The sequence below is a fragment of the Lactuca virosa genome, chromosome 5 (assembly GCF_052849685.1).
Source record: "Lactuca virosa cultivar CGN04683 chromosome 5, Lactuca_virosa_CGN04683_v6, whole genome shotgun sequence".
Taxonomy (NCBI): Eukaryota; Viridiplantae; Streptophyta; class Magnoliopsida; order Asterales; family Asteraceae; genus Lactuca; species Lactuca virosa.
Window position 1 is genome coordinate 351,346,445 of NC_136430.1, and position 72,089 is coordinate 351,418,533.

General features: G+C 37.2%; 1 protein-coding gene and 2 long non-coding RNA genes across 3 annotated transcripts; 1 reads left to right on the plus strand and 2 right to left on the minus strand.

Annotated features, from left to right (window-relative positions):
• Positions 1–13,297: 13,297 nt before the first annotated feature.
• On the minus strand, positions 13,298–16,336 carry LOC145111759 (sodium/calcium exchanger NCL2-like). Its single transcript, XM_079048007.1, has 9 exons — positions 15,920–16,336; positions 15,588–15,803; positions 15,302–15,483; positions 15,077–15,222; positions 14,695–14,962; positions 14,473–14,618; positions 14,128–14,386; positions 13,760–14,038; positions 13,298–13,591 (listed from the first exon to the last, which is right to left on the minus strand). The coding sequence occupies exons 1-9, from the start codon at positions 16,314–16,316 to the stop codon at positions 13,355–13,357; spliced, it is 2,130 nt and encodes a 709-aa protein (XP_078904133.1). The 5' UTR covers positions 16,317–16,336; the 3' UTR covers positions 13,298–13,354.
• A 14,811-nt stretch (positions 16,337–31,147) lies between these two features.
• On the plus strand, positions 31,148–32,637 carry LOC145116084 (uncharacterized). Its single transcript, XR_013711863.1, has 2 exons — positions 31,148–31,377; positions 32,051–32,637. It is a non-coding gene; the product is annotated as an uncharacterized LOC145116084 (long non-coding RNA).
• Positions 32,638–33,845: 1,208 nt separating this feature from the next.
• On the minus strand, positions 33,846–35,118 carry LOC145110892 (uncharacterized). Its single transcript, XR_013710101.1, has 3 exons — positions 34,973–35,118; positions 34,669–34,832; positions 33,846–34,210 (listed from the first exon to the last, which is right to left on the minus strand). It is a non-coding gene; the product is annotated as an uncharacterized LOC145110892 (long non-coding RNA).
• Between the last annotated feature and the right edge of the window lie 36,971 nt (positions 35,119–72,089).

A 72,089-nucleotide genomic window follows, 5' to 3' on the forward strand; every position in this document is an offset into this window, starting at 1 on the left:
TACGCTATCGATTTTACGACTACTAAGACTTTCGTTTAGATCACTTAGGCTAAAAAGTAATCTATCAAAATTTTACTTTTTACAATACGTAGAGTTGTGGTAGTTTAAATCGTGAAACTTCGAAGAAGCATAACTTCTTCATACGAAGTCAGATTTAGGCGTTCTATATATTTACAGAAGTCGTATTAATGTTTCCTACGTGTCTAAGACAATTATTTTGGATTAAGAGTAATATATTTTATTTTGTATTTTATTACACTCTACGACTATGGAAAAATAGGGTGTTACACCATAACGAGTTGAACAAGTTGACGGTGAAGAACCGTTATCCACTCCTCATGCTGCTCTCGGGTCTTGGAATACACCAAGATATCGTCGATGAACACTATGACCGAGCGATCGAGCATCGGTCTGCAGACCCGATTCATCAGGTCCATAAATACTGCTAGCGTGTTGGTGAGCCCAAACAGCATCACCACGAACTCGTAATGTCCATAACGAGTTCGGAACGCGGTCTTCTCCACGTCCTCCTCCCTAACCTTGACCTGATGGTACCCGGACCTCAGGTCTATCTTGGAGAACCAAGATGTTCCCTGCAACTGATCGAAAAGATCATCTATCCTCGGGAGTGGATAACGGTTCTTCACCGTCAACTTGTTCAACTCCCGGTAATCAATGCACATCTGGTGTGAACCATCCTTCTTCCTGACGAAGAGTATCGGGGCTCCCCACGGGGAACTGCTTAGACGGATGAACTACTTGCCCAGTAGTTCATGCAGCTGTGATGATAGCTCCTGCATCTCTGGTGGTGCCAACCGGTACGGCGCCTTGGCGATAGGGGCCGCAACCAGCACTAGGTCGATCCTAAACTCAAACTGCCTCACCGGAGGCACTCCGGATAAATCCTCCAGAAACACGTTAGCAAACTCTCTGACCACCAGAACCTCTGATACTGAAACCTGATCTCTAACCCGCGTATCCACCACATACGCTAGATAACCCGCACCCCCGTACTGAATGTACTGCCGAGCCCTGTCAGCCGAACAAAACCCTGATCCCAATCTGGTGCCCTCGCCATAAACAATTAGTTCTCCCCCACTCGGGGTTCAAACTACCACTCGCTGACCCTCACAGTCGATCAAGGCACTGAAGTGACTAAGCCAGTCCATACCCACAATCACACATACATCCCCCATGGGAATCTGTAACATCCCAAAATTCGAGGCCAAAAATTTCATTTTAATTAAGTGATTAATAAAATATTTTATCAAATCATTGCCAAAATCATGTCAATACATAGAACCATAATATCAAGTCTCAACCCAAAACATATGAAGAATCAAATATCAGAGTACAATCCCAAAAAAACTCTAAGCGGAAATCATAGGTGTGTGTGTGACGCGCTGCTACACCGCCGGCTCCTTCCCCTTAGACGAAGAGGTACCTGAAACCAAAACTGAAACTGTAAGCACAAAGCTTAGTGAGTTCCCCCATCATACCACATACCATACAAGCACATAGCATACATACTGCCGGGCAATTTTGGGGCGCCCGTCCTACCCATGTCAAGCCATTCTGGGGTGCTGACCTACCCATGTCGAGTCATTCTGGGGTGCTGACCTACCCATGTCAAGCCATTCTGGGGTGCTGACCTACCCATGTCAAGCCATTCTGGGGTGCTGACCTACCCTCTGGTCTATCTCAACCAAACACGGGGACTATTTCACCCCCTACTGCTAACACATAATATCATATCACAATCATGTTGTCAGACATATATGGGGTGTCCGACCTACCCATTGGTCCTAACGACCGAATCGGGGACTAGTCCCTCCTACTGATACTATCTCACATAACAAAGCAACTAGCATACTTCCATACCAAGCAATCTAGCATACTCACATATCCAACAATAACAGACCAGACAATTATCACAAAGATAATCATCCCAACTAACAATCACTAGTGGGCCAGCCTTGGTGCCTTAGACCCACTCCTACTGGAAGGTAACTCACCTCGATGTCGTGTAGTGTCTGAACTGTCCTCGGCATGAAGGTCGGCTATCCTCGACTCCTCAATCCCTACACAACAACCCTCAAGTCATCAAACAGAACAAACAACCCTAACCAGGGTCAATACCAAAACCAAGCAAGGTCAACATTGATCAAAGTCAACACCAGTTGACCTGACTCGCTAAGTTGGTCTACCAACTCGTCGAGTCCATACTCAGCTAACCCGATCCAACCCCGACTCCACTTGTCGAGTCTAGCAAGAACTCGACGGGTTCTCCTTCATTCAAAACATCGGGACCATCTTCATCCGACTCGTCGAGTTCCTCCTTGAACTCGACGAGTTCATCTCCCTCATAAGAATGTGTCCGATTTACGACTCGTCGAGTTGTATGAACAACTCGTCGAGTTCATCTTCAAAGATTTGGAGATTGCCTTGGACTCGCCGAGTCTGTTCATACACTCGTCGAGTCCCATGATTCCCAGGTCCCTTTTCGTGTCTAAACATCCACGGGACTTCCTCCCTAACAGCTGGTCCATCCACAGAAAGGATTTGGTGGTCAATACACCGCGACTCGCCGAGTCCCAAGAACAACTCGTCAAGTCCATCCTTGAGCAATACTATACAGTCAATTTCAATGGGTCTTAACACCTCAAAACCATAGATCTGGCCCTCTAATGTCCATTTCATACGTAAAGTTCCAAACTTGGTACACATGCAAGGGGTCTTTGGCCCAAAATTCCATAAAAGATGGCCTCCATGGTGCATGGGGTGTTCATGGCAACAAAATGGGCACCTTTGTGCCATAAACCCCCCCCCTAATAGGCTTGGATCTAAAGCATACACTGACTTCCAACACTAAATCCCGAATTCCACCTCTCTAGGGCTTAGAAAGATGAAGGAAAAGGCCCAAAAATCAAGATCTATAGACAAAGGTTCAGCTTCATACCTCCAATAAGCTGAAAATGAGCTCCAAACTCTGGATCTTCTTGTTTCCCCTTGGTCTCACAAGCTCCTTTCCTCTTCTCAAGCTTCACAACCCACCAGAAAGCACCAAAATGGCCTTAGAACACATAAAACAGATAGGGTTTCGATATGATGTCTTCTGGGAGTATAAGGGACGATGGAGGCTGAGATAAGGTGTTTAAATAGGATGCAAACCCTCAATTTAGGGTTTACCCAAACAGCTGCTACTCGCCGAGTCGGTATACCGACTCGCCGAGTAGGTCACTTAACTCACGCGTCCACGCCCGATCCTACTCGACGAGTTGGTCCTTCAACTCGTCGAGTCCCTTTGCTAAAACGATAAATTTTCATTTTAAGAATGCTTATCAGGAACTGGGTGTTACAAAATCGGGATCAGGTCTATCAGGAAAGATACTCCGAAGATCTCCAATAAGCAACCACAATAGACCAAAGAAGCGGAAATCTCGTGTTCGTTGGCGATAGAGACTCGCAACAGACACTCTAGCTCTCCTACTGGCAAACCGAACTCCCTACTAAATGTCTGAGAGACATACGACCGACTCGCCCCCGAGTCAAATAATACCAAAGCAAGTAAGGAGTTCACTAAAAACGTACCTAATCACAGGTACAAACATATAAGCATAAAACATATATAATCGGTAAGATAAGGGATAGAAACATACCAGAAACCACGTCTGGTGCTGCTCTGGCCTCCTCTGCCATAAGCTGGAAGGCGCGTCCCTGGGCCCTCGAGGGCGCTACCCAACCCTGACCCCCGTCATTAATACTCAATGTAGTCGGCGCTGGAGCCTGCACCAGCTTGGCGGCGAGCTGTGGGCAGTTGGTCTTCAGGTGACCAACCTGATGACAATGGTAGCAGATCCTCATATCCTGAACCGGGGTTGTCTCGTGACAGTCCCACGCAAAGTGCCCCTCCATGCCGCATTTGCGGCATGCGCTACTTGATCTGCAAGCCCCCGAGTGCCCCCTCCCACACTTGCCACAAGTGTGGCCCTGCTGTCCCCCTGACCTGGAATCAGCGCTCTTAGACCGCTTTGGCGCCGACTGTGACTATGTCGGGGCCTGCCGCTGCTCCCTCAACTGCAGCTCAATCTCCAACTCACGTCGCCTAGCGGCCTCCTGTAGATCCAAAAGCGTATCACAATGCTGAGTCGCCATAAACTGCCGAATATCAGTCTTGAGCATGCTTAGATAATGAGTCATCTGAGCCTACTCAGAAGCAAACTCCGGGCAAAACATCTCCCTCTCCGTGAACATGCGGGTGATCTCCGTTACCGTCTCACCATCCTGTCTCAGATCCAGAAACTCCTGAGCCAACTGTTCCCGCTCGACTCGTGGAATGTAGCGAGCGCGGAACATATCCCTGAACTGATCCCAAGTAACAGCAGCTCTCTGATCATCCGAATACGACCCAGTCACCAACCTCCACCAGTCCTTTGCCCCAGTCCTCAGCAGGTTTAGGGCACACCTGACCTTCTGGTCAGTAGGACATGAACACGTGAAGAAACACCCCTCCACGTCATACAGCCACCTCATAGCTCTGATGGGATCCTGAGTCCCATAAAAAGTAGGGGGCTTCGTGTTGTCGAAGTCCCGATACTGAAAAGCCGACCGTCTCCCAACCCTGTCGCCGATACAGCCGATGTGGCTGCTGCGGCAGCCGCCTCAGTGAGGGCTGCATAACGATCATCGAAATACTCCACCATAGCGGTCTTGATAGACCCAAACATCTTCGGCAACTGAGTCCGGAACATAGCATCAACCTCATCATGCAGGATCTCCCGGATCTTGTCATCCATCTCATCTGGCCTCATATGGCCGATAGTCTCGGGCGCTGTCGGCGCCTCCTGTCCGCCCTCTCCTGATCTTGACCCGGATCCAGTCATGAATTGTCGTGTAACCACCATGCTGAAAACATGCCAAAAATATATAAGATATTCCACATAACAATCCGGGAACCAACTCCCAACCAAAACCCTAGGGGTTGTGACTTCCTTGCTACGCGTATGGGTCATGTGCTTTCAATAGTACGGGCCCATACTACCTTCCACACCTATCCATATTTGTCTCAAGTATCATCACAGCACCCTAAAACTATACATAAGCATGGCATGCGCTCAATCCTCACTCCTAGAGGAAGGCTAAATATCTCATAACCGACAGACTCATCCAAACATCCCCTCCATGAAACTTCCACCAACCCTGCAGCACTCGTGTATGCTATCCATACATAACGCTGGACCCTATAGACTTTCAAATACCTGATCCTACCTAAGCCCTTCATCAAACAAGAACAGGAAATAAGGCCAAACCAAAAATTCTCAGGCTATAAGATCTTAATTATGTACAGCCGTAATGCATACACTAAGCAACTACAGTACTGATGTCAATTTCATATAAGGAAAACCCTAGGCCATCAGGCATCCTATAATCAGGCAATTCTATCATGAAATTCTTGAAGATCCCTAGCCTAGTACTAGCATGTTGTTCTAACATATCACATAATCAAATAATCTGTAAGGTATTTTGGGGTCTATCCGCGAGCTCCGACTGATCGTACACTTGCATCCTCCTTTATTATTTTGAAAACATTTTAAGAAAATCGTTTTAAAATCTTGTCCTCAGTTTGAGACTGGAGACACGCGAGTGTTTCCTCCAGTTCACTCAAACCAAGGCTCTGATACCAACTTGTAACAACCATAAAAATCATGCCAAATTTAAACTTTTAAAACATTTCCAAAACCAGTTGATTATTACAAAACTTGTTTTCAAAATATCCAATGTCAGAGTTTCCCAGAACCAATCATAAAATCATAGGAGGTGTACGATCACGCCTTCTCCTTCCCGCGATCGTCAGAAGTACCTGAAACAAAATCAACAACTGTAAGTCCGAAGCTAAGTGAGTTTCCCCCAAAATACCAATGCCATACAGATATAACCATATCATATAACAAACACAGCATGCATAATGAACCATCAGTCTGACTGGACCGCCTCGCAGGCCATCAATCTATCTGGACCGCTCTCCGAGCCATCGGCACGTCTGGACCGCCCTCTCGGGGCCTTCAGCCTATCCGGACCGCTTGTCGGGCCTTCGGCCTGAATAGTATGCCCTAACCGGGTCTGCAGTCTATCTGGTCCGCCTTGGGTGTCTTGGCCTACAACACAAAGCAGGACCTGCCTCAACCCAATCCCAATCCCAACAAACATGTGCACATATATATCATACGCTAGCATGCAATAACAGATAGTCATACAGCTCTAACCGATCTCTAACATAGCAACCATCCTAAAACCAGGATGAAATCTAACAGATCAACAACATAGCAACCATCCTAAAACCAAGATGCCGATCTAACCAATCTCTAACATGGAAACCATCCTATAACTAGGATATCAATCTAACAGATTACTAGCATAACAACCAACCTAAAACCAGGATGCAATCTAACAGATCAATAACATAGCAACCATCCTAAAACCAGGATGCAAATCATAAAGGGTCGGCCTTGGTGTCATAGACCCTATTGATATAGTGAGGAGAAATCACCTTGCAAGTAGATCGAAGTGATAAAGTCAAACTCCTCCAAATGCAGATCCCAATCGGACACCTACAACCACCGGTGACTCCTTTCCATAAGTTCCCAAATTACCAAAATACCCCTAGAGGTCAATCTGGTCAACCCTTGGCCAAGTCAAAGTTAACAGTCCATGTTGACCCAACTCGTCGAGTGCAGCTAGCAACTCGTCGAGTTCCTTAAGGGTTCATAAGGTCATAAAACCCTCACTGACTCGCCGATTTTACAACCACCTCGTCGAGTCTATGCGTGTTCTGAAGTCGGGAAAACCCTAACTGACACGTCGAGTCTTCTGCTCACTCGTCGAGTCCATGCAAAAACCAAACAACGGGAAAACCCTTCCCAACTCGTCGAGTTCCTTATCCGACTCGTCGAGTTCATACAGTCCATTTCTTGTCCAGATGATTTTGAGCCATTCCAGAGCTCCAAATGGTAGATCTAGCTTCCTAACGCATGATTATCATGTAAAGTTCTAAACTTTACGTGCATGCAAGGCTCTAAAGGCTTAGAATACCAAATACAAGCTTAAAATGGGGTTTAACTCAAAGGGAATAGCTCATACTTGCTAAAGCTGGAAACTTTATAGTTGTAGAGACCAAGATAAGTTCATATCTGAAGTTGCAACTTCAAATCCTAGCCCATACCCGAAAATGGTTCACATATATGCTAGAAAGGCCCTAATCTAAAACATGAAGAGATCTAGAAGGAGGAACGTCAAGGTAACGACTTGTTACCTTCAAAATGATGCCAATAAGCAAAAGAGTCAGATCCTCAACTGTTCCTTGCTCAAAGCTTCTTGATCTTCAAGCTCCTTTTACCAAGATCCACCTTCCAAGCTTAAAACACACAAATATGGAGAGAAACGCCATTTAGGGTTTCTGTGCTCAAAGGGGGTTGTAAGGGAGTCTCAGGGAGGCTAATGATCCTTTAAATAGGGTGAAAAACTCCAGAAATTAGGGTTTCATCCTCCAGCTCCAAGTTGTCGAGTCGGTCCTCCAACTCGTCGAGTTGGCCACTTAAAACACACGACCAAAATCGTGCCTACTCGACGAGTCATGGCATCCAACTCGTCGAGTCGACCTTTCAAATTGGAAATATAAGACTGAAAAGTGTATACCTGAGAGTCGGGGTGTTACAATATATATATATATATATATATATATATATATATATATATATATATATATATATATATATATATATATATATATATATATATATATATATATATATATATATGATAGATTTACTAATTTTCAAATAAAATAACACATTTAAATTCTCATAATAAAAAATAAAATACCATACATAAGAAAGATAATTCATTTCACAAAATATCATATGTCAAATACAAATAATCATTCCAATAATAACTAAATGTAATAAATTGCTAACATTGAATAATATTTATTTTAGAAAAACAAAACACAACATTAAAAGGAACTCGTGAGTAAGTTCTCCTTTGATAGACTCCATGTAAACTTTAAGGATTACAACTTCACCACTTGAAGATGCATCAACTCAACAAGTGATGACTCTTTTTCTACAAGTTTCCTGTACTTGGGGACATAAAATGACTTATGTAGTAAAAAGAGTCAATTATGTTTTTTTTTCAAGTCAAATCAATTAAGTATGTTTCTATTTCTTGCATTTTAACCAGTAAATGCCTAAATACATGGAATAGCAACTTACTTCAACTTATTTCTAGTGAAAGAAACTTAAATGCAAGAAATAGCAAAGTACATTGCTATTTCTTACACTTGATCTTGAAAGCAGTTAAGTGACAGGTGACAGGTAAGAACACTTACAGAACTTGCAAAGATGTGAATACATGTACAGACATTTACTAAAAGAAAGAATCAACCTACACCAAGTAGTGAATTGAAAAGTGACACAAATTTGACATTTCTCTCTTTTAAAATAAGGCGAAATTACAAGGAAAAATCAAGCTTTATACTAACATGTTATGTTTTCTTGAAACTACAAGGAAAAATCAAGAACGTGATTTGACCCATCAATGCACTTTCTACATCATGGAAATAACCCTTCAAACAAGAAACAAAAGGAATAATATCTTTATGATTCACAAGTCTCAAGTTGTCTTTAACTTTCTACAATGCAAGAACAAAAGGGTAATAATGATGAAAAACCTAACAACAAACATCTTTTAATCACTAGGAGGGAGATTACCTCGTTATAAATTTGAGCAATTTTTTTACCAACTCTTGGATATCCAAAGTTATACATAGCTACATAAACAGCCCCTCGCCTAGTCAATCAAAAGAGACAAAAATGTGACACGGAGGAATAAAAGTTTATGATGAATTGATGATTCACCAAATTGTAATAACTAACTTTGCTAATTGACTGGAGGATAGTTCGAGAGCAAGCAAGGTTGCTAATGCACCACCTAAATTGTGACATACATTTTTATTTGATGAAATAGCCAACTAAAAATTTGATGTGGCATACTTTTTGTTTTTTAATATGACCCTAAACATAAACACATATAAATCTACTTTACCCTATTCAGTAATTTAAAGAGAGCCAAGTGCAATATTATGTATCTTCCTTACCTTTAAATTGACAATATTTAAAACATATTATTCACAGGGAATTTAAAGCAAAAAATATATGACAAAATGCTTACAAACCTTCTCCATCTCCTGAAATGAATATGTCCTTCTAGGCAACAACCCTTTAGTTTCCTCCCCTGCCACAACCCACATGTACATACTAATGGCTTCCATGTTATGCGTCAGTTGTATTGAGATCACATACAACTCTTTTAGCATCAAGATTCCATAATAAGGCATAACTCAATTTTGCAGTTTCATATCCCTATACCCGTTGAATAGACCATTAGCTGTATAATTTTATTATCAATGAAACAAAATTGTAATATTAACAGATTATCAGTTGAATAGAACAAACTATGTTGACAGACCAATGGACAACAAGCTATGATAAGATGTAAGTGCACCCCATAAGTTATAATAAGATGACAGATTATCAGTTGAATAGAACAAGCTATGTAACAAGCAATGACAGGGAAGGGTGAGATGAATTTGTGAAACCACTCATGATGGCTGCACCATTTATGATTTATTTTCTAAAATTAAAAAAATACTTGTGAATTCTAACTGAAAACATCAAATCAATTTGTTGTATCTTCTCAGAAATCAAAGGAAAGATCATCATGAACATTTGTGATTCAATTAGCTTCAATACAACTCTATTCAATTACCATATTACAAAGAAACCTATTTTCCATTTGGATAGTGAATCAAACCTGAATGAAATTGAAGTTGTAGAAATGGGAGAGACAGAAAATAGTAAAATCGCTACATCTCCAAGCTCTGATAATTGGTTATTCTATATACATTGTATAACATGATTATACAAACAACTCCCACTGGTAGTTTCATATTGAATCTTCAACGTGCCCAAGTCCCTGCATATATTGAAAATTTGAATAATTCGAAATTTAGAATCCATTTAGCAATGTCAACAAAGATTTTTGGATTTCCTCAGCCGTCTGATTATGAAAATTTATTGAGAATCATGTACAACCTCTCCTTCATCCGATCAACTGGTGAGTTTTTGCCAATCAACAAGCACAAAAGGCTGAAAACCCTAATCGGGGAAAATTAAAATATTAAACATTTAGAATTGTTGATTGGAAATCAAAGAGATTTAATTACCTGGTTGAAACTTGGGATAATTATATCGGAGTTTCCTTCTGGTTTGGAGCGCAGAACTTGTAGAGACATCAATGGATTTGGATTTGACGTATAAACATTCTCAGAATATTAGAACGGTGGATAGAGAGGGAAGCGATGGACTGACATTTGTCAAACAATAATCCAAAAGGAAGTATGGATCACTTTAATGTAGGAATGTTATTCGAGTCGGAACCGGACCGAACCGACATGAACCCGAATAACCCGAAAACCGAATAAGGGTAATTACATGAACCGAAAACCAAACCGATTAACCAATATGGGTTCGAATCGATTCATTTCGGTTATTACCTGAATAACATGTATAAGATGATTATGGACCTAATATAAACCGTATTAGGATTTTATAACTCGAATAACCCGAATAATAGAATAACAATGTACTTTTGTACATCAACATAAAACATTCAAAGACTAACATAACACATTAACACATTGTAAAAATAGCATTTACATATTAGATTAACATAATGAGAATTACTTTCTTAATTGAGTTTTTTTTTTTTTGAGTTGGAGCCCAATTTTTCATGACTACACAAAGTAGGAATTCATGAATCCTTAGAGACAATAGGAATGATCGATTTTTGAAAGTCTGAAACAAGAGGAAGGATCGACAGAATTGATTTCGAATTTGGAAATAGTTGAGAAGATTGGTCAATTTTGAAACGACGAGAACGAGCGTAGGGTTTCTTTCTGTTATGAATGACAAGGACAGAAGTGTGAATCGTGATCTTGATTTATGTCGATCAGAGAAAGGGACGAGGAATGCTTATTCGGGTCGGGTATTTAGAACCGAATAAACTCTTATTTGGGTAACCCGAACCGAATAATCATAATATGGATACCCGAAACCCAAATCGAATTGCTTATTCGGGCCTAATTCGGTTCGGTTCGGGTTTCCGGGCCAAATTCTCATCCCTAATTTGATGAACATGGCATCATTCTGGGATATATTGATGGGTGAAGGGGATACGAGAGAGGTGAGTGGATTTGGGTGAGGCGTGGACACGAAGGGATAGATGTAAGGGAGATATGTAAGAGAAAAATAGAGAGACAAAAGGGGAGAGAAGAGACTCGATTTTTGTGAAGACTAAAATGAAAAGAAACGAAGGTTGGGCAGAAACAAACGAGTCGGCGAGGAGAAGTGAGCATGAGGTCGCCGAAGGGAATTGAGGTAGCCGACAAGGCGAGGCGAAGCGAGGTGAGATCGTCGATTTTTGCAGAGGCCGGAGAGCACCGAGAGCGTTCATTCTTGAAAAAAATCCCTAGCTAGAATGGTCCTACGATTTTGTGGAATGCACCTTTGAAAAAAATTATAAAGCGACATCTAGCTCTACACGACACCCGTTTAAGATAGGTGCCCTCCATGTTTGTAAAAAAAATTGTTGGACACCAAATTTAGGGCGCACATAAATATGTGTCCTCTATCCTTCAAATTTTGGATGAATGACATTATTTTTAGGACATGCAAAAAATGCGTATCGTAAATCAGTGTGTGTATTTTTTGCGTGTCATTAAAAGGATGTTTTCTAGTAGTGAATGTTCATTCGGGTAACAATGACAACAAGAATAAAGCCAAGGCATCATCTTCATACTAGATTTCTAAGTTATTGACCAACTCTTTAAATGTAGAAATATGTTCAACTAAAGAACCTCTTTCAATCATTTTGATATTGAACAACGATTGCTTTAAGTGCAACTTGTTTGGTAGGCTCTTAATCATCAATAATTGCTTCAACTATAACCATAAAGAATCTGTTGAAGTTTCTTTCAAAATATCTTGCAAAACATCATTTAACATATGCAAACGAATTTAGGATTGAGATTTTAAATCATTCGTCTCTTTATCTTCTTTCGTCCATGAAGCAAGCCTCTTATCCAAACCCCAAAATGTTTTTTGTAAATCCATATGCATAAGACACATCTTCCATCTTTACTTGTCATAGTGGAAACCTAGTGCTCCGATCCAACAATGAAATATCATATTACATCGAAGACGTGATCAATTAGTTGATAAAATAATCCCAACAAACTAATATTAAACCTAGAAGCTCTGATACCAATTGTTGTAAACAAGTGGGTAAAGATGTATTGAAACGAAACTGTCCTAATGCATCATACAACCCAAACATCTAAATCACAAGAAGAATATTAGTTCAAGCCGAATATGACTAATATATCAAACGACAATCAACCACATGCAATGAAAATACCAAGCAAATCAGTAAATCAGAGAGATAAATATATTTACGTGGAAAACCCAAATGAGGAAAAAACCATGAGCGGATGAAGCCAATAACCAATCCACTAAAATATGGCAGTGTTTGCAGAGCTTGATCAAAGAAATTAGAAGGAGCTATAATGGTGATTTGGCGATTAAGGGATAAAACCCTAGAAACATAGCTCTAAAAGGAGAAGAAAAGTAGATGGCTTATGCAATTGTTTTCAAAACCTCTCTATATAAAATATTCATGTTTTGAAAACCAGACCGAACCCGCCTGTTCGACCGGGAACCGATCCCGGAACTAGTTCTTATAGACCAAAAAACCGCTCGTTATGTGAACCGGTGAAAACCGGTCCGGTTGAACCCGAAAAACCGGTAAAAACCGAGAATTTTAATATATATATATATATATATATATATATATATATATATATATATATATATTCATTTTTTGTAATTTTTTATATAACTAAAATTAATAATAATGTAATTATTGCATCATTAGGTTTTTCCGGTTTTTGAGACCGGTCCAATCGGTTGGACCAATTGAATCATCGAACCAGTAAGACGGTCAGTCCGATCTACGGAATATCGTGATGCTTGCCTTCTTCATTACTAATCACACAATTTATACATGATGTTGAACCTATCTAAGGAAAGTATAGATAAGTACACATACATTTAAATAAAAGATGATAATGACACAATGACCAAAAGATTTTATGAATGAATACATCTATACAAAAAAAATCCCATTAAAATCTAATAAGAAGATATATGAATATAACAATACAAAAAAATTTATTTTCGCATTAGAATCTATTAACAAGATAAACGAATACCAACGATAATGGATAGAGCAGGTATGCTATGAAAGATGTCCAAATGGGGAACTTCGATCTAAAGCTAGTTGCCGTACCCATAATGATACAAACTATCAAAACAATCAACACTTCCGCAGAGAAGTCCCATGTCAAGCCTCGAAAATATATGACCGCCAAAAGCACGGAAAATCCAAGAACATTGTTCATGAACACTCCATCGTATAACTGCATGTGATAGAGAGTAACAAAACATGTTCATTTAAATTGATTATTGAAAAAAAAAAATCGAATTATAAATTTAAACCGTCATCGATTGTTAATGGCGAGAATTCTCGTAGTGTGCATCACCTTCATCTAGTAGAATCGATAAAAGTGAACAGGAAAAGAACAAACCTCGGAGAATGTCAAGGAAGTAGTTCGTTCGTTTCTTTGGCTTGCAGTTTGGATGGCTGAGATTGCTGCACGTGCATTTGTGGCTAAGGGGACGAGGATAAAAGATATGAAAAATGATGGTATGTTTGCAGCAGTAGAAACATCGTGCACACTGTGTATCAGAGGTTCAGCCAGAAGTGCTAACATGGTTATCCCAAGCACCAAGGATGTTATAGCCTTTGTCCATGCCCAGCTCGATCTATCAACACCATCATCATCAACCCATCTTTCCCATGGTTTCTGTGTGCATGCATTTTGACGTTTTAGATCATATCTATAACTTCATAAAACTTATGACGACGAAAAGAATTTGGTGTGACTTGACTTACTTCGGATGCATCCGTTTTAGACCCAGGCGACATGGGGATGATTTCATCATTGGATGAGTTGAGCCAATTTCTAAATCCATTTATGAATTCATCTAAATCAATCTGCTGATCCCCACTTTCATCGAGATCTTGCATTATTTTAGCTGTTGCTTCATCTACATTCTCTGGTACTTTCTGAAAATCGACTTCCATGATCAATCTCTTCAATTCAGATTGTGATATAAAATTATCTTTATCAAGATCAATTCTTTCAAACAACCTAGAATTGCCAACAAAATGTGTTAGTTACCCTACTTAGCTACTTGTTCATCGGTGTAATACCAAAAGTCAAATTTCGTTTCTCACCCTTTTATTGCGGATATATTTGGCGTCCCATCTTCGTTGTAGAAGTTACCTAATGGTAACCTTTGGACATGTCTGATAATTTCAGATACCAGGATCTTCATCATCTCTTCTTCTTTCTTTTTACTCTGAACCCATGGTTGGATAATCTGAAAACAGATTGATCAGAATTTATTGAAAAGACATGTGATGAAATGCCAGATTTCTAGTTTGAATTTTGAATACCTGATACAAGTCCTTCCACGAGTTAATTGAGCGGAATGAGCGTTTATTCACTGCATTCTTTGTCTCATCAAGCCAATTTATGAATCCATGGACGAATTCGTCCATAGTTACTTTACTATCACCATCTGTATCGAATTCTTTCATTATTTCTTCCAATGTTCTATCCTTGCTCCAAGTTAATTTCCTGAACTTAATATCTTGTAGAATTGCTTTTAGTTCAGGAAAAGATATGTAGCTGTCACCATCTTGATCGATCTTTGAAAATAGACTGCACAGATAATGCAATGCTCCTTCTTAGTTTAATTTTTATCCAACAGGAAGCATAAATACAAATAAAGCATATATAGATAATATGAAAAGGAACAAGAAACAAGAAACCAACCCTTTTATAGTTGCTAGATTTGCTGAACCATCTTCATTGAGTATCTTATCCGCAGTGTGCTCCTGTAGATGTTTTAGTATGTCTACAACTAAATGCTCGTGTTTCACGTATGATAATCTTCTTTTTTGTATTGAAGGCTCAAACACCTACATAAGAGAATCTTTAGCTAATTCTATCTTATTAATATAATCTAATAATGTTCACAAAGATAGATGTAGAGGATACCTGGTAAATGAAGTATACAATCAAGAACAAAACCGATCCAGGAAGAGCAATCGTGAAGATATATCCCCGAGACAAATTTGCACCAAATAATCCTGGGATTAGGATGAATGTGAATGGTATAACAGAAAGAAGCATAATTTTGGCTGCTTGACTCGTCTCTTCATCTGTAGTTACACCAGAACCTACAAACAAGGAAACAAATTAACTCCATTTATGAGCAATCTTGGAAACATATACAAGTAACCGGATTGAATTAGGAAGTGAACTGAAGAAGATCAGAGCTCACCAGTGCATAATGAAATCAGTTTTCGGAATTGATTTTGCGTAGGATCATTAATCATCGAAGTGGTTGAACCAGATTCTGAAGAAAATTTTCGACTACCAATCATGACACAAGTTCCCCACAGTAAAGTGAGAAGGAATATAGCTGATCCAGCTAGTAAGCCAACTCCAGTTAAGACATACTCTTCAGCTCCATCTTTTGTGTCTGATAGTCCAGATACTGCACATCGATGAACAAATTTCCAATGAGGAGTCTTTAGGTATTTAACATTTTCAGTTTGTGGGTCCGGATCGATTGAGGGTATCAAGAGAAATTAAGATAATGAAGGAACATACCGAGAAGTATCAATGACTCAGGAAGGAAACCAAGAACTTGGAAAGCACTTGCACCGAAGATGCCAGGACCCAGAATCTGAAAAATCCGTTTTCCTCCAGAAGAAACATACGATTCTCCGTGAAATAGCAAGTATTCATAAACCAAAATGAGGAAGAGGTGACCTAGGAGATTTTCCGAACATGGCAAGAACCCGTACATTTGCTCACAGTGTTCTTCAGGAAAATCATCGATTCCTTTGAGATGCAAGAAAGATGATCCTTTCTCTCCGGTTTGATCATGATCAGTGCCATCTGAAATCAACTCTGAGGTAGTGTAATGTAAAACCCGACCTGTAACGTTCACTGCTAACAGGATAAGAATCAATGAAGCGTAGGATGCAGTTGAAAATTTTATCATCTTTAATGATTGTTGCTAAAGTTTACTTTTGTGTTGTTTAATTCTCAAGTACTAGGTTATATAGAAAAGTGGATAAATGGAGGAAAGATCCAAGAAAGTCTTTAAAAACCAAGACTTATTCAGGGTCAACGAGATCTCTTTTACCGTTTCCGTATTGAACAAGGAGATTAAAGCCATGAAAATTATATTTTGGTGCATATATACATGCATTTGAATTTTCTTGCATAATAGCTGTTGAACTTTCTTGAAACCCCACCTGCTCTTACGTGACAAGATTGATCTGTTAATTTATTTCCGCTTGTCCGATACTATATTATAAACCATAATTCTTTGAATTTTTCAAAACAAGTTCCTAATTATGACCAATTTTCCTTCACATGAAAAGTTGATGGAGAGACATCGCCATCCTTAATTCCTTTGTTTCCCTCGCGCAAGCAACCTCTATAGTTAAACCTATAGTTGGAAATAATGTGTGTTTCTTTTCAAATTTCAAAGATAAAATAAAAAAGAAATAAAATATCCTCCTATTTTTCTTCTTAATTATCTACATACTCATTTAAAATGATGACAAGTGTCCTAAAATATGATTAGTTCTATCCAAACATGACACTTGTCATAATTTCATGTGGGTAGGAAGATAAATAGGAAGAAAATATAGGAGAATATTTAATTTCGACAGATGTTCAAGAGGTAAGTGGTACCTCAACCATGGTGGAAAAATATTCCTTTCGAACCTGTACAAGATCAAAGACGAGAATAAAAATAATGATAGGCAGATCAAATGTCAGATTTTTCTTTCTATCATTTAATTATAAAAAAGTCTAGTGGTGTAGTTGTCCTAAGGCGATAAAGACGGATTCTTTTACCATGTTTCTTGTAAGCAACATATATAATGCATCCCTATTGTCATCGCCTCATAAGCTACTTTTATAATTTAGTATAACTATGAACAATCAATTAGACTAGCATATTTGTATCAATAGTTATAAACACGTTAATTTTTCATCAATCATAACATCAAAATGGGCATCCTTTATCATCTACAACAACCATATTTATTTTATCTATAAAATACTTAGAGCATCACTTTCAATTACACTTGCAAATGTGGTAGACAAAACACCTCATCTCATCTCTTGCAGATATTGAAAGATCAAACTGCAATCACAAATTAGCATAATGGGTCCCAATTGCAATGACAACACCATTTTATTTCATTTAAAGATAAAAAAAACTGTACAATTAATATACTACTTAACATAATATATGATATAAATTAAGGTTACTTAACTATATATATATATATATATATATATATATATATATATATATATATATATATATATATATATATATATATATATATATATATATATATATATATAGAGGTTCAAGTATTCTAACTAATTATTGTGTGAATGTGTGGATAATGTTATTCTGTGAGAATTACTAAGAGAATAAGTTGTTTAGCAATGCGAATACGTTCAACCTTACAAAAATATCGTCTTTTTCATTCATTCTCGCTAATTATTATTTATTTTTGTTCTCACACATCGTTTTTCACTCATTTTCATTCTGACAGAATACGACTTAATAAACATTCTAACATAAATTAGAATAATAATAATAAGTGTATAATAAACTTATAGACGATTTAATTAGTGAGAATATGTGTTAATGACAATAGTTATGTAAGATTGAACGTATTTATATTATCAAACAACATATTTTCTTTATCATTCTCGAAGAATAGCATTGTCTATACGTCCGCACAATAATTAGTTAGAATAGAATAACCTTATATATATATATATATATATATATATATATATATATATATATATACACACACACACACACGAGGGTTCAATTAAAAAAAAGTTAGAGAATGAAAGAATCAATCACTCACTCATTTTATTAACATCTTACACTCTATTTATAAAAAAACTCATGGTGGCAAATCTATAAATATCTAATACAATTAAATTGTCAATGGCAATTGAGTAATTTTCTACTGAGATCAAATCATGTCAGTATATAATCATTTCCTTTTATTCCAGACGATTCTTTCACCATAACCGCTACTTTACTCTCTCGAACACGAATCATATCATCATTTTAAACATCAGAAACAACAAAAAACCGTAGAGATCATGCAAGTTGAAATGGTAATAAAAAAATGTATTCAGACGAAAATATAAATGAAACCGCTACATCGTTGCTAATGTTGTATGGAGTCAATCCATACACAACGGCAGTCCATCACAAGACAGTTAGTTGCTTACCTGGCCTGCCAAATGGAAGGATAGAATGAAAAGGAATGATAGACATGGAAAGACAGAAAGACGACTGAATAGAAAAATAACAATTCTTTATATTCCTGCATAGTAAAAAGTGATCTAGCTTCTACACAAGATCTAATATTATATTGAGTTGGCTAGTACACTAGTTAAATATAAACTCAATATAATGTCAAGGCCTTCCCTTCCATTCCTATAAATAGAAGCTTTGCTCAACATTGCATGTAAGTGTTCCTTACTCACTTCAACCTCACACTCTCTCATGGAGTGATCTCTGTCTCCATCCATTCGGCTCTTTCCCCGTTAGGAGGATTTGGCTCTCTTTTTTACACAAAAATTTAACTTGATCGTCGAAACTTGCTCCCTGGGCATAATCCCTAGGGAAAGTTTAACGGTCTCTTTCTTGATAGTAAACAGGTTTTGTAGACGCAACACCTTGATAATTTATTACAAAATCTAACGTAGTGTCATTTGGTGTGAGCCCATACACAATGTCAGTCCATCACAAGACAATTCCCTACCCGACGTATCAAATCATTGCCAAAAGGAATGATATAATGGAAATGAAGGATAGACATGGAATGACAGAAAGATGACCGAATAGAAAAGTAACAAATTTTATATTCATGCACAGTAAAAGGAGATCCACAAACTAGAGCAATCTCTAGCGCAAGTTTAACAGTCTCTTTCTTGATACAACACAGCCTTTATAGTCGGAATCTAACTGGGACACACCCATCTGAAATATGAACTAGACGCAACACCTGGATAAGTGATTACAGAACCCGATATAGCATCATTTGGTGTGGGCTTGCCATACCCCCAGCCGCCGGAGGAAACACCGAGGTGTGCGACGTAAATCAGTGATCATAGTTACTGAACATACATTAAACAACACAAATATAATATTCTATTATAACTGAAATAGAAATTACATTGACGATTGTTATTGCTAAATCACGACACACGCCAAACAGTTCAACGTTTACAAAGGTATAATACAATAACAGAGAATCTTCTATGAAAACTCTTCCAATCTGCTAAATAACCTGAGAATACATGAATTTATATATGTCAACAAAAATTGTTGGTGAGTTCTACAGGTTTTGACACAAAGTACTTTTATAACCAAAATTGTTTTATTTTACAAAAATCCATACTTTTGTGTCAAAATATAAAAATAAATGAGTTATAAAGGTGTGTGGGCTCGTTTAGAAACATTTTTTGTTCAAATCTCAAAAGTACAAAATCTGATAAATACATATAATTAAGTCAGACTTATATCAAATTTTATGGTTTCGTGACCAAAATGCATTTTATATAAGGATTTTGAATACCAAAATATATAAAATAAAGACATGTCACACTTTGTGAAAACACAAAATAGTCAACTTTAATCTTGAAATCTCGTACAAGCAATTGTATAGTTTATATGTAAAACCCATAAGTTTCGAGTTTATAAACATTGTATGATCGTGTCGTAGTATTAATTAAGTGTTATCTTACTTAATTTGGGAACCGACACTTAACCAGTAGGGCAAACTCCTCCCATATAAACGTAGTATTTTCATACCAAAACACAGGGGTTTATATAAATAACTTATTAAATGTAAGTTAATAAACCTTGTCTAATCGTATCATGATATTAATTAAGTGTTATATGACTTAAATTCTGGTATTGATACTTATCGTTTTGAGTCACAAACTATCCCACTACATACAGTCTCTTTCAACTAGTATAAGGGGTTGTTTGTTTTTTTTTAAACCTCTTCAGACCACTTTTAGCTATGTTGTGCAGCACAAGCACAACGTTTTCCATCTAGCAGTTGTTTGTTTTTTAAAAGCCTTCTGAACAGAAAAGCTCTATGCATCTTCAGCGCCATACAACGTTGGTCTTACCTCTTCCAAACACTTGTAAACCTAAAACCTATAAAAAAAGGTATTACTCGAAAAGAATGTCACTCCATCCTTCTTCCTCCCCCCCCCCCCCCCCATCGTGTCGTTCTTCTCCTGATTGATGCAGCCAACAACGACGTCATCATCGCTGCCTCAGCAATCCTTCGTATTCCTCGTGAATCACTACCATCAACGGACAAGTTTTTTTTCTAATTTATGATTCAAATGTTGTAGAAATTGATTTTATTTTGCTGAAATTGATTTAATTTTGTTGAAATTGATTTTATTTTGCTGAAATCGATTTTACAGCCCTCGTAAATCATCGGTTTTACATATCTGGAAATCGATTTTAGTTATATTGATTTTTGAAATCATTTTTTCTTTTCTGATTTGCACTTGTTGAATTAGATTTTTGATTTGATGAATGTCAAGGAAAAGTATGTTGATTTCTAAAATCAATTTTTCTTTTCTGATTTACTGAAATATAGATTTGCTGAATTCGATTTCTGATTTGATAAATGTCAAGGAAAAGTCTGATTTTTGTTATGCTGATTTGCTTGCAATTGTTGCTGTTGTTATGCTGATTTTTGAAACGGTTGATGAAATGCTCATATTTTTGTGCTAAAATTGTATTATTGTTTAATATTTTGTGCTAAAATGGTATTATTGTTTAATCTTTGCTGAAATGAATTATTTTTTCTAATTCTCGTGTTTTGAAATGGTGTCCAAATTTTCTTATATTTGTGTTGATTGTTGGTCAAATCTTATAAGTGTATGTTTTTCTTTGTTGGGGATTTTGTTAAAGCTTTCAAGAGTGATCTTTAGTTGTTTACAACGCGGACCTTTCAGATCACTCCGAGTTTGATGATGATGATTCTGTTAAGTTCCAAAGAATAGTTATAGCTCAAGATATTGCTTAAGAGTCTTGTTCTCAAATTGTTGGGCATACTTGGATTTTGGAATCAATTGTTGGATCTTGTTTACTGCCTTTTACAAAGGCCTAATTTAGTTTTTTTAGGTGCTTAAAAGTCATTTGCATATAGGTTTCGTGGCCCATGTTTTTTGGTCACTATTTATTACCATAGACTAGTGTTAAAATTATAAACAGTCCAATTGGGCTTTCATTTTTTTTTGTTTTTAATTATGTTTGAGGTTTTTAACCCCTGGGTTTGTTGGATGAAATGAAGCAATAATGGAATATATAAAAAATAATGGATTATGTTATTATCTTTCTAGCATTTGAATATTTTTGTATTACATTTTGAATGGATTCTATATTTCAAATTATAAATACTTCTGTTGTATGAATTTATTTCAATGTTGTAAAACTAGAATTATTAAAATTTCGATGTTGAAAAACTATTTTAAGTTTGTAAAATCAATTTATTTAAGTTTTATTTTATTACAGCAGCCTGCAGATGTTAAAAAACAAACACACTTCTTATTACAGGCTGCAACAGTTCGGTCCACCTCTTCTGCTGCAGAGGGTTGCAAATGTGGTCCCCAAACTTCTAACGTTTTCGCTTCGAAAAACAAACAGCACCTAAGTGAACAAAAACCACGTATGAATCCTATTTCAATTCTATACAATAGAAAAAGCAAGCTTCGGGTTCTATAATGAGCTCATAACCGACACTAGGACCGGCAGCCTCTGCACCAGCACAAAAAAGGGCATGATAAATGTTCCACACCAACTCTTTATCAACATCGTGCAGTAATTATTATAGAAACGTCAATGCTAGATTCGAATCATCAGACGATGGTTATAGCTAGAAACTATTGGGGCAGGATGTCTACCCATACAGATTAGTGTCGTCGATCTATACCTGACGTTTCGCGTGAATTAACGGTTATAACGCAAATGAACTTTCACTAAGGCATTTGGTCTCAGTATTCATAATAACATAGCCCATATATATTAGGAAATAATCCAAACTCTTATGGCTTTTAGAAACAAACATAGCTCATATAGGAAAACCCAAGTGTGTTGGATCCTAACTATGTGTTTAGGCATACTAATCCTAAACCTTCCGTTATAAATTCATAGAATACTTATGATTCTTTGGTGTTTAGGAATCATTATTGATTTATGTCTTTTAATATTTGAGATTCGTAAGATTTAACATTTTTTTCAAGTTTTATTGTCTTTTATGATGAAATTTGGGAAGCATAACAGTTGTTTTTATAACATTTTACATGTACTACAATAAAATGACATTTAGTGGCATGGAAAAAGTGCCACTAAAAACCGAAAAAAAATGTCACTAAAAACCCCATGGATAATCAGCGGCACAAAAAATAAATGTCACTAAAAGCGTTGCCACTAAAGGCATTTAGTGTCACTTTTTTGTTGTGTCATTGCAGTCTTATTGGATTGTAGTGGCACTTTTATATTATCTCACTATAGCAATTGTAGGTTTTAGTGGTACTATTTTTATGTCACTATTTAACTGCTAAATTAAATATTATTTCCATGCTTTTAGTGGCGCTTTTTTAACACAAAAAAAATTATATTAATCAATTAGGTCCAGGTCCGATTTTTTGTTAATTTCAAGGGAATATAAAGTAATAATAGGACAATCTATCTATCTATATATCTATATCTATATCATTATCATCATCATCATTATCTATATCTATATATCTTATAAAATGGGAATTTTTACTCAAACCATATTCATTTGAAACCTCCTATTTGAATGAATATCACTCAAAAGTCTCTTAATAATGATTAACTATTCAAAAGTTTTATAACTTATATAATATGTTTAATAAACAATTAATGGATAGTCTACTATAAAAAGGTCAATCTCTTTGAGTAGACACACAAATACAAAGCACATACAAAATTCACAAAGAAAACAAGTTTAAAGGTTTTTGTGTTGGTTTGAGGGATTTGGACCATTTTCGAGCCATGTTATTATGTTAAAGTTTTTAATTTGTAAGTTTTTTATATACTAATTCTTTTTTTATATATATTTTTCTTGGTTTAAGTATTCTTTTAAGACGATCATTGTATGTTGTGGTTGAAATTTTAATGTAAATTAGATTAGATTCATATTATCGATCATATGTTATGGAATGTGATATAGATAGTATTTAATTAGATATTGTATATATGTTTGTATATTTGTGTTGCTTCAAAGCAATAGTTAATTAAAAATCATGGATGTGTCATATTATTTATGTAAGTCTCTTATAAAATGCAAATTGTCTATCTTATCACTTTATATTTTAGTATATGTTTAACATTTTAATTATAATAATAAGTGTTTTTTAAAAGTTTTCTTTCACTTATTAATAATAATAAGTGGAAATTATAAAAATCATGGATATTTCATACTATCCATGAAAGTTTCTTTTGAAATGCAAATTGTCAATCTTATCACTTTATTATTTAGTATATGTTTCATATTTGAATAATAATATTAAGTGTTTCTTAAAAGTCTTCTTTAAATTATTAATATTAATAAGTGGTTTAAAATTAATGAACAATAATTTTAAATGATAATAACATCAAATTAAAAATTACATAACGTTAGCTACAAATAAATTGTACTCTAAATGAACACCATTATTGAAACTAGAAAATGCATAATTAAAAAATTTTAAATTAATCAATCATAACATTTGCTATAAATAATACTAAATAGATCATTATATTTAATTCTATTAATGAGGAATATTGGTTGATGTCAGTGAATAATATTGTTCAAAATAGTTGAGATTATATATATATATATATATATATATATATATATATATATATATATACAAAAGTATTATGTCAAAGTTAATGTCAATAAATAACCATTTTAAACATCTATTTTTCAATAATTTAACAATATATTTTTAACCTGCGCCGTGCAACGCGCGGGAATTCGTCTAGTATACTTATAAAGGAGACATTTTTCCTTTCATCACATTCATTTGAAACTCCCATGCATTTTTCCTTTCACCACATTCATTTGAAACTCACATGATTTTTCAATTTCTTTCTAATAATGATTATAAGTTGGTTAATAAGGTTAAATAAATATCAAACATAAAGTGTAATCATATATAAACTAAATTTCAATATTAAAAGAATAAATATTCTTCTACTTATAAAGTTATCTTTTTAACTTTTAACATATTATACTTAATTTATTAGGTCTAATATGTTGTTGTATGTAAACCATTATCATTTTAAAGCTACAACTTTTGAACAATTTATATAAAATACTTAAATTGTTAATTTAAATATAACCTTACATGATCAACTTAAATATAAATTTAGTTCAACTTAATCAACCCAAAGAATATTTTGTAAATAGTTAAAAGTGATAAATTGTAGTGTCTTTCTAATAATGATTATAAGTTGGTTAATAATGTTAAATAAGTATCAAACCTAAAGTGTAATCATAAATAAACTAAATTTCGATATTAAAATAATATATTTACTTCTACTTATAAAATTATGTCTTTAACTTTTAACATATTGTACTTAATTTATTAGATTTATTATGTTGTTGTATGTAAACCATTATCAGTTTAAAGCTACAACTTTTGAACAGTTTGGATAAAATACTTAAATTGTTAATTTAAATATAATATTACAGGGTCAACTTCAATATAAACTTCAGTTCCACTTAAAAAACCCAAAGAATTTTTTGTGAATAGTGAAAAGTGATAAATTGTAGTGCTAAATGCAAAAAATAAATTGTAATATCAATTTAACTAAAATATTTCATAAAGATATTTTTATAATCGTTAAAAGTTTTCAAATAAATAACTTAAAATAACTTACAGTAACAATAGTTAAAAATAACTATATATAAATGATTATATTGTTACCTTTAAAATAAAAAAAAATTGTTTGATGTTTTAAATAATTACACTGATAGAAATTAAAACGTTAAACAAATAAATTTTAAAAATTAATTAACAATAACAACAACTATAAATAACAATAAGTCATATATTATATTTAATTTTATTCATGAGTAACCCGCGGGTAGAGGTCATTCAAAAGATTGAGATTATGCAGTTTTAATAGATGTATATATTATCATATAATTCAAAGTATTCAATATATTATATCAACTTAGTATACGAATTATAATATTAAATTTAACAACAACATTATTGTTATATTTAAAAAAACATATATTTGTAAATATTTCAGCTATATAGATGTTTTTGCGCAACGCGCGGGCATTCGCATATATACTTATAAAAGAGACATTTTTACTTGCACCACATGCATTTGAAACTTCAATGATTTTTCAATTTCTTTCTAATAATTATTATAAATTTGTTAATAATGTTAAATTAATGCAAAAACTAAATTCTAATCATAAATTAACTAAACAACAATATTAGAGTGTCATATTTTACCTCTATTTATAAAATTATAACTTTAATTTTTTAACATATTATAGTTAACTTATTAGTTTAAATATGTTGTCGTATGTGAGTAATTGTCGTTTTAAAGTCACCAATTTTGTATAATTTATGATTTTCTGCAAAATAGTTAAATTATTAATTTCAATATAATGTTATACAGTTAACTTAAATCAAAATTTCAATTAAACTTGAAACAAAAAAAATCGAAAGACTATTTTATAAATTCTAATCATAAATTAACTAAACAACAATATTAAAATATCATATTTTACCTCTATTTCTAAAATTATAACTTTAACTTTTTAACATATTATAGTTAAATTATTAGTTTAAATATGTTGTCGTATATGAGCAATTGTCGTCTTAAAGTCACCATTTTTGTATAATTTATGATTTTATGCAAAATAGTTAAATTATTAATTTCAATATAATGTTAAACGGTTAACTTAAATCAAATTTTCAGTTAAACTTGAAAAAAATTGAAAGACTATTTTATAAATAGTTAAAAGTTATAAATTATAGTGTTAAACCTAAACTGTAATCCTAAATTAACAAAAAAAACCATAAAACTATCTTTTATAATCGTTAAGAATTTTCAAATAAGTAGCTTAAAAAAACTTACAATAAGAATAGTTAAAAAAAATATTATATAAAAAATTATAATGTTATTTTTAAAAACAAAAACAATGTTGTTGTTTTAAATAATTACAATCAAAGAAACTAACAATTTCATCAAATAAATTTTAAAAAAGTTCAATTTCTAACACCAAATTAAAATAATTAAGAGTTTTCAAATACGTTATTTTAAATAACTTACAAAAACAATAGTTAAAAGTAACATTATATACAAAAATTATATTGTTACCTTTAAAAACAATAATAATGTTTTATGTTTTAAATAATTAGAATGATAGAAATTAAAATCTTAAGCAAATAAACCTTTTAAAATTAATAAATCATAACAACAACTATAAATATCATTAAACCATATATTATATTTAATTTTATTCATGAATAACCCATTTTATAATTCAAAACAAATAATGTTTATACCAACTTATTATAAGATTCATTACATAAGAGCTAACAACATCATTTATATATTTAAAAAACATATATTTGTAAAAATTTCAAATATATTGTTGTATTCTGCGCAACGCGCGGGTATTCGCCTAGTTAAGATAATAAATGGAAACACAATATCATTATGTTAATTCAAACTTGTCTAACAACAATACTTCTTAATATATTTAAAATACAAACGTCTTCAAAAAAGTTTAACAAGTCTAAATGTTGTGCTAATACTTCTACGTAGGATGTTGTAATAGAAAATAATAATACACAAATAAATGAAAGTATATTAGTATTTCTTAGATAGAAAAGACTTAGACAATTCACATCAATGTAATAACATTCATCTTTCAATTATGCCACCTCAGCTTTGCAATTCCATCCCACACCACTCCAATAATAACGCTTTCAAAGTTCGCACCAGTTACACCTCAATAATTATTTTATTTATACTATTTATTAATTATTATTATTATTATTATTATTATTATTATTATTATATATATTAATATATATATATATATATATATATATATATATATATATATATATATATATATATATATATTAAGAACAATTGAAAAACAATTTTATGAAATACAATATTTATTAAGACGGGTGGGAGCGGGCAACGGTACTTCCTGTTAATACGACGTGTCACTCAAAAAACGTCGGTATAACGCCAGCTACACCGCCCCCGGCAGGCGTTATCTGCCATTATGTTACGAGGCGTTAGTGTGGTAACGGCTGGAAAGGGGTTAATTTCGATCGAAATTCTCAACGGTAATATTTTGAACCGTTTAAAAATGGTCAAAAAAAACCAAATTTATTTTTTCAACTTTAACTCTAATTTTTGCACCTATATATACACATCTAACTTTATTTTTTACCTACAATCCAAATTATTTCTCTCATCTTATTTTAAATCATCAAACTATTTTTCATTCCATCACTATGGATCAAAACCCCAACACTCCTCCTCCAAACACAAATACATCTTCGCCTCTCGGTTTTGCACAATACGAGTTGTACGTGAACATCCTTAATACTCAATGCAACTTTTTTAATCTCATCTCACCCCCACCACAATTCCCTACAACTCTTCCACAAAACATTTTCAACACATTCGCTACAATGCAACAAAATACCCCACAACCACCACCCACTCAAGAAATGGTACCCGAGACGCAAGCGGGGGAGCCGAAAAAAAACGGCCAACAAAGGGAGAGCATGAAGGAAAGGGAAATCGGTCGCGGTGGAGCAATCAGAAGACGAACCTCCAACATGGTGGACTGCGGAGGAAGAATATGTGTTGGCAGTGGCATGGTGCGGGACATCAAAAAATCCAACGCAAGTAAACGATATGAGAAAAGTTGCTTTTTGGGAAGCTGTGATTGGGAAATTTCAGACCATTTTGAAGAAGGATGCAAATTATCGCAATCACAATATGTTGAGTAGCAAATGGACTCAAATAAGCAAGAAGTTCACAAAGTCCAAATCCATCTACAACAAACTTTCCTCGCACAAGAAAAGTGGTGCGACCGATTTTGACGTTTACAGAGCAACGAGGGACCAATATCATGTCGAGACAGGTCACGTTTTCGAGCACGAAAATATTTAGGAGATTGTCAAGGAAGACCCAAAATGAAATAAAATGGACACATTTACGGAACAACAATCGAAAAGGTCTTGCAACTCGGGTTCGGTCGACGTTTCGGACGCACATACGAACATCGACCTCAATGCGGACACGGGTGAGATACCGGAAGACTTCAACGACATCAAAGAGATCTCGCCTCGACAACCGATAGGTCGTGACAAAGCGAGGCTGGCTCAAAGACATGCGGAGGAAGGCGAAAGTAGACGTCGAGAGCAAGCGAAAATGAAACAAAAATTTGACGATCACAACGAAATCGCGCGTAAAAGATATGAGTTGCAACGGGAGCATTTGTAGTTCTTTCGTCGTGAAGCCGAGGAAGATCGCATTGCGAAGGATTTGGAAATTCTTCAAACTAGTGAGGAGAATATGCCACCGAGACGGGCAGAGGTGCTCCGAAAAATGAAGGCGAAGATCGAGCGAAAATATTTAGGCGAATAATACTGTTTGGATTTATATTTTTAAATTTATTATGTTTTCGGTCAATTTTTTTTTCCGTTGTAATGTCGTTTTTATTTTTAAAATGGTATGTTTAATTAAGTATTTAATTTAATTATGTTTTATTTAATTTATATGTTTTTTTTAAAATATTATGACATAAATTAAAAAAATAAAACAAATTAGAAAAATAGAAATTAAAAACATCAAAAAGTAAATAAAAAATAAATAGAAAATGGTAGATGTTATCGCATGTTATTTGGTGTTGCTCATTTTCATATTTGGTATTATAACACCAAAATTATGATGATGTGGACGTAATAACATTTTGTTTACACCCAATAGCCTAAAACTTTAATATTATAATATGTAATGGGCCCACAAAAATAAATTACAAGGCTTTCAACTAGTGAAAGACATTAGATGAGGTGGAGTGTTTTTGGGTTTATGTAATGCAAATGGTCTTAAACACTTGAAAATTAGAAGCCTAGAAAATTCGCCTGACATTTTTATCATCGAACACTTGAATCTCAAACGTGAAATACTTCATGACGTTTTTCACAATCATAACAAAAAATGGCAACTTTATGCCAAGTCTAGCAATTCGATCAACGAGGCATATACTATATGTTGACCGGACATTTGTTCCCACAATTTCAAGAATGTTTTGACTCTATGTATTCTTCTTGTGTGCGTTTGACCTGACCATTAACAACAACAAAATAATCAAAAACAATAATAAAAAAAAATGAACAAATTTTGAGATGCAAAACACTTGTTTAACTCTAGTATATTAATATAAGCTAAAAATAAACATATATTTTGTGTAAACTACAAAAGCATCCTTGTTGATAATGCAAATTTTTGACCAAATAGATGTATTTGAAAAAATATTTACCAAATAGGTGTACTTTTAAATATATTTACCAAAACAGTATTTTTTTTTAAAAAAAATTTAATATTTTCAGCTATTGTTCTAAGTTTTATTGTTTTTTAATATATATTTTGACCTTTTTTTAACTCTTTGCTATTAACTTATATAAAACAAAATACAAACATTATGTCTCATTTCATAATCACAAGAAGTTGATTTAATGGCACTAAATGTCCTAAATATTTAATTTTATTTATAAATAATAATGTTAGAAATCTTAAAATAAAACCAACATCAAACATACAATATTTTTTGGTACAAATCCAAAATGACTTCTTACAAAGAATTGTATTCTACTGTTAACATTGATTGCTTTTTTTGGAGTTTTACTATAATTTATACCATTGGACCATCACAAGTTGTCCCGCCCTAATAACAAAGAATTGGAACAATATCCATCTACCAAACTGAACGAAACAGAAATTAAATATAATGCATAAATCAAAATTAAACATAACTATTGGCTGCTATTTAACAGCTTTAACAAAACAGAAATCAAATATAATCCAATAACAAAGAATTGTAACAACATTCATTACAATTGTTTCGGATTTTATATGGAAAAGTCTCATTATTTTGGGAAAAAATTTAATAGTCCTAAAGTTTTTTTGAACAGAAAAGTCTTATTATTTTGAGAAAATTACATAATTTGTCATTTGTTTTTTAAATATAAAAAATGACTTTTTCGTTAATTTGGGCAAAATGTTAAATAATCAGAACTTTTCTGTTCAAAAAAATAAACTTTTAGGACTTTATTAAACTTTTTCCCAAAATAATGAGACTTTTCTGCATTAATCCCAATTGTTCTATTTAACAGCTTTAACATCTATGTTATGAGCTATGCTATCAATCGCACGTTATAACGGTGCTATAGCGGCGTTATAGCGTTTCATGGTAGTCATCAACCGCTATTTTCAACCTAGCAATTTGGTCTTGTGGTAGCGCTATATACCGCTATTAGCCGACTATCAACGAGATAGCGGCGCTACGGGCGCTTTTGCCTTTTCTTTCACATGTGAATACATTTGGGCCAAAGGATTTTTTTTTGTTAAGGAAAAAACAAGTTTTAGTAAGCCCATTACATGTAATTTAAAAAGGCCCAATAAATAACCTAATTAAAAGAATTCAAGGCACCCGAAACTCTCTTTCTATTTCGCTTTCTGTGAACGTGACTCGAGTGCTTGAGGCTTGAGCTGCTATGACGAACGGAAGAACACACCTGCGACTGCGAGGTTGCTTCTAACTCCGTAATTAATCGACCACGAGTCACGACAACTTGAATTTGGTCTTCACCTTCCTTCGATCGGCCTCCACAGCGACAGCATCGCCTTCCCTCTCCCTTAATCGGCTTCCACACTCCACTCCACACAGTAACAGGTATGTAATTTTTCCTCTAATCCTTTCCTTTCTAGACAGTAGACACACACACTGCGACAAATGTGATGTTTCTTATGAGTTATGAGTTAATTTTTAATTGACATTCAATCGAATTTGGTTTCACTCTCCTTCAATCGAACCTTCAATCACTCACTGAGGAAGTCACTGCGAAGCTATGTTAACTGTTAAATCAATGTAATGTTTCTATGAGACTATGAGTTATGATCTTGATAAGTTAATCTATTAGACTGTTAGGAGTTAGGAGGGGGTGTTTGGCTTAGCTTTTTAAAAGGCAAAAGTCCTTTTAGAAAAGTTGCAAAAAGTCCAAAAAGTTGATTTTCCTTCTGTCCAAAATCCAAAAGGAACTTTTAAAAGTCTTTTGCCAAACATTTTAACTCCTAAGCTAAGCCTCTTAAAAGTCTTTTGCCAAACATCTTTTACCTTTGATCTTTTCCTAATACGAACATAAATTCTTCGATTCAAATTCAATTGTGAAGCTATGAGTCCCTGTGAAGCTATGTTATGTAATCTGTTAGGATTTAGGAAATTGGAACATAAAATTGTGATCTTGATCAGTTAATTTGTGTCCATTGTCCATTATCCGTTTATGTTTGTGTACTCATGTACTCTACAGGTTTATTCAATTCAATTGTGACATGTGATTGTGAAACAGGTTTTAATCAATTGTGAATTGGCAAATATGGAAGGGATTGCTTCACATGCTTCTGTGAATCCGCCCACCACTCCTAATACGATATCGGATGCCGGTTGTAAAAGCTAAATGAACTTGTATTCATCCAATACAACACATACAACACAAGGTTGCAAAAGTGTTTCATGTCTTTACAAAACAAATCTTTGGATCCTATTTTGCTACGAGATGCTGAGGAGAATGATGACCGGACAATACCAACGGAAGATGCGCTCCAAGACTTTGTGGATGGTGGTGATGACCTTCTTTGGTCAGATGTGCAAGAAGCAATGGGAGCAAATGTAGACGCTCAACCAAATAATACGAGCAAACGAGAGCATTATAGAGACGATGATGATGATATTAGAGATGTGGGGAATGATCTTGATGAAGAAGTGAATGCCTTGGATGATGTTGACTCGGAAACCGAACCCGTGCCATGCGATTAAACTCTATTTGACACTACATGGTTTCCGTATTACTATATTAGAATATTATGTTATGTTTTTATGTGACTTTTTAGGTTGTATGACATTAATTCTATATAGACTTAAGTATCAATACTCAAATATAGAGATTCTATATAAATATAATATAAAATTATAAATTATATGTAATATTAAAAAAACCGCTATATCATCGTGATAACCGCGATTTCAAATAGCGGCCTATGATCGCTATTGAAATTTTGACCGCGATAATTGCATAGGTTATGAGTTATGCAACAATTGATAAGCTACCTGGTTTAACAGCTGTGTTATAAGCTGACAGGAACCATAAACTAGGGAAAAGAAGGAAGACTACATCAAAAGAAATAAAACCGACAACAGGAAAATGAATGAAAGCAGACTACAGGAAAAAAAAACGAATGCAAACATCATGAACAAATATGAACCTTAGCAGTAGGGTCGATGTCTTAACAGGGGAGGAGAAGGCTATGGTGGCGAGTAGTGGACAGCTCGCTTGATGAGGCAAAGATCGACAGAATTAGGGCTCGTCGGTTGTGGCAGTACCGAAATCGAAGAACAGTTGCAGACTCATCAGGATCTTCTGTCGTGGAGGTGGACTCGCCGGCGTCCGTTGTGACCGGAATCGGACTCGCCGACGTCACTATGGCCGGAATCGAAGAAACAATCGGGCGAACATCGACGTCGGGGGGTTTATTGGGTTTAGAGTGTGCCGTTCAATTCTTTATTTTTTTACTTGGTATTAAATTTTAACCCTAAAGGGTAAATATATTTAAAAGCACACTTATTTGGTAAATAAGTTTTTAAAAAACACCCCTCTTATTAAAAAATAATAATAATAATAATAAAATAAAAAAATAATAATAATAATTAAAAAAAAAAAAAAAAAAAAAAAACTCTTGGTAATGCTCAATGATCACTTCAAATCCTATAACCTGTTTCCCCTTGAAACAGAACAGGTGCCAAAACAAGTTGCGCAGAATTTTACTTAGTAAAATTAAAGATGTCTCATAAAATAAAAGTTTTTTGAATTCTTGTTAAACGAAAGAGTAAATAGTTGAGTTCATCTTCCATTTATAATTTAGTTTCTTGTATAGTTTCTTATTAGTATTTGTATCTTTTTTATATATAAAAATGATGTCTTTCTTATTACAAAAAACTATGACATACATGTACCTATCCTTTTTTTTTAAGAAAACATATAAGTTAATTAGCATCCTTAATTCTTATTATTGCACAATTTTCACTCTAAAAGTGTGAAATTATATTTCTATAAAATTCTCACACTAAACAAAACATACCTTCATAATAATATTCAATTGCAAACAATTTCTTGCCTTCTTGTCATTACCGGTACTCAATCCATACCGAAATAACAACCAAATTTATCTCATAATGTAATTTCTATGTATGTATTTAGAATTAGGAGAGTACATTTTCTCTCATGCGTGAACTCCATATGCCATAATGAAAAGTTTTGCCATCACTGCTAACTGAGACTCCATATGTTTGAATATATTTTGGGTGAACTCCATATGTTTGAATATATTTTGGGTTCAACAGGGGTTTCAAGCTTTCCCTCTTACATCAGAATATTTTTCAATGCCATCTTCATTGTATTTCATCTATGAATTCACCATTAGTGGCAACACTACAATAAGCAGCGAACATCAACCTGTAAAATTTAATTTAATTTGTAAGTTTTATATGTTAATCAAACCTAACATGTTGGTCAGCATATTCCCATATGGTGGGGGTATGTGTATATGCAGTTGAGTAAATTATTTTAATAGATACAAAGACTTGTTTGAATCCTATATATAAAAAGAGAGAAGAAAATGAAATTGAATGTCTAATGCACCAAAAGCACCTTAGTGGCAAACAAAATTAATGCCTTAAGCATAAATCAAAACCATAATCAATTGATTTTCATGGATAATAGGTCGAACAATTGTTGTGCCCTGTTCTATCAACCTACAAAAATATATAACAAGAAAGGAAGAAACCCTAACTTGAAATACAAATTAAAGACCATCTTAAACACATTCCCATTCCTGATACCACCACCATCCCACCAAATTAGTTACAATTTCTAAGGAGGAGAATTAATGGGAAGTTGAATTTGAGACGTACCTATAAAAGCTTCATTCAAAGCTTATTGTCTTTACAAATTTCTACCCAGATGGCTAAATAGTAACTTGAGTTTAGTTGTGGAACCAAAAGTGATGGATGCCTCACCGCTCATACAACCACCATCTTTAAATTACTTGTTTCCCCGTTTCTGCAAGGGCTTGCTCCTATGGAACAAGTCCAATTAGTTAAATAAATAAAACTTCCAAACTCAGACACGAGACCCAAATGATTAACATAATTCTCTATTTCGTCAAAACCTCATCTACAATCAAGGGGACAACAACATGACTAAATCTAATAATACCTTTGAATATGCAGTTGCGGAAGAATTAAGAGCAGCTAAGACACCAAACCCCACCTGATTAACATAATTCTCGATTTCGTCAAAACCCCATCTACAATTAGATCTAGTCGACCAAATTGGTAAACTAATCTATTCCTAACTATCACCGACTATATCTCAATAAGCAAGACTTGAACTCGACTATATCTCAATAAGCAAGACTTGAACTCGTGACCTTTCAAATGAGAGCAAAGACTTGCACTCATGACCTTTTGAAATGAGAGTCATTGTTTACTATTAGACCAAAGGCCCTTTTGTATTATCTATTAGTATTTCCCCTTCAAATCTTTTCCTTAAATTTTGCTATAATAAAAAAAATTCGCTGATAGATTTTGGAATTGACAAGGAGCCGCGGTATTTTTGGTCTTTTTAAAAAATTAGACATAAAAAACCGGAACGGATAGAACCAAAAATTGATTGTCAAAAATTTAAAATGTATATTGTCGTAAAAAAAATGTGCCACTAAAGCACATAATATAGTGGCACTAGGGTGCCACTAAAGATTTACGCCACTAAATGTAATTTTATTTGTAGTGAGGTTTCAACCAACATGAAAGCAACAATTCTCATAATATTCTATAAGTTTCATAATTGCTACGTTATATAATTTCTTAGAATATGATTTTTAAAATCTTGAAATCAATTATGCTATTATATATGACAAATTCACAATTTGGTAAAAATGATTTATATTTTTATAATAATTATAATAATATATTAGAATAGTTTTTAAGCAGATTTTACATAATGTCAAAGAGTATAATAATAATAATTGATTTTTGGTATTTTCAACTAATCATTTTATATTTTCTTAAACTTTGTTTTTTCAATTGTTTAAGGTAATGTACTTTCTTTTTATACCTAAATATGTTGAACAACATTCTTTATTATATATAATATCATTTTATATATTCTTAACGTGCTCAAACTTATATATGACAAATACCATAATATTTATAAATCATCAAATATTTTTGTATCATTATATCAATCTACTTATAATCTTATGATTTTTCATAATATTTATATTTATATTTCACACACGGTATAAGTATATCCTCTTTTAACAATCTACTTTAATTTAATAGATTTATTAGTGATTTATCACATTCTAGATTGCTATTTCACAACCTTTAACTAATACTCAATCCATCCCATATTAATAGTTCATGTTTCCTTTTTGTCTTGTCTTAAAATAATAACCTACTTCTAAAAATAAATATCACTTTTACCAATATACCCCTCATTATTAGTTAACCTACCATGGAATTAAATACAAAAAATGGTAAGACTGACATTTCATTTAATAAAGTTATCGATAATTAATGCTTTTCTTAAAACCGTAAAAGAGAGGATGTAGAAACTCACATTCGATGTGTGATCTCGATCTAGGTTCGTTTTTGTGAAGTTTATCATGAGAAACCGCAAAATAACTATTCTTGAACTTCGAAACACTTTTGCATCTATTTTATAACAAATTAAACTAGAGGGGGTTGTTTTGTAATAGTTTAAACAAAAAGGGGGTTGTTATGTTCAATTTTTAGAAACCATAGGGACTATTTGGTAATAATTTAAATCAATTGGGACAGTTTTGAAATGATTTAAGTTAATAGGGATAGTTTGTGTAATAACTTAACATATAAATAGTTGATTTTTGTCAAGAAATGCAAACAATGGGAGGGGGTCTTCGTCTTCATCTAATCGAGAAGGGAAGCAAAAAAATAAATAAATAATAAATAAAATAAAAAAACGCCTCCAGTGCTTGAGTGGTTCGAGGAAGGAGAAGAACGATGGCATCAAGGCTGCTCAAGTAGTCCCTTAGTTACACTTCTTCGGTCTCGGGAGGAGACGTGAGGATGAGGGACCAAAAGGAGGTTGTTGCCTCCTATGTTTGCATCGGAATGTAATGTCTGCAAATTCAGGCTATACATTTAAGATATAGTAAATAATATTAGCTAAATATGTAGTAGTTGTAATTACTATCCTGTGGATATAAGGCGCGCTTAAATCCGACATCATACGGATAAGTTATGATCCCATGAGGTTTCATGTTCAACCCTATACGGCCAAGTGTGTCGTAAATCATGAATCGGAGATCAATTGATTATTAGCGTAAATAATCTAATGAAAGTCTTAGTAATCATAAAAGCGAGAGTCTGCATATAGAGAACGCTCATAAATCTGACTTCATATGAGGAAGTTATAATTTTTCCAAGTTCCAGCGCAACAATACAGTCACGGAAATTGAAATTCGAATTGGTTGATTGTTAGCCGAAACAATCTAAACAAGAGTTGAAGATCTCATGAATATGATTTGGTCGATATAAAGACAGTCGAGAACGGATGTCGTATGAAAGATTTATGATTTTTATACGGACTTTAGCAATCTAAGCCTATAAAAATACAACTTTAAAAATAAAGTGAGAATTAGCCAATGAAGTCTAATGAAAGTTGTAGTACTCATCGATAGTTACGCGTGGATATAAAGAATGTCGAAAACGGTGCTTGAATGAGAAAGATACTATTTTTCGAAAAGCATCACGCACAGGGTCGGTTGCACGGAACGCACCCTCTAGAAGGTGGAGTGTGGACCACCACCTTTATGACACGTGTCACTAACCTGGAGGAACTGTGTATCATGAATGCGCGACGCGCCTCCCAAAAATCGGCTACAAATAGCATGCCACAACTCCTAACTTCCTCACACCTTCAATAGTCTCTCTCTTCATTTTCTATGGAAATTTAGCTCAATTTCCCCTAGATTTTAGAAGTTTCTAGCGGAGTCCTAATGTCGTCGAAAAGATAGAAGTTTTCGTTTGGAGTTATGCCAGTGAACTTTCCGAACTTTTGTCAGAAATCTCTATAAGTTAAGTTACACTTATTATACTTCAAGTGTAACTTATATTTATATTCATAGTCATTGTTATGAATTTATAAATAATATTTATTAGTGATTCTATTCAAAATACTGATTGATCTACTTACAGTAAGGATGTCTAGGCTAGATTTAGGTCTCGTTTGATAGTTTCTGTCTGGAAAAGTGCTGTATGGAAAAATATTTTGACTGGGAAAGAAATCATGTTGTTTGATTGTACATCTGATTTATTGTGCTGAATGATGAAAAATGACAATATTACCCTGATGTTCTATACCGTGGTGGATGAAGTTGATGAATAATTATAAAAACATACAATTTGTCACACAAAATCAAAATTACATAATAATCATTTAAAAATCCAAATAGAATATCGATTAAGTTATTTTTAGTTTTTTTTTTCAAGTTGATGTTACGTTGTTATTATTTCTAGCAAATTTTATTTTTTTTATAACTCAACATGTGATTTTTGATCGGGTTTATGTCTGATAGTGGTGGGATGTATAAACTTTTTAAAAATATATTAGGATGATGGTGGTGTTGTCCCAAAAAAAAAATAAGAATTAATCCAATAAAAATGAATTAAAAAATTAACTACAAAAATTAATAATCCAACAAATTAATATTTATTAATATATAAATTACATATTTATAAATAATATTTTTTTAATATATAATAATCCAATAAAAAGAATTAACCCTTTAAGAAAAAGAAAAAAAATATTTAAAAGAAGTTAATAATCCAATAAAATAATATTAATTAATACATAAATATTATATATTATAAATATCACTTATTAATATATAATAATGCAATAAAAAAGAAATTAAAAATATTATTTAAAAGAAATTAATAATCCAAGAAAGAAAGAGGTCCAATTTAGGACACAATTGTCTTTCCAGTCTATTCAGCCAGAAATATATGGTTTTGGAGCTTTCTGGGAAAGACATATCTTACTGGGAAAGACCCATTTTTTGTGCATATCAAACTGTCTTTTTGGTCCATTCATCCAGAAAGATCTGTTTGGACCTGGAAAGATGTCTATCAAACGGGGCCTTAGTAAGGTGTTTAAAGTGGGACTTCCAAATAGTATACTTTGTATACCAAATGGACCCTACCTCCGATATGAGTTTACCTGGTTATTCCTTACTTGATAAATCTTGATGTAGACATTTGGTTTGTTGAGGAATCTAGGCTATCATCATAATTGCAAGAAATATAAGACTAATACTTAGTGATATCTATACCTAGGTATTTTTAAGAGAAAAGCTAAAGTCATAGGCAAAATGTTGCCCAAATCACAGTCATCCACCTAAGTCATGAGAGTGCATATTCCCTTTCAATAACATGATTTTAATACAAATATTAATTAAATTATTAAATATATGTCGAAGAGTTTATATGTAAACTATATGATTATTGCGTAGAATATGTGTTAAAAATATATTTGATGATATCAATGTGCGAACCAAATATGGTTCTATATATATATATATATATATATATATATATATATATATATAGAGAGAGAGAGAGAGAGGGAGAGAGCGAGAGAAAGAGAGATGAGGGATCATTTGAGAAAAAAAGGTTGAGAATGAGGGAATGAATATGGATCACTCATTCCGAATTTTTCGTTTAAGCGCTCCAGCGTACCGGGGCCAACGGAACAGATCATATTTATATATGAAGACGTATATTCATATATGAATAAGTATAGAGGAAGTGATTATTCATATATGACTATGGTGGCGGTGGTTGGTGGCGGAGGTGGTGGTGGTGGTGGTGGCGGTGGAGGTTGGTGACTTTGGTGGTGGTGGTTGGTAACGGAGGGGAGGTGATGGATTCATATATGAATACACTTACATTTATATTCATATATGAATATTATCAATCATCCTTCGTGCCAGTACGCCGAAGCGTTTTGCAGAAAATTTAAATGATTAGGTGAGAATGATTCTCCTATTCTCAACCTTTTTTATTTTCTTAACTGAATTTACACACACACACACAGATATATATATATATATATATATATATATATATATATATATATATATATATATATATATATATATATATCAAAACACCTAATATACAAATATATATCATATAAGCAACCTACCCCATCCCTCCGATCCTCACACAATCAATGCTTTCAGATTCAGAAATGAATGGATTTACCTAATCCATACTCTCGGATCAGGAATAAATAATTATATTAAATCCATACTCTCGGATTAGGAATGAATGACTTTGTCTAGTCCCTACTATTGAACTAAGGACAAATGATTATGCCTAATCCATACTCTCGAACGAGGGAAAAAATGATTATGCCTAATCCATACTCTCAGACCAAGGACAAATGATTATGCCTAATCCATACTCTCGGATGAGTGGCAGAGAACTATGCCTAATCCATACTCTCAGAGCATGGATGAATGTTAGAGTTGTATCCTCTGTGTATATCTCTCACATATTCTTAAGGATGTAATACCCAATATCCATCTTAATTAACTTAGGTCTTTTGTGTTAGTCTTATTTTATCTCTGGTAAGACTATGATGCTCTACTCCTAATACTCCTATTTTAATTATCACAAAATAATATATATATATATATATATATATATATATATATATATATATATATATATATATATATCGTAACACATATAGAACCGTACTTGGTTCGCATATCATATTTTATCTATTATGTTCTTAAGACATATTCCAGGTAATAAGCATATAAATCACTGTAACAACTGTTTCAAATCGTTTCATAATTCGAGGCCGTGACCCGAGGATCAGTTATCATAAGGCTTCGGGTCTTTAGGGAAAGAGAAATTTATACCCCTTTGGATGTGGGTAATGTATATTAGGTGATCCGAGAGTTCGGTTGGTGCATTGTAGCCCGAGGGTATAACCGTAAAGTGATAGTTCGGGCCTTTTATGAATTTTGGATTTATGTGCAAAAAGGTTTAGGGAAAAGGAGAGTTGATAGGATTGTAGAGCTTCTCATTAGCTTTCCTTGGATATAAGGCTCATCGAAATCGGAGTTGAAACGAAGAAGTTATGACCGTTTGAATTTAGGGAGGTTTTGGGTTAAACCGCGTACGATGGGCGTACTCAACATGTATGTTGGGTGTGCTAGGCATTCCTGGAGTACGCTGGGCATACCTGGAATACGTTGGGCGTACACGATCATAGTCTAATAGCATACTACAGCCTAACCACATCCAAATAACTTTAGTACAATGGCATTAGGCACGTAGAGACTGTACTACCAGTTATACTCTATTAGCTTATATATCCTAACATACATGGATATATATTTTAATACATATTATAATGAGGTAACTCACCTGACTAAGGTGGAAGATCCTCGAGAAGCTAGCTCCTAGGCTAATGCTTCAGCTTATCTCTTTTAAACAACCTTAGCACGAATATTATTGTGCTTAAGTAATCGATTTATTTATACTATTTATTGGATTCCTTAACAATCTCAATGAATATATCGAGATCTATCAAATAACAAATGACCAGGTAAGATCATATTCGAGGTAGGATCCGTGTGGTATACAAACTACAGTGTTTGAAAATCCCACTTTAAACACCTCACTAAATCTAGCCTAAACATCATTCTCGTATGTAGATCAATCAATATTATGACTGGAATCACTGATAAATCTTATTTATACAATCATAATAACGACTATGAATATAAATATAAGTTACACTTAAAGCATAGTAGGTGCAGCTTAACTTACAGAAATTTCTAGCAAAAAATCAGGAAGTCCCAGGAATTACTCCTACCCGAAAGGTCCTTTTCGTTGGGGTCCTAGATACCTCAGAGCCTTGCTAAAATGCTTAGAAGCTCAGAAAAATATGGACTCCAATGGAGTAAAATGTTAGAGAGAGAGAGAGAGAGAGATTGAATTGTGAGTGAAATGGGCTAAATGCGTTGCGCACCATATAGAACATTTCTTCAACCTGACACTAGTCCATTGCTTTATTGCCATGTGTCGTCTTATCGTTGCTCCAACCTGACATTGCTCCATTGTTCTATTGTCACCTGTCGTCCAGGGCCGGTCCAAACATATTTTAGGCCCGGGGCAAAAAGAAAAAGAAGGGCCCTGCATATGACCTTATGTTTGATTAAAAAATCATCATAAGTGAATACGAACACAACTACACTTTGTTGTATTGAACTACATAGGGAAGGGGGAGGGTTTGGTTTTGTTAGTGGTTGCAGATGTATAAGTGAATAAATAATGATACCAAGGATGCCAGTTTATAAACCCAGAATCAAAATAATTATCTCTTGATACAAGCATGCATTTCCCTAGAATAAATTCCATAATTTCTATTGGTTATTCCAAACAATATATATTACAACTTTCATAAGTTTGTAATCGATTCAGAACAACATCAAACTTCTAAGCTTTAAGAATCAAGTTAATACCTAATCGATTCACAGATTCAGAACCGATTCGAGCCGAAAGAAACGATTGTACCTCTAATCGATTCTGAACCAAGATCAAACCTTTGAGACTTTATCTCCTAATCGGATTTTATCTCTTAGTCTAAAACTTTCGGCATTTTACGGAACCAAGAATGAGAAATAAATGAATTAGAAACAAAAAAACATAAATAAAAGTAAGAATAAAAATCGGAAGCTTTCATCAAACCCATTACTAATAGATTCAGTAGTCAGATTCAAATACTTTGCAAGAGAATCAAGAGGCTGAAGCAGAGAAAGGGAAAGTGAGATGGAGATTGGGATAACCATAAAGATATTGTCAAACCAAGAGAGAGATTTGAGCCTTATGATGTCCATTCATAAGGTCACCAATAATAATGTGGTAATCGATTCACGAGATGTCGATTCGGTTCCCGCCTAATGTGAATTGTCGATTCATGAAGGCGCCCTAATTCCCGTTGCTTACGCTTTTTGCGTTCCTGCTTGCAGCTTCCCAGAGATCCATGTGTGTTCCAGTGCACTATGTTTACTTTCTTGGACTGATATCAAGTTGGGCTAGCTTGGGCCTCTTAGACACACGTATAGATTAATTTTTCTTATATAAATATATATACTATAAATCTCAGAAATTTTGGACCCTTAGAGACATGGGCCCTGGGCGGTCGCCCGGGTTGCCCACCGTCAGGACCGGGCCTACTGTCGTCTTATTGTTGGTCCACATCCCTCCTTCTAGAATGTTTCCATGTGTCATCTTATTGTGGCACCACGTATCGCAACCTCATGGTGCCACATCATCGTGTCGGTTGGAAGACCCAACTCTCACTTGGCCACGTGGCGCACTTCGGTGCTGTCATGTCATCACATCAGGTATTTTACCAAAATCTTCGAACAACCATAAAGTTTGCATAAGAGCTCCGTTTTCAACGTTCTTTATATCCCTAGAATCCTCTTGACGAGTACTACAACTCTCCTTTTGGTCTCAATAGCTAATTCTCACTCTATTTTTAAATTCATATTTTATAGAGCTTATATTGTTAAAGTCCGAGCGAAAATCGTAACTCCTTCATACGAACTTTGTTCTTGAATACCTCTATATCGACAGGTTCGTATTTACGGGATCTTCAACTCTCTTTTATATTGTTTTGGCAAACAATCAACCGATCTAGATTTCGATTATGTGTTGCATTGAAACTTCGAAAAATCATAACTTCCTCATACGAAGTCAGATTTGGACGTTCTTTATATGCATGCTTTCGCTTTTACGGTTACTATGAATTTTGTTTATATTACTTAGGCTAATAAGCAACTTATCTCTGATAACTTTTTACGACACACTTTGACGTACAGGGCTATAAGTGAAACTTCGAATAATCATAATTTCTTCCTATGAAGTTAGATTTAAGCGTTCTTTATACCTACAGAACTTTTATTGACATATACTACATGTTTATGATGTTTATTTTGGCTAAAAAGTGATATATTTCTACTTTGAATTTTTTAAACAGACGATTTATATTGAATTCTACTGTAAATTGAAAACGAGGTGTTATAGATGGTGTCACTGATGATTTTCTGAGAAAATTAGCGAAAAAGATGAAGAATAGCATTAGGTTAATATTTTAGGTTGGAGTAGGGTGGAGTGGGGTGGGTTGAATTACTTTTTTCATTCTCTTTTTTAAAATAGAAAATAAATTATAATTAAATTAAAAATAAAACAGTGAGGGCAATATAGTCATTTTATTTCTAGTAAAGGATACAACGTGCAAGCATAAACTAACGACGGATGAAACATGCACGTTTTAAACAAACGATGAACAGTCCGAATTAAATTTTGTAAATAGAGACTAAACATGTCTTTCTTATTTGGACGTAGATGCACTGAATCTTAAAAATTTGCTTCGTTCTTCTTAGGTCATATTTTTACTGAAAAAAAATAAATAATAAATAAATAAAGCTGAATATACCAAAACTCGTAATTTTTCGTCCTCTTTCATTAGAGATTCATATTGATATATAAAAAACAAACTTTTTTTCAAAAACAAAAAAACACTTCGTTTTCTTTATTTTATTAATAGTTAGGGTTTACATATGAATAAAAAAATAATATTTTTCTTTCAAAAGTTATGTTCAGATTTTCATGTAAATCTTAACTATATCGAATGTTTATTAAAAAATCACATGTAAATACTTATTGTAACTGATTTTTCCAACAATTTGTGATTATTTACATTTGAATTTGATTAAATTCACTTATGATTATCAATAAATTCATTTGTGTATGATCAAAAGGTTGAAATAGTCAAAACAAAATCAAATGAATTTAGGTAGATTTCATATTTAATTTAGTTAGATTCACATATGAATGTAAATTTTTGTTCCAATTTACATGTAAAATTGATATATTTAGTTTGGTGATCATTCACATAGATATTTTAATTAACATTCATCAAAAAAATGTGAATGTGGACTAAAAATAGATATATTTTAACGATCTTTGTACACAATGATCATTTATATAGAATATTAACCATAAAAATTGTTATATGTTAATGAGTAATTTTTTAATTATCAATAATTTTTGAAAATATAAGTACAATAACTATTCATATGTGAATTATCTTCAAGAAATATTTAATACAATCCAGATTCACAAGCAAATTTGAACAACACTATTGTACAAAGGGACCAAAAAATAAGAAAAAAATTTGTTTTTTATATCAATGTCAATCTCCATTTAAAGAGGACAACAAATCGTAAACATTGATACATTTATTTTATATATATATGTGGCAAGGAGGGGCATATCGCCAAGGATTGCCCCAAGGGGTTTATGGTTTGCTTTCATTGCAACCAGACTGGCCATCGGAAGGCCGAGTGCCCGCAGTTACATCAAGGATCAACACAGGGATCTGCACCTGCTGCTAGGGTTACCGAGGTTCGGCCAGCGAAGGTCGAGGCACCGAAGGCTCGCGGGAGAGCTTTCCAGTTGACAGCGGAGGAGGTCCGCGCATCGCCCGATGTTGTAGCTGATATGTATTCTTTATTTATTTATGCTGAGTTGAGATATTGTGCTTATATTATGATATGCGTATATACTTTTCTTGTGAGTTCTGTACCTGCCTTAGTGTTATTCGACTCGGGTGCGAGTCGATCATTTGTGTCGATAGCGTTTAGTCGGCACATCAGTAGCCGACGAGAGGCGTTGAGTCGACCTCTACGACTTTCCATAGTTGACGAGCGAGCGGTGTATGCTACGGATGTGATTCGAGGATGTGTACTCGAGATCTTCGGTGTTGAGTTCCCGATAGATCTAGTCCCGATTGCAATGGGGGACGTATGTGTCATAGTGGGCATGGATTGGTTGAGCCGATTTGGGGCTGTTATAGACTGCGAGCGACAGTTGGTGACGATACGAGACCCTAGTGGGGGAGTACTTATGGTGTACGGCGAGGGTACCCGATGTGGGTCGGCGTTTTGTTCCACCGCCAGAGCGAGACAGAGTTTACAGTAGGGCTGTAGCGGGTTTGTAGCCTATGTGATGGACACACGAGAGGCCGCTGGGAGGCCAAGTTCGATCGATGACGTTCCGGTAGTGCGTGAGTTCCCGGATGTTTTTCCCGAGGAGTTGCCGGGTGTGCCTCCCGAGAGGCAGGTGGAGTTCCGCATCGATTTGGTTCCGGGGGCAGCGCCTATCGCCAAGGCGCCTTATCGCCTTGCGCCGCCAGAGATGCAGGAGTTATCCTCACAGCTTCAGGAGCTACTGGGGAAGGGGTTTATTAGACCGAGTAGTTCCCCTTGAGGAGCACCGATCCTTGTTGTCAAGAAAAAGGATGGTTCACACCGGATGTGTATTGATTACCGGGAGTTGAACAAGTTGACGGTCAAGAACCGTTACCCATTACCGAGGATCGACGATTTGTTCGATCAGTTGCAGGGAGCATCTTGGTTCTCCAAGATTGATCTGAGGTCTGGATATCATCAGAGAGTGTGTGATGAGGATATCCAGAAGACGGCGTTCAGGACTCGTTATGGGCATTACGAGTTCGTGGTGATGCCTTTCGGGCTCACCAATGCACCAGCAGCGTTCATGGATCTCATGAACTGGGTGTGTAGACCGATGTTGGATCGTTCGGTGATCGTATTCATAGACGATATACTGGTGTATTCGAGATCTAGAGAGCAGCACGAGGAACATCTGAGAGAGATCCTCGGGGTATTGAGGACGGAGAGGCTTTATGCCAAATTCTCCAAGTGCGAGTTCTGGTTACGGGAGGTCCAGTTCTTGGGACATCTTGTTAACCAGGATGGGATTTTGGTCGATCCTGCCAAAATTGAGGCGGTTATGAGGTGGGAGGTGCCGAGATCACCCACCGAGATCAGGAGCTTTTTAGGTTTGGCCGGCTACTATCGGAGATTTATCAGAGATTTCTCCAAGATCGTCGTGCCTCTCATCAGGTTGACCCGGAAGGGTGTTGCTTTTTCATGGGGTCCGGAGCAACAGACCTCGTTTGAGACACTTCGCCAGAAGTTATACGAAGCCCCTGTGTTAGCCCTCCCGGAAGGGATGGAGGATTTTGTGGTGTATTGTGACGCATAGATATCGGGGTTGGGTGCAGTACTTATGCAGAGGGGGCATGTGATAGCGTATGCATCGAGGCAGCTGAAGCCTCATGAGACTAGGTATCCCACCCATGATCTGGAATTGGGGGCAGTGGTGTTCCCCCTCAAGATCTGGCGTCACTATTTGTATGGGGTTCGGTGTACCATATACACGGACCATAAGAGCTTGAAGTATTTGATGAATCAGCCCAATCTGAATATGCGCCACAGGAGATGGTTGGACGTGGTAAAGGATTACGATTGTGAGATCCTGTACCACCCGGGTAAAGCTAATGTTGTAGCTGATGCGCTGAGTCGTAGGGCGGAGGGTGCCCCGATTCGAGACACTTGTATGCGATTGACAGTGATGACTCCGGTGTTGGACACCATTCGGGAGGCCCAGGCAGAGGCCGTGAGACCGGAGAACCGCAAGAGAGAGCGGGTGATTGGGCAGGTACCTGAGTTTGTTACCGATAGTCATGGGCTTATGACCTTTCAGGGTCGGATTTGGGTGCCGTATGCAGGCCGGACGTGCACCACTTTGATGGAGGAGGCGCACCGATCGAGGTTCTCGATCCATCCCGGGGCCACTAAGATGTATTTGGACCTGAAGAAGGACTATTGGTGGCCCTGTATGAAGAGAGATGTAGCATGGTTTGTTGAAAGGTGCTTGACCTGTCGCAGGGTTAAGGCCGAGCACCAGCGTCCGCATGGCAAGTTGCAGCCGCTTGAGGTTCCCCAGTGGAAGTAGGAACAGATTTCCTTGGATTTCATCACCAAATTGTCGAGGACCGCGAGGGGTGTCGATGCAATTTGGGTGATCGTCGATCGGCTGACGAAGAGCGCGCATTTTCTTGCTATCAGTGAGAGCTCTTCTGCTGAGAGGATGGCATAATTGTATGTGAGGGAGGTGGTATTGCGGCATGGGGTTCCGATCTCGATTGTGTCAGATCGAGATGTACGTTTCACTTCCAGGTTCTGGAAGAAATTCCACGAGGAGTTGGGTACGAGGTTGCATTTCAGTACCGCCTACCACCCACAGACGGACGGGTAGAGTGAGCGGACGATTCAGACACTCGAGGGCATGCTTCGAGCATGTGTGTTGGACTTCGGAGGATGTTGGGACACGTACTTGCCGTTGGCTGAGTTTTCCTACAACAACAGCCACCATTCGAGTATCGGTATGCCTCCCTTCGAGCTGTTGTATGGGAGGAGGTGTCGGACTCCCATTTGCTGGGGAGAGGTAGGGCAGCGTGTGATGGGTAGCACCGAGATAGTGCTTCAAACGACAGAGCAGATACACCAGGTTAGACAGCGGTTATTGACGGCTCAGAGTCGTCAGAAGAGTTATGCGGATAGACGACGATCCGAGCTTGAGTTCCAGGTGGGAGACTTCGTACTCTTGAAAGTATCTCCTTGGAAAGGAGTGATCCGATTCAGGAAGAGGGGCAAGCTGGGGCCCCGGTACATCGGTCCATTCAGGGTGACTGTGAGGGTGGGTAAGGTAGCTTATCGGTTGGAGTTACCTGAGGAGCTGAGCCAGATTCATGATACCTTTCACGTGTCTCAGTTGAAGAAGTGTATAGCCGACGAGTCGGCGGTGGTACCGCTGGAGGATATTCAGGTGGATGCGAGCCTGAATTATGCTGAGAGACCAATCGCGATCCGGGATCGGAAGATCAGGGTTCTGAGGAACAAGGAAGTGCCTCTGGTGCAGGTCCAGTGGCAACATCGGAGAGGATCCGAACTGACTTGGGAACCGGAGTTGGAGATGCGGGAGCAGCATCCAGAGTTGTTTGCGGAGCAAGACTTCGAGGGCGAAGTCTGATTCTAGTGGGGGAGAATTGTAACATCCGGATTCCCAGGTATCTTATTTTAAGTATTTATCTTGAATTTTAGAGAGGGACTCGGCGAGTAGGCGCTCAGACTCGCCGAGTAGGACCGCGCATTTCTTGCCTGATTTAATGAAGGACTCGACGAGTCGATGCGTGGACTCGGCGAGTCCGCGCTGTATTTGGAAACCCTAATTCTCGGGGTCTGTGCCCTATTTAAAGGCCTTTATAGCCTCCATTTGCGGCCAACGCACCCCTGAGAAACCCTAGAGAGCAGAGAGAAAGCTTGTAGTGCAAGAGGAATACTAATTCACCATTTCTTGAGTGCTTTAGCAAAGGAGAAGTGGTTTCCAACAAGAGGAGGTCAAGGGAGCTGTGGATCCAGGGTTTTCAAGTTCAGATGTACACTATTGAGGTATCAAATCGAACTTCCTTTCTGTTTTGGGTTAAGATCTATGATTTAGGGTTTTCTTTAACCTTTTAAGGCTTGAAAAGTTGAGCTCATGGTTCCTTGCTGGGTTAGACCTCAGATCTGGGCCCATAGAGGTTTAGAGAACCTTCCTCTTTCTGCTTTATGCTTGTTCATGGAGGATTGGAGACTAGGTTGCCATCCTTAGAGTTATTTCTCCATTTATGTCTCGATGTGGGTTGCATGCACGTAAAGGTTGCACCTTTACGTGACTTTTGAGCACTTGAAGGGTAGATCTGATAGTTAGGGAAGCAGATCTGACCTTAGAAGGTCATTTGAGTAAGAACATGGAAGCAACTCGCCGAGTCCATAAGTGGACTCGACGAGTCGAGTCGGGGTTGCCCCGCGATTCATGACAGGTGGAACCCGTCGAGTGGGTCGATGACTCGACGAGCCAAGAAAGGCTAGAAGGATTCAGAGAACCCGCATGGACTCGCCGAGTCACCCATGTGCACTCGACGAGTCGGTCAAGGTTTGACCATTGACTTTCGTTGACCTTAGGGTTCTGGTCAAGACTGATTAAAGAGAGTTCAGGGAAGGGTAGAATGGCCTTCTACCCAATCTGTAGCGATGAGGCTATGAGAGAATATTGATTGGGAATGTTATTTGAATAATAGGAGGAGGCTAGGTCGGGACGTTGAGCACGAGAGTTTATCCGACTTCATTGAGGTGAGTCTTCTCACTATATTGTACCTGGAAAGGTACCTATGTGTGACCGGAAGGTCTTGTATGTTATGAGATGTATGTGCTATATGCGGTTATGTGATATGTATGTGCTATGTGAGTTATGTATGTTATGTATGATAAGGACCGGAAGGTCAAGAGGTTACGGACCGGAAGGTCGACACGGGTAGGACCGGAAGGTCTACCGGAATTCGGGACAGAAGTCCCCTAAGACACATGGATCGGAAGATCCTACAGGGTTATGGCTTGGAAAGGCGTATGTGTTGTATGTGGTATTTGGGGAACTCACTAAGCATTTATGCTTACAGTTGTAGTGTTATGTGTTTCAGGTACTAGCGAGGACCGTAGGAAGGCGCCGACATGATCCGTACACACTTATAGAGACTATGTTTTTGAGATTCTGGGATTTGTTTGTTATGATGACTTTGGATACAGTTTGTTGTTATTGTTTTTGATGATTTAAAATATGATTTAAAAATGAGAAAAAATTGTTTTGAAAATTTACGTTGTTACAATGTGCATAAGTTTGGATGGGGCACGGGATTTGAATCCGGTGGTCTTCCCTCCCGTCTTAAGGTCGTCATTTCCTAACCCTAACCCTAACTCTTCACTAGCCACCGCCATGAGGGAACCTTCTCAGCCGCCGCCTGCAGACCAAGTCCGAACGCCACCAGTTCTACTGCTACCTGCCGCCAAGCACCGCCATCCACAACCCCGCTCCTGGACGTCACGTGCAGCCGGAAGAGCACCGATACCAAAGTTTTGGAGCTGTGATCGGCGAGTTGTAGGGCGTGAGCGACCAGTAAGTTTCTGGTAGGCCTAACCGCCACTTCTCTCTCCTCCCGTCGTCCTTCTCGGTGGTTGACGTCGTGAACGTCATTTATGCCGCCGGAGGCTTTCGCGCTGTTGTGGTTGTCAAATCCGTCAACGTCAGCCGTTTAGTAGGTGGTTGGGTGAAGCTACGTTCGATTATTTCTGTGCTGTCGGTGTTTGTGTGAGCCATATTTGGCCTGAAAAACCAAAGAAAACCCGCCACCACCACCATGAGGTGGTGGCTGCCATCTCTATTGCCGCCACCAGCCACCATGAGGGGTGGCTGTGTGCGTGAATTAGTGTGTGTAGGAATATAGTTCATAAGTTTAATGTTGTATGGATTTCTCTTGGCCAGGAAACGGAAGGAAACTCATCACCATCACCTGTTTCCGCCGTCCCGCCACTGCTAGCCACCATCTCCGGTGGCTGTGGGCTTTCAGGTGCGTTTGGATTGATGTTTGGAGTGCTTTGGTGTTGTTTTGGCCCAAGATCATAACCACCAACACCGTGAGGTGGTGGCTGCAGCCGTGAACCACCACCAACCACCACTGCCCGAGGTGGTAGTGGGTGGTACCCGACTTGATTAGACTTTAATTAATGTAAAAACTTAACTATTGGATTAATTGGTTTTGTGATTTGGTTGGAAACCCTAATTAGGGTTTAGAAAACCCTAATTTTGGAAATGTGTATTTTGGATTTGTCGGAACCCGCGTTTGGACCGTTGGATTTGGAAATTTGAATTATGCTCGACCACATTGTGAGTTTGGTCTAGTGGAGTAATGGACTTAATGGATTAAGTCCTTAATGGATCAAGTCCTTAATGGGTTAAGTAGGAACACTTAACCCTAATCGTCATTTTATGTGAAAAACCCTAATTGGGTTTGGGTTCTTATTGGGCCAAACGGGGAACATGTTTATGGACTAAGGAAATTATTGGGCTTTAGGATAAGGCCCATTGGGAAGGCTTTCGCCCAATTTGGAAAATTAGGCCATAAGTAGGCCAAAATTGGGCCTTGATGATTATGAGATATTGGACCATCGGAATGCCAAATGGTTGGACTAGAATAAACAATTGGGCCTTAAGATAAGTCCATGTAGAGGTTTGGGCCCAATTTGGAAAATTGGGCCATATGTTGGGCCTTGGTTCATTGATTGGTTTTTGGGCCTTCAGTGTGTATGTTTGGGCCTTTGTTTTGGACCAAGTTAAGCTAAGTGTAAAATAGTCTTTTTACGCCAAGCATGGACTTATGGTTATGTATTGGAACCCAATTGTTAATTGGGTGTTGGTTTGATGTTGACGGTTCGAGAATCTGTCAACCAACAGCTAGAGTTTTATCTGCGGGACTTCGGTGGTGTGCGGTGAGTCTCCTCAGCATACCAATGGGTCGAAGGCACCAAGGCCGGCCCATTTTATGATAGTGGTACACTAGTTGATATAGTGTTATGTGGCATGTTATCTAGTTATGTGCTAGGAGGTATGCTAGTTGTATATGTGTTATATTTGTATGGAAGACCATGGGAGAACCCATGACACTTGAATGTAAGACCATGTGGAGAGCCCATGGCTTTCGTATTAAAGACCATGGGGGGAGCCCATGACACTTGGATGTAAGACCATGTGGGGTAGCCCATGGCTTTTCAGGTCAAGACCATGGGGGAGCCCATGACACTTGGATGTAAGACCATGTGGGGAGCCCATGGCTTTCCTATTAAAGACCATGGGAGAGCCCATGGCATCCTGGAGTAAGACCTGGGGGAGCCCACGACATCCTTATATGTTTATATGCATGACGTATGTGATTGATATGGTTTATGTAGCTGTTATAGCTAATATGGATTGTGTGGTTATGTGGATGGTGTGGGGTATGCTGTGGGGAACTCACTAAGCTTCGTGCTTATAGTTTTGTTTATTGTTTCAGGTAACGTCGGTTTGGAAAGGAAGGGTCTGGCTTGATCGCAGTGCACACACCCGTGTTCCGCAATTTATGATTTCGGGACGAACTCTGATAAATGTTTTAATTAACCATGTTTTTGAAATGTTTAGATTTAGAAGATATCTGTGTTTTAACTATAATAAAAATGAAACTTTTACCCTTGATTTTTGGGTCGTTACAGTGTTGTTTGCAGTTTTGACTAGGGGTGAGTAAAAACCGAACCAACAAAAGAAAACCGATAAAACCGCAACAAACCGCAACCGAAAAACCAAAACCGATGCAAAAACCGAGGGTGCGGATTTTATTTTCTCAAAAACCGAAACTATTGGCGCAGTGCGGTTTTTATTTAGAAATTAAAGAAAATAAAATTTATATATAATGCTTCTTTCATGTTATATTTTAGTAGCAAAAATAAAATTCGTAAAAAAATTAACATGTTAATATGCTCAATTCACAACTTAATACATTGAATTCACATTTTAATACACAAATTCACAGTTTAATAAAATATATATACAGGTTAAAAATTACATATGATGATGTTTAGAGCTTGGAGGTTGTATTAGATAGCAGTTTACACACTCATCACAATTCACAACTTAAAAAACCTAAATTCACATTATTTGAGAAAACACTAATATAATAAAAACACGTTTAAATTCACATTGAAACTTATAAAAATTCATCATATACTTCTTAAAACTTATTAAAAATTCATTTAACCACAACTAAAATTTATGAAAAAAAATCATGCATTCACAAATTAATACTTACAAAAAAATCATGCATTCACAACTTAATATTTATAAAAAATCATGCATTCATAGCTTAAATTTTTTTTCTAATTGAAACAATCAGATATGTATAAAATCCATGCATTAACAACTTAATAATTATTAAAAAAAAGCCGCTTATTCCTAGCTTAAAGAAACTAGTTCAGAAACTTATTCATATTATGCAGTGTTTAAAAACATACCTTGTTTTTAGTGAAGTATTTCGTCAAACACCTTCAATGCATCTTATGTCCAGATCTAAGATTGTTCCCTTGCTTCAGATCCATGAGCACCGATGGGAGGCAGCAACAACGGTGGTGCGACTTCGGTTGTGCTAGAGGTGGAGTCACATCGACGGTGGTAGCATCAGATTTGGATGTCACATCTGTTGGCGTTGATTTTCGTCAGATGTATTGTTTCGGCGAAGCAAATCGGAAAAGTTTTCTTGTATTCCATCAGATCTGGAGATGAACTAGATCTGGATTTCGGAGCAAAGTGTGACGTTTTTTGGTGTTCCGACGAAGCACAGTAGCTAATGTTAGGCGGTGGTCGGTGGTTATAAGGTCGACTATCAGATCTAACCAAATTGCACCAGATCTGATATGTTTTGTGTTTTAGAGAGAGAAAGTGAAGCTGAAACAACTTCTTGACTCCAAATCTAAGACCAAGTGGCGATCGACAATGATGGAAGAAGGTAGTGGTTATCACCGCTTGCCGGAGCTCATAATCTATAGGAGAAAATCGAAGATCTGAAGTCGAAAATAGTAGATCTGAAGACGAAAATTGTAAACCTGAAGAGAGAAATCATAGATCTGAAGCTGAAATTGTAGATCTGGAGCAAACCGGAACTTGTAGATTTGATGGCGGTGGTTCGTTGTTGGTAGAAGGCGGTGACGGTTCGCCGGCGGTAGGAGGCGGTGGCAGTCAAAGGTGGTGGCTGGTGGCTAATTGGTGGTAATGTTTGTATGTTCTTCAAGTTTGAGATGAGAGAGAAAATAACCATGTGAGAGTGTATGTAGTGTGTGTAGATCTGATATAAGAAAAGATGAAAGTGGGTTTTGTCTTATACTTTAATAAAAAATGGTTCTTAACTTTTAGTGGTTCTCATTTAATATATATATATATATATATATATATATATATATATATATAGAGAGAGAGAGAGAGAGAGAGAGAGAGAGAATTAAGTTCAAATATTTTCAATAAGTATTGTGTGCCTCTAACAACCAATCAGAATTAAGCAAAAATAAATTCAATAATAAATCATAAAAGGGTATAATAGTAATCTAGGCATAATTATTTATGGTAAAAATAAAGTCAATTAATATTCCGTTATATTATGATATTAGTTCACAAACCCTATAAACATATAACCTATTCCCTCTATTTCTCTAAAATCCACCGGCCACAACATCTTCTCTGTTTGTTTATAATCGCTGGCCAAAAAATATCACCGCCCCTCTTCACCAAAATCGTTCATCAAATATATGAACGAAAGTATCATCATCTATCCACCTCTGTGTAAATTAGGGCTTCTTCACCTCCTCCCTCCCCTTCATGAAAATACAATTTGTTAATCACCAAAGTTTTTTTTGAATCCATCATGTTTCATCAGTAGCAATATGCTCGATTGGTTTCTTAAACTCTCATCTGGAAGTTTTTATCGATCATCAGGAAGCTTACTCACAACATTTAAACCAAACGAGGGCTACCGTTTAAGATTCCTAAACTATCGTTCATCCAAATCGCAACCAAATCAGAGCATATTCCATTCCCGACTCCAACTCTGACTGCGACTTCAACTTCGGCTCTCACATCAGCAACAACTGGTAATTAAATCAATTTCTTTGTTTTTCTGTTTTTCACTATTTAGAAATCAATACCATTTCTTTGTTTTTTGTTGTTTCGAAATCAATCGCATTTTAGGTAGAATAAAACGTAATGATAATTGTTTTACATGAATTTTGGCTTGTTTGATGATAATGCCTAACAAGTGTTTGTTGAAATGCCTGAAAGAGAATCTAAAGAATCTAACCATATGGTATGCATTCTATCAGAATTAAAAGCAACACATATTTTATGTAATATTTATATTCTTATAGAATGAACAACTTTTTCTATTCTGATTTGGAAAAGAAAGAAAACATGGCGAAAGATAGTATATTCTAGCAGAATAACGAGTAATGAATGTTATTAGAATAAATTACAATTATTTAATGTCTACTACATTCTGTCAGAATTTATAGTTCTTATTCTCTTAGAATGCTCTGGATTTTTTAATATTTCAAAGTTGATTAAGTTTTCTTTGTGGATTTAGTTCTCACAACTTAGATACGTTTATATCACTAATTCATACCATATTGTGTATATACTGATGGGGTTGATTTCATATGCCAACACAGTGAATTAATTTTGTTTGATTTCATATACCAACATAGTAAAGGTTTGATATCATATGCCAACAAAGATTGGTGAAAGCTACTCATCTTGTTCTAGAAATTTTTTTAAAAAGGTAATTAATTTGTCTGTGTATTATTTTGGTTCAATTTGTGATTTTGAATTCCAATTTTTATTGTCCCTTGTTATTGTGTATTTGGAATCTAAAATTATATTAGCAATAAATATGATACTTTTGAATGTATTTTATCTATTCTGTCAGAATATATTCTGCCAGAATAAAATCAATGTATTCTACTAGAATGTATTCTATGTATTCTGTCATATTCTATGTATTTTCTAGAGTATATAAAGTGATAGTTAATTGCAAGTAACATGTTTTTAACCATTATTAGTTTTTGTTGTATTTGTGATAGGAATGGATGAAAGAATGCGTTGAAGACCTAATAGAAATAACTTGAAGAATGAATAAAGTTTGATCATACTCACATTTTAATAATGTTATTATTTTTTAAGAATTTTATTCATTTTTGTTGATATTCTTTTAGAATATGTATAATTATATAAAAATGTATAAGACTTTTAGTCTATAAAAATATGTATGAATTTGTATTTAAGTTTGGATGTATAGGCATATATTAGAATATTGTTATTTTTCAACCTCGGATTCAAGAATTTTGTTATTCTTCAATAATATTCTAATAGAATAAAATTCTGAAAGAGCATAATTCTAACAAAAAAAATATTGTGACAAAATAAAATCGGTTATGTTAACAAATTATGTTAGAATTAAAAATTGAGTTAATTAAAAAAAATCAGATTTTTAAAACTAGAAGAATTAATTATCCCTAAAAATTTGAAAATTTCCTTTTATAATTGTAGTTAATTGTCCAAAATACCCTTTTGCTAAAATTTGTGTAATTATATGGTACATGTTATCACATTGTAATATTATACACTCTCAAATCATGTCCATTGATTAATTCCATCCGTTGGTCTAGATTTGTGCATTCTGGCACACAATAGTTAGTAAAAACAAAATAATGTAAGCCTATATATATATATATATATATATATATATATATATATATATATATATATATATATCAAGGTTGCAAAACTCGCTCGACGGTTGCTTGGGGGTGGACTAGGGTCAAGGGATTAATCGGTTAGGCGAGAATTAATCAGTGACCATTAATTATTAAAAAAAATAATAAATATAATATTAATCTTAAGAGTGTAAATAAACAAGTTAATAAATTAAAGAATATAACATTTATCCTAAGAATTAAAAAAAATTATCACACAATTAAACTAACGAATCCAGTTTCTTGTTTGTTCATATTCTCTTAAATATGTCTTAAGGATAACAACATGGGTAAATAGTTTGTAAATTGATGATATGACCCCTTAAATACATGTAAGAGACTCAAATATGTTAGTACAAAAGTGTAATCCCATTGTAATCAAAATAAAATAACAAATTTCATATTTTTCTATCTGTGATGGAAGTAAAGTTAAAAGCTTCAATAAAATCCAAGCCGTCTTACAATCACTTACAAAACCAAGTTTAGGTATTAATGGGTTCGGTATCACTATAGCGAATGCAATTGGGTAGATTCCATTGTGCCAATTGAGACTCGATGAAGTCAAAATCTGCCCATGATAAGGAGTTAAGGACCTTCCATGAAAGCTCCATTAAAAGCCAAGAAGTCCCTAATTTGAACCTTAAAGCACTTCTTTAGTTCATCTGAGCAAACATATACGTCTTTAGTTCATCTATACAAACCGGATGAACTTGAAAGCAAAAAACAGGTGAACCTGGAATAAAGAACAATGTTTTAACCACATTAGGCATTTCATCGAGCACATGGTATGCATGTTGTTAAACACAATTTATAACACACAAACATCAATTGCTTATTTCCAGTATACAAAAAAGTTATAACACACAAACGCAACAACTAGATGAAAAAAAACCCAACAAGAAAAAAAAACAAAGAAAAAAGCGCAGCAGAGATTATGATGAAGAAGATGAATACTCAAATTTCATTCTCCCATGAAAAAAAACGCAGCAATACATGTGGTTTAGGTTGTCCACCTTCATCATTCTTCGATTCGACCTAATCTCCTCCTCACCAATCCTTTCCATATTACTATTTCCATTGTTGGTGTTCATACGATCGGGGTGGGGAGGAGGTCGTCGCTGACATTTCCATGTGGAGCCTGTCACAATGTCACAAAACATAGGGAAAAATCAGAAAAGGCAAGGAGATTCAGATTTCGTCCCAGTTGGAGAAGATGAAAAATGAAACAGATTGAAGAATGTGTAACGCCCCAATACTCAGGTATCGATTTTATATAAGAATTTTCTTGTTTTCAAGGTCTACTCGACGAGTTGGTTGCCCTACTCGTCGAGTAGCAGCGGGTTGGGCCACGTGTTTTAGTGACCTACTCGCCGAGTCCAATAAGGGACTCGACGAGTAGGAGCTGGAGGATGAAACCCTAAATCTCGGGGTATTGCACCCTATTTAAAGGATCATTGGCCTCCCCCAGCCTCCCCTTTACTGCTTCTTGTCCCTCTCAAACCCTAATACGTGTGTGTGTGCTCCATTGTGTGTTTCAAGCCTTGGGAAGAAGATTCTTAGAAAAGGGAGCTTGAAGATCAAGTAGCTAGCAGCAAGGAGCTTGTGTGGACCTGAAATCTACCTCAGATGGCACCATTTGAAGGTATCAAGTCGTTACCTTGACCTTCTTTCCTTCTAGATCTCCTTTGGGTTGAAGGTTAGGGCTTTTCATCATGTTATGAAGCTATTCTTGGGTATGAGCTAAGATCTGAAGTTGCAACTTCAGATCTGAACTCTCCTTGGTCTTTAGGTCCATAAAGCTTACAGTCTTAGCAAGTATGAACCCTTCCTTTTGAGTTAAACCCCATTTCAAGTTTAGATTTGGCATTATGAGTCATTAGAGACTTGCATGCACGTAAAGTTTGCAACTTTACGTGATGAACGGGCATTGGGAAGCTGGATCTACAATTTGGAGCCTTAGCATGGCATAAAATCGTCTGTATGAATAAAGGTCTGAAGAGACTCGGCGAGTTGTATGAACGACTCGTCGAGTCATATGAAGATAGTCATGTACTCGACGAGTTGGATGAACAACTCGGCGAGTCAGATGAAGAATGCCTTGGACTCGGCGAGTCAGTCGAATGACTCGGCGGGTCGGCTAGGGTTTCTCCCAAACCTTTGGACACGCATGGACTCGGCGAGTTGTAGGGAACTTGACGAGCCAACCGAGGATTTCACGACTTCTCGAGTTCAGGAAGGACTCGACGAGTCGGTGAACTGCACTGGACGAGTCGAGTCAACATGGACTGTTGACTTTGATTGTGGACTTTGACTTTGACCAAGAGTTGACTAGTTGACTTCTGAGGGTATTTGGTAATATGGAAACTTATGAAAAAGGGTTTTATGGAAGCTACAGGTGGGGGAGTTCGTGTTGGTGATCCGGGAGTTGAGCTTTCTAGTTTCATACGACAGTTGCGAGGTGAGTTATCCTCACTATACTCAAGGGTCTAAGGCACCAAGGCCGGCCCTTCAGATTATTATATGGTTATGTTATGTTAGTATGATCTGTTAGATCGGTGTCCTAGAGGGTAGGATAACGTTATGTGATATGTGGTATGATATGTTAGATCGGCATCCCGGTAGATGGGATGGTGTTATGTGCTATGTGGTATGATCCGTTAGATCAAGTATTGCCTATAGACTGTTACGTGATTATTTGTTATATGTGCACATGTTTGTTTGGCGGTTGAGGCTTATCTGCTTGTTGCGAAAGCCAATAGACCTGGGCATTCCAACCTGTTGGTTGTGGGCCGTGAGTATTCCATCCCGAGGATGACTGGACTCATAGTATGTGGGCATTCCAACCTGTTGGTTGTGGGCCTGGGGTATTCCATCCCGAGGATGATTGGACCCATAGTATGTTGGGATTCCAACCGGATAGTTGAGGGCCTGGGGTATTCCAACCTGATGGTTGACTGGACCCATAGTATGTTGTTTATGATTATATGAGTATTGTTGTGGGTATGGGTATTTTGAGGGAACTCACTAAGCTTTCGGGCTTACAGTTTCAGTTTATTGTTTCAGGTACATCAGGGGATCGTGGCAAGGCAAAGGCGTGATCGTACAGCTCCTCACTTTTTATGACTTCTTTCTGGGATACCCTGATATAATACATTTTGAAAACAAGTTTTGTAATAATTAATGGTTTTGGATATGTTTTAAAAGTTTTAAATTGGCTTGAATTTTTGGGTGTTACAAGTTGGTATCAGAGCCTTGGTTTGATTGAATTGGAGGAACATGGGTGTGAATCCAGTCTCAAATCAAGGAAAGGTTTTCAAAATGATTTCTAAAATGGTTTTCAAAATAAGTAAATGAGGTTGCAGGATGTACGATCAGCCGGATCCAGTAAGTAGCCCCAAAAATACCATACAGTTATTTGATTATGTGATATGTTAGAACAGCATGCTAGTGCTAGGCTAGGGATCTTCAAGAATTGCATGATAGAATTGCATGATTGTCTGATGCCTGATAGCCTAGGGTTTTCCTTATATGAAATTGACATCATTACTGTAGTTGCTTAGTGTATGCATCACGGCCGTACATAATTAAGATCTTATAGCCTGAGAATGTTTGATTTAGCCTTATGTTCTGTTCTTGTCTGATTGGGAGCTTAGGGTAGAATTAGATATTCGAAAGTCTATAGGGTCCAACGTTATGTATGGCTAGCATACACTAGTGCTGTAGGGTTGGTGGAAGTTTCAGGGATGGGTGAGTTGTGTGGGACCGGTAGGTCAGTTGTGAGACGGTTAGCTTTCCTCTAGGAGTGAGGATTGAGTGCTCGCTATGTTTATGTATATTGTTAGGGTGTTATGGTGATACTTGAGACAAATATGGGTAGGTGTGGAAGGTAGTATGGGCCCGTACTACTGAAAGCACAGGACCCATACGCGTAGCAAGGAAGTCACAACCCCTAGGGATTAGTCGGGAGTTGGTTTCTGGTTATTTATGCAGATTGTCTAATATCTTCCTGTTATGTTTCAGAATGGCAGTTACGAGACGTTTCACACGGGGTCCGGATCAGGATCAGGACAGGGGGATCAGGAGGCCCCAGTGGCACCTGAGATTATCGGCCAGGAGGGGCCAATGTTGACAGAGGATCGGGTAAGGGAGATCATCCGCGAGGAGGTGGTCGAGATTGTCCGGGGTCAGATTCCGGAGTTGTTCGGGACTATTAAGTCTGCGATGATGGAGTATTTCGACGACAGATATGCAGCCCTCGCTGAGACAGTTGCCGTTGCAGCCACCGCGGCTGTAACAGCGGCATGAGGGGGAGTGGGGCGAGTTTTTCAGTAAAGAGACTTCGATAACACGAAGCCCCCTACTTTTGATGGGACGCAGGATCCCATCAAGGCTATGAGGTGGATCTCGGATGTGGAGGGGTGTTTCTTCACCTGCTCGTGTCCTACTGACCAGAAGGTCAGGTGTGCTCTGAACCTGCTAAGGTCTGGGGCCAAGGACCGGTGGAGACTTGCGACTGGGTCGTACACTGATGATCAGAGAGCTGTTGTTACTTGGGAGCAGTTCAGGGACATATTCCGCGCCCGTTACATTCCGCGGGTCGAGCGGGAACGTTTGGCGCAGGAGTTTCTGATTTTGAGATAGGATGGGGAGTCGGTGACGGAGATCACCCATATGTTCACTGAGAGGGCGATGTCTTGCACGGAGTTTGCTTCCGAGCAGGCTCAGATGACCCGTTATCTGAGCATGCTCAAGACTGACATCTGTCAGTTTGTTGCCACCCAGTGATGTGATACACTTCTGGAGTTGCAGGAGGCCGCTAGACGGCATGAGTTGGCGATTGAGCTGCAGTTGAGGGAGCAGCGGCAGGCCCCGACACAGTCACAGCCGGCGCCAAAGCGGTCCAAGACCGCTGATACTAGGACTGGGCGACAGCCAGGCCGCACTTGTGGGAAGTGCGGGAAGGCTCATTCAGGGATGTGTCGGACATGGAGTGGGTGCCACCGATGTGGCAAGCAGGGCCATTTGGACAGGGATTGCAGGCAGCCGACTCCGACTTCCGGAGTCAGGCTTTGCTATCATTGTGAGCAGGTGGGTCATATGAAGGCCCAGTGTCCTCTACTAGCCGCCAAGCCGGCGCAGGCTCCAGCGCCGACTATCTTGAGGAGCACGGATGGGAGACCAGTCAGGGCAGAGCCTCCGAAGGCTCAGGGTCGTGCCTTCCAGCTTACAGCCGAGGAGGCCAGGGCAGCACCGGATGTGGTTGCTGGTATGTTTCTATCCTTACTCCCATTGGTTATATCTGTTGTATGCTTATCTGTTATACTTGTGATTAGGTACGTTCCTAGTGAACTCCTTACCTGCACTGGTTTTATTTGACTCGAGGGCGAGTCGGTCTTTTGTATCTCAGACATTTAGTAAGGAGTTTAGAGTGCTAGTAGGCGAGCTAGAGTGTCCGTTGCGAGTTTCTATCGCCAACGAACACGGGGTTTCTGCTTCTTCGATCTATCGAGGGTGCGAGATGGAGATCTTCGGGGTGCCTTTTCCAATTGACTTGATTCCGATCCCCATGGGGGATGTATGCGTGATTCTGGGGATGGACTGGCTCAGTCGTTTCGGTGCCATGATTGATTGCGAGGGTCAGCGGGTAGTGGTTCGAACCCCAAGTGGGGGAGAGTTGATTATATATGGCGAGGGCACCAGATCGGGGTCAGGGTTTTGTTCAGTCGCCAGGGCTCGGCAGTATATTCAGCATGGGGGTGCAGGTTACCTAGCGTATATATTGGATACGCAAGCCAGGGATCAAGTTTCGGTTTCCGATGTTTCTGTGGTAAGGGAGTTTGCAGATGTGTTTCTAGAGGAGTTGTTAGGGATACCTCCGGAGAGGCAGGTCGAGTTTCGGATCGACCTGGTGCCTGGTGCGGCCCCTATTGCCAAGGCGCCGTACCGATTGGCGCCACCTGAGATGCAGGAGCTGTCGTCACAGCTGCAGGAACTGCTGGGCAAGCAGTTCATCGGATCTAGCAGTTTTCCATGGGGAGCACCGATTCTTTTTGTCCGGAAGAAGGACGGTTCGCATCGGATATGCATTGATTACCTGGAGTTGAATAAGTTAACGGTGACGAACCGTTACCCACTCCCGAGGATAGATGATCTCTTCCATCAGTTGCAGGGCACATCTTGGTTTTCCAAGATAGACTTGAGGTCTGGGTATCATCAGGTCAGGGTCAGAGAGGAGGACGTGGAGAAGACCGCGTTCCGAACACGTTATGGATATTACGAGTTCATGGTGATGCCGTTTGGGCTCACCAACGCGCCAGAAGTGTTCATGGACCTGATGAATCGGGTCTGCAGACCGATGCTCGATCGCTCGGTCATAGTGTTTATAGATGATATCTTGGTGTATTCCAAGACCCGAGAGCAGCATGAGGAGCATCTACGGGAGTTATTGGGAGTTCTGAGACGAGAACGACTGTACGCCAAGTTCTCGAAGTGTGAGTTTTGGCTTCGAGAGGTCCAGTTCCTCGGACATCTCGTTAACCAGGAGGGGATTTTGGTCGATCCGGACAAAATCAAGGTGGTTATGCAGTGGGAGGTTCCGAAATCTCCCTCAGACATCAGGAGCTTTTTGGGATTGGCAGGGTACTACCGGAGGTTCATACAGGATTTCTCCAAGATTGCGGTACCCCTCACCCGTCTGACGAGGAAGGGGGTAGATTTCCGGTGGGGCCCTGAGCAGGAGAGGGCGATTGAGACCCTCCGACAGCGGTTGTGCGAGGCCCCAATCTTGACACTTTCGGAGGGAGTTGAGGATTTTGTGGTGTTCTGTGATGCATCCATCACAGGTTTAGGGGCGGTCATCATGCATAGAGGACGAGTGATAGCCTACGCATCGCGGCAGTTGAAGCCGCATGAGACGCGATACCCTACGCATGATTTGGAGTTGGGGGCGGTGGTGTTCGCCCTCAAGATATGAAGACATTACCTTTATGGGGTCCGTTGTACCATTTACACGGATCACAAGAGCTTGAGACATGTCATGGATCAGCCGAACCTGAACATGAGGCAATGCAGGTGGCTGGATGTAGTCAAGGACTACGACTACGAGATCCTTTACCATCCTGGTAAGGCGAATGTGGTTGCGGATGCTTTGAGCCGCAAGTCAGCTGGGTCTTTCCACCCACGCGGTATGTATGAGGATAGCGGTGGATTCTCCGCTTGTGAGTTTGATCAGAGATGCCCAGGTTGAGGGCATACGACCGGAGAATTGGAAGCTGGAGAGGATCAAGGGGGAGAATACCCGGTTCGTGCAGGATAGTCGTGGATTATTGACCCGATGCGGTCGAGTCTGGGTTCCGATGTCTGGTGGGGTCAGGCAGACGGTCATGGAGGAGGCTCATAAGTCTCATTTTTCTATTCACCCGGGGGCCACCAAGATGTATCGAGACCTGAGTTTGAGTTACTGGTGGCTATGTATGAAGCGAGAAATCGCTTGGTATGTCGAGAGGTGGTTGACCTGCAGGATGGTTAAGGCTAAACACCAGAGGCCGCATGGTAAGCTGCAGCCTCTAGAGATTCCCCTGTGGAAATGGGAACAGATCACGATGGATTTCATTACCAAGCTGCCGAGGACGGCGAAGGGATTTGATGCTATATGGGTCATCGTGGATCGATTGACCAAGAGCGCCCATTTCTTGGCGATTCGGGAGAGTTCGTCGGCCGAGAATTTGGCCGACGTGTACGTTCACGAGATTGTGTATCGTCATGGGGTTCCCGTTTCCATTGTCTCCGATCGGGATGTCATGTTTACCTCCCGCTTCTGGCAGAAGTTTCACGAGGAGCTGGGCACGCGGTTGCACTTCAGCACAGCATTCCATCCGCAGACTGATGGTCAGAGCGAGCGGACAATTTAGACCCTCGAGGATATGTTGAGGGCATGTGTCATTGATTTCGGTGGGAGTTGGGATTCCCACCTACCGCTTGCAGAGTTCGCCTACGACAACAACTATCATTCCAGCATTGGCGCCCCACCATTCGAGCTGTTGTACGGGCGGAGATGTCGCACCCCGGTTTGTTGGGGTGAGGTTGGTCACAGGGTGATGGGTCGTACGGAGGTGGTCTTGCAGACTACCGAGAAGATTCAGCAGATTAGACAGTGGCTACAGACCGCTCAGAGTCGGCAAAAGAGTTACGCCGACCGGCGCCGATCCAAGTTAGAGTTTTAGGTCGGTGATATGGTACTCCTGAAGGTCTCGCCCTAGAAGGGCGTGATCCGCTTCAGGAAAAGGGGAAAATTGGATCCCCGATATATTGGGCCATTCAGGATCGTTGCCAGGGTTGGCAAGGTGGCTTACAGGCTAGAGCTGCCGGAGGAGCTTAGTCGGATCCATAACACGTTCCACGTTTCGCAGCTGCGAAAGTGCATCATGGATCAGGAGGTGGTAGTGTCGTTGGATGATATTCAGGTCGATGAGTGCCTGAATTACGTGGAGAGGCCCGTGGCCATACTGGAGATAAAGATTAAGATTATGAGGAACAAGGATATACCTTTGGTGAAGGTACAGTGGGAGCATCGGAATGGGTCCGAGTGGACGTGGGAGCCAGAGGCAGAGATGCGGGAGCATTATCCGCAACTGTTCGCCGCAGTAGACTTCGAGGACGAAGTCTAGTTCAAGTGGGGGAGAATTGTAACGCCCCGATTCTCAAGTATCGATTTTATATAAGAATTTTCTTGTTTTGAAGGTCTACTCGACGAGTTGGTTGCCCTAATCGTCGAGTAGCAGCGGGTTGGGCCACGTGTTTTAGTGACCTACTCGCCGAGTCCAATAAGGGACTCGACGAGTAGGAGCTGGAGGATGAAACCCTAAATCTCGGGGTATTGCACCCTATTTAAAGGATCATTGGCCTCCCCCAGCCTCCCCTTTACTGCTTCTTGTCCCTCTCAAACCCTAATACGTGTGTGTGTGCTCCATTGTGTGTTTCAAGCCTTGGGAAGAAGATTCTTATAAAAGGGAGCTTGAAGATCAAGTAGCTAGCAGCAAGGAGCTTGTGTGGACCTGAAATCTACCTCAGATGGAACCATTTGAAGGTATCAAGTCGTTACCTTGACCTTCTTTCCTTCTAGATCTCCTTTGGGTTGAAGTTTAGGGCTTTTCATCATGTTATGAAGCTATTCTTGGGTATGAGCTAAGATCTGAAGTTGCAACTTCAGATCTGAACTCTCCTTGGTCTTTAGGTCCATAAAGCTTACAGTCTTAGCAAGTATGAACCCTTCCTTTTGAGTTAAACCCCATTTCAAGTTTAGATTTGGCATTATGAGTCATTAGAGCCTTGCATGCACATAAAGTTTGCAACTTTACGTGATGAACGGGCATTGGGAAGCTGGATCTACAATTTGGAGCCTTAGCATGGCTTAAAATCGTCTGTATTAATAAAGGACTGAAGAGACTCGGCGAGTTGTATGAACGACTCGGCGAGTCATATGAAGATAGTCATGTACTCGACGAGTTGGATGAACAACTCGACGGGTCAGATGAAGAATGCCTTGGACTCGGCGAGTCAGTCGAATGACTCGGCGAGTCGGCTAGGGTTTCTCCCGAACCTTTGGACACGCATGGACTCGGCGAGTTGTAGGGAACTCGACGAGCCAACCAAGGATTTCACGAATTTTCGAGTTCAGGAAGGATTCGACGAGTCGGTGAACTGCACTCGATGAGTCGAGTCAACATGGACTGTTGACTTTGACTGTGGACTTTGACTTTGACCAAGATTTGACTAGTTGACTTCTAAGGGTATTTGGTAATATGGAAACTTATGAAAAAGGGTTTTATGGAAGCTACAGGTGGGGGAGTTCGTGTTGGTGATCCAGGAGTTGAGCTTTCTAGTTTCAGACGACAGTTGCGAGGTGAGTTATCCTCACTATACTCAAGGGTCTAAGGCACCAAGGCCGGCCCTTCGAATTGTTATATGGTTATGTTATGTTAGTATGATCTGTTAGATCGGTGTCCTAGAGGGTAGGATAACGTTGTGTGATATGTGGTATGATTTGTTAGATCGGCATCCCGGTAGATGGGATGGTGTTATGTGCTATGTGGTATGATCCGTTAGATCAAGTATTGTCTATAGACTGTTACGTGCTTATTTTTTATATGTGCACATGTTTGTTTGGCGGTTGAGGCTTATCTGCTTGTTGCGAAAGCCAATAGACCTGGGCATTCCAACCTGTTGGTTGTGGGCCGTGAGTATTCCATCCCGAGGATGACTGGACTCATAGTATGTGGGCATTCCAACCTGTTGGTTGTGGGCCTGGGGTATTCCATCCCGAGGATGATTGGACCCATAGTATGTTGGCATTCCAACCGGATGGTTGAGGGCCTGGGGTATTCCAAGCAGATGGTTGACTGGACCCATAGTATGTTGTTTATGATTATATGAGTATTGTTGTCGGTATGGGTATTTTGAGGGAACTCACTAAGCTTTCGGGCTTACAGTTTCAATTTATTGTTTCAGGTACATCAGGGGATCGTGGCAAGGCAAAGGCGTGATCGTACAACTCCTCACTTTTTATGACTTGTTTCTGAGATACTCTGATATAATACATTTTGAAAACAAGTTTTGTAATGATTAATGGTTTTGGATATGTTTTAAAAGTTTTAAATTGGCTTGAATTTTTGGGTTTTACAGAATGTTTTGATGGGAATATGGAATGATGATCGTATATTGTTTTTTACCTGATAGCTAATTGGAGATTGAACATCAATAAGTAATTCGGATTCCCCTGCTTCAACGTCGGCATCCCACATCGATGGATTTGTGAACCAATAGACATCCATGTGCAAAGATGCATAGAACTGTTACAAGTTTGGTATCCCACATCGATGGTGGGACAATAATCGAAGGCACACATAAGGAGACTTAGGTTCCTTTAAAAAATCAAACCCAACTACTCAGTGGGGATGTATTTTATAATTTGTATTTTATTTGTATTAGTTGGTATTTGTCGTTATCGGTAGAATAAGTGTCATGCGTCGATAGGTTATATGTCATCTATCGAATATGACGTATAGCTTGTAAGATGTGAGATAAAGTGTGTAACTCTCAATAGTGTAGGGGGCTATATTGTAAATATGTTTGTCGTACTGCAATCATACGATTGCAATTCAATTATGTAACCGGCTCTCTTGAGCCTATAAATAGGGCCTTTGCCCTTATGAAATAAACAAGATAAGCTTGAGATAAAGTGTGTACCTCTCAATAGTTTATCTATTTTTGAATAGCAGAGCCATCTATCCGAACTATCCAAATAAACAATCATCCCGTCGCATCATTCAGGTATAATCCTATCCTAATTTATATTAATCCGTCATCATGTTAGATTTGGTATTAGAGCGACGCACTTATTTTTTAAATTTGGTATCAAAGTGACGCACTTATTTTTTAAATTTCTTGGCCTGTGGTTAGCTGGACCGATTTGGCCCAATTTGGAGTCCGAGTTGGACCGATTTGGACCGATTTTGACCAAGGCCGATTATTTTACCCTCTAACCCTTATTCGTAGGCGGTTGGAGGCCGCCAAGCATCTAGACGCCAATTAATCGGTCGCCTAGACCGATTTTTACAACCATGATATATATATATATATATATATATATATATATATATATATATATATATATATATATAAGGTTAGGTTCATGTGAGACGACCTAATTTTGTGGGACCGTAAGACCACTTTTTTCTAGTGAAATATTATAATATTCTAGTGTTTATAAAAATTAAATATGTGCAATATTCTAATATTTTAAAAAAATAATTTTAACATATTTTACATTGAAATATTCTAAAACATATAGGGTGCGTTTAGTAGCGGAAAAATTGGTCGTTTTCCGGAAAAATTTTCCAAGAAAAATGAGAATTTTGAAAATGCGTTTAGTTCGTCTATTTTTCTAAATTTTTCATGGAAAATGAAAATTTTCCGTTTTCTAAAATTACAAAGAAGCTGAAAATTTTTGGAAAACCGATAATCATTGTTTTCTACATTTTTTGATTCCAAATTTTTTCCAAAATACAAACATACACCCACTCCCACCCCATCCACCTCTACCTATGTCCACCTTAACAACCCCAACCCACCACACCCCTACCTACCCACACCCACCCACTCTCAAGCCCACCCCCAACCCACCACACCCCTACCTACCCACACCCACCCACTCTCAAGCCCACCCCCACCCATACCCCCACAAACACACACATACACACACACCCACTCCCCCCCACACACACCCACACCCACTCCCCCCCCCCCCTCACACACACACACACCCACACCCACACCTACAAACACACACACACACACACACAACACACACACACCCACCAACACCCACCGACCTACCCCACCCCCACAAACACCACCCCCCCCCCCACACACACACACACATACACACCCACAAACACACACCTACACCTACACCCACACCGAAAAACACACACACACACACCCAATACTAGTACCACAATCACAGACCTACCATCACCATCACCACCACCACCACCATCGCCGCCGCCATCACCACCACTGCCACAATTGCCGCCACAACCACCACCACCGTCGCTACCCCTACCACCGCTACCATTTTCCAAAAAATGAAAACCGATAGAAAAATATATATCTAAACACGTTTTGTAATTTTCTAAAACTGAAAATGAAAAATAAATAAGTTTTAACTAAACGCGTTTTCTAAATTTTCCAATGAAAATTGAAAACGGAAAACGAAAACTGAAAATGGAAAACGAAAAACGGAAAATGAAAATTGTATTTCTGTAATTAAACGCAATCATAATGTTAGAATATATTGCATATTTTATTTTTACGAACAATAGAATATTAGAATATTTCATAAAAAATTTATTCTTACGGTCTCACAAAATTATATCGTCTGAAATGAACTCTTACCTATATATATATATATATATATATATATATATATATATATATATATATATATATATATATATATATATATATATAGGGTCAGATTATTTTGTTTCTTCCATCTATTGTGTGTCCGTAAACACAATTTTGGACCAATGGATGAATAAAATCAATGGTCATGATCTGAGGGTCTACGATATTACAATAAGGTAACATGTACCCTATAATCACACAAATTTCAGCAGAATGGTGTTTTGGTCAATTAACCTATTTTAAAAAAAAGGAAATTTTCGGATTTTAAGGGATAATTAATTTCCTTTTTTTACATCTGATTTTTTTAAATTAATTCAAATTTAATTCTATTATAATTTCTAATAGTAACCGATTTTATTCTGTTAGAATGACAGTGAGTCAAACATAAACCAGTAAAGATATTTTCGATTTTATTCTTCCAGAATATGGTTTATTCAATATATTTTTTTATAATTAACATGCTTAAAGATTTATACAACATATTATTAAGAATAACATTTTCTAAGGAATATAGATTTTATTCTTTAAGAATCACTAATTACATTAATTCGTAAAGAATAAGACTAGATAATTATTACATTTATTCTGAAAAAATATGACTAATAATAGTTTAAGCATTACATTTATTTTTAGAGACTAAAACTAGGAATGGTTAAAAAAGAAAAAAAAAACATCAAAATCTAACAAAAATACTAATCAATTCTGAAAGAATATTATTGTTAATAAACATTTTATACATTTTGGCAGAATACATTTTGCTAGAATACTCTCGTTTTTCCTTCTTTTCCACATCAATGACAGCCTCTTCAAAACCTAAATCCACAAAGAAAACATAATTCAGTTTCAAAGATTAAAAAATTCAGTGTATTCTAAGAGAACAAAAACTATAAATTCTGATAGAATGTAGTAGACATTATTAATTCATTTTGTTAAATTGATGCTGATGAAATCATATTCTGTTAGAATAAGTGACGTTCAAAATTCTTGACATTAATTTATGGTTAGTATTTTGTAACTTTACATGCATTCTTAAAATTATCAAAATTGAGAACCAAATTGTTTGTAAATGAAGGTCGGTTGTAATAAAGGTCGATCCCACGTGTGTTATCAATACCACAAATTTATAATTTCTATTTAAAACTTTTAATTCAAAATTTCAATGATAAAGGTCGGTGGTAATAAAGAAGATTTGGTGAACTTAGAATATTGAGAAGTATAATTTCATACCATTCCACTATACATGTTGCACATATTCAAGGCTGATCCCACATGTGTTATCAATTACTCATCAATGTGGAGTTTCCACCCACATCTTTTCTACTAGGCATTTCGTCAAACGCCTTTAGGGCACACCCAAATCATCATGCTTTATACAATATCACTAATGAAATGAACTAAATCCACCCCACATCAAAAGGATTTAAAAATAAAGACACCTTGTACACCATTACCAAATTACATATCAAAATTTTGCTAAATGTGATATAAAAATATGATTACCTGTGATTAGAAGTATAGAGGAAATCTGCATGATGTTTTGCAACTAAAAGATATATAAGAAAATGTTTACTTGTACAGAATAGTGGCAATTAAAAAATAGGAAGTAATTACCGTGTGTTTAGCATTCAAATCAGATTTCAAATAGGAAGTAATTACCTGTACAAGAAGCAAAAGCATGGAAATGATTATACCAGTTGAACATAATCGAATTTCATCAATAAAACTGTAGAAAAACCCACAAATATCAAGAACTTAATATTTATATCCAACATCAAATTACGAAATTGAGTAAACCTAAATTAATCAATTGTTTATAATAATGAAAAAAGAGACTTTCGACCACCTACGCAATCATCAAATACTTTCATTGGTTTCAAGATATTTTCATAATATTAGTTTTTTTAGTGTAGTGAACTAGAGAAATGTTTACCTGAGTCGGCAACGATGATTATGGTCGTTGGTACTCCTTCTTCTGTATGCATTAGTGGCGTAGAACAAACCCCCTCGATGAACAGACGCACACCAGTGAAGGGGTTGGGGTGGGAGCACAGTCGCGCGTGAGGATTTCTGGTGGCGGCGGCCGATTCAATCTCGGAAACAACATCCTCCATTGTCGTACCCTCATCGCTCACAGCAGCGACCATTGTTAGGGTTTATAAAAATAGTACA

Bases quoted from the DNA above. Each gene is read 5' to 3' on its own strand.
- LOC145111759 (XM_079048007.1), bottom strand. From the start codon at position 16,316: ATGATAAAATTTTCAACTGCATCCTACGCTTCATTGATTCTTATCCTG. The intron at 15,484-15,587 runs GTGAGCTCTGAT...CCTTGTTTGTAG, and splicing joins ACTGATTTCATTATGCACTG to GTTCTGGTGTAACTACAGAT. The intron at 14,387-14,472 runs GTGAGAAACGAA...TGGCAATTCTAG, and splicing joins AATATATCCGCAATAAAAGG to GTTGTTTGAAAGAATTGATC.